The sequence below is a fragment of the Dasypus novemcinctus genome, chromosome 7, assembly GCF_030445035.2.
Source record: "Dasypus novemcinctus isolate mDasNov1 chromosome 7, mDasNov1.1.hap2, whole genome shotgun sequence".
In the NCBI taxonomy this organism is placed as follows: domain Eukaryota; kingdom Metazoa; phylum Chordata; class Mammalia; order Cingulata; family Dasypodidae; genus Dasypus; species Dasypus novemcinctus.
Window position 1 is genome coordinate 99,065,281 of NC_080679.1, and position 72,089 is coordinate 99,137,369.

A 72,089-nucleotide genomic window follows, 5' to 3' on the forward strand; every position below is an offset into this window, starting at 1 on the left:
TTAGTGAGGGAAAACAAGACCAAACACTGCAACCCAGACTGGAGGACACACAACAGCCTAGGCAGTTTGCTGCAATTTTAAGAGAAAATAAAGGAAAATATTCCCCTCCAAGAAAGAAAATTCTTCCCAAACAACAAGTTCAATTCATTTAATTTTATGAGCTTCCCTTCCTCAATTCTTCTTTCTCCAAAAATATGCCTTCTGTTTTCTTGATGATAAGGCCAGGTAAGCAATCATGCTCTCTGATGACCCCAAGGAGAAGGCTATTGTGAAAGCACTACCCTTTAGGACAGAACAGCTTACAAGTTTACATTCTATCCTGGTTCTGAAATTGAAATTCATGTATGTGAAACTATTTACTATCACCATCTTATTAAATTCTCAAAGAGAATGCCTATGGCTCATATACATATTTTTTTGACATAAGGCCTATGAAGGCATCTGGCATGTTTTCTTGTTCATGTCATCTCTCTGCTCCACTGAAGATGCCTGTAAGAGATCTGGGCTTTCTCCTCACAGTGCACTTACTCCTTCAAACACTTCTGCTGGAGTCTGAAAAGAGACAGGCAACCATGAATAAACAATTAGGATTTTGCCTTACAGTATCCCATTGTGAGCCGAGGTCTCCATAAATACACTGAACCTGAAAAGGAAGGTGTCTGTATGGTGTTTCTAATGAAGAATCTTTGAAATTATAGGTCATGTGATTTTTCTCAGCAGCTCTACGGTGCAATTTAAAGGAGACAGATATTATCATCCTCACATGAGGATGAAACTAAGGAAAAGAATTAAGACAGTGTTTGCCCGAAGATCATACAGTGAGTTGGTTTAGGCTGGACTAAAACCTGGTTCCTGACTTTTAGTCCAGTGTTCATAGGAACAACACAGAGCCATTGTATATATCAGTCCGATGCTATCCCTACATGAGACTCTCTCAGTGCTTTCTCCAGGCCTGGAATTCAGACCCTTTTGGGTCCGAGGACATGCAGTTTCTAGGGGATGGAGTGGGAAGAGGGAAGTCTTCCTTAATATATAAATGGTTAACAAAAAAGAAAGAATTTATAAACACAAATCCCTTAGGGTAACTGAACATGACTGGTTTGTGTATTATGCCTGGTTTATTAATCAAACTGTATGGACATTTCTACTTTCTCTTCTCTTAATCATATGAGTTAATTAGAGAAAGGAGAGAGCAATATGAAAATAAAAGACAAAAGAGAAAACAAAGAAATGCAAATGGGAAGAGTAACAAAAGGAAGAACATTAGCTGGGGCTTCACAAAGTCTTGCAAATCATTGTTTCTTCCCAGAAAACTTTCTTTGCAGTCTAAACTTTTTGTCCTTTCCAGTTCTTTAGGTATTGTTTAGACCCAATATTTTCAGTATAATACAGATGAGCAGTATACAGATGCAAGCCTAAAACCCAAGCCATTCATTCATGCATGCATGCATACAATCGTGTCATGATTCTGCTGCAGTCCTCCTGTGACTGACTTCATATTACTATTGGGATGAAATCCAAATTCTATGGCCATGTCACTAAGGACCAACCATTCAGCCCCTGTCTGTTTCCTTTCTGCTTTCCTACCCACAGTTTCCCTCCTGCAGTATGCCCAGTCACTCTGGCTTTTCTTCTATTCCTCAAACACACCAACGTCCTTTCCTCCACATAACATTTTTTTTTTCCAAGTATGAAGTTATTATGTTCAAACATGGAGAGGGTGCATGGAATAAGAAGAACTTTTTTTGTAGTTGGGTGAATCAGAAACTCAACAGTGAAGGAACAGAGGAAGTTCAGAACTGTGGGAAGCAACTGAAAGCACTAGACTTTGAGTTTGATCTTGTGCTCACATCCATCCTTAATCAGTTCATCCGCACGCCCTAACTGGTCTTGGAAGAACTTGGTCAGGAATGAGTTCCCATAGAAAGCTCCTGGTATCTAAATGAGTGTCATTATGGAAGCTTGGTTGGTTTCAATAGGGAGAAAATGGCTCTGAGTCATGGTGAAGAACAAGTGAAGCTCTGGAGAAGAAGCTACAATGTGATGGCACCTTCTACTGATGAGTCTCATCCTTCTTACCATGAAATCTATAATGACTGGAGGTATAATGTGTGCGATGTGTCTGTGGATCAACTGCCATGATCTGCAAGGTTAAAGGATGTTCTCCCCACATATTTTTTTTTTATTTTTAAATGTTTATTTGTCTTTTTTTTAAAGATACATAGATCACAAAAAATGTTACGTTAAAAAATATAAGAGGTTCCCTTATACCCCACATTCCATTCCTCCCACATCAACAACCTCTTTCATCATTGTGGCATATTCTTTGCATTTGGTGAACACATTCTGGAGCACTGCTACACAGCATGAATTATAGTTTACATTGTAGTTTACACTCTCCCCCAGTCCATTCAGTGGGTTATGGCAGGATATATAATGTTTTGCATCTGTCCCTGCAATATCAGTTAGGACAACTCCAAGTCTTGAAAATGCCCCCACATCACACTTATTCCCTCTCTCTGACCTCAGCAACTCCTGTGGCCATGGTCTCCACATCAGTGATACAATTTCTTCCATTGCTAGAGTCACACAAGTTCTGTAGTAGAATACCAATAAATCCACTCTAACCCACATTTTATTCCTCCATCCTTTGGACCCTGGGTGATGTCCACTCCACCTCTAAATTGAGATGGAGCTTAGATCCCACATGGCTGATGGATGAGATTCTCCTGCTTGCAGTTGTAGGCACTCTCAGTTCCCTGGTGCGGTGGTTGACCATCTTCACCTCTCTGTTAGCTGACCTGGGTGAGCCCAACGAACCAGAGAGTAGGTGTTGCAACTCTACTGAGGCTCAGGGCCCAGCTGGCCCATGGCCAGTCCAGAGATTCAAGTCTCCTGAGCATATATCAACCGCAGCACCAACCACAGGTTCAGTAAAAGTGACAGAAGAAGAAGGTGTAGAAAGGTCACATCTGAGTCCAACTACATCACACTCAGGAACACAAATTCCAAAGTAGGGCCCACTGGCAAGGCACTGAACTCCAGAGCCATCTGCCATGACCATAGAACCTGTGTGTCTCTGTAGCCCTCTGGAACACCAGTACCTGGGGTTGTATATACTTGACTGTCTCTGGGATCCTGCTGAGATGTGCATAAGCACAACCCTTTGATATCTTCCCAACTCATTTTGAAGTCTCTTAACCATATAAACTCTTTCGTCTTTACCATTTCCCCCTTTTATTCAAGGTCTTTTTCTAGTTGCATCACCAGCTGGTGATTGGTAGTAATCCCTTGGTGCCAAGGAGGCTCATCCTTGAAAGTCATGTCCTTTGCAGGGGGGAAGGTAATATATTTACATGCTGAGTTTGGCTTAGAGAGTGACCACATTTGAGAAACATGGAGGCTCTCAGGAGGTACCTCTTAGGCACCCTGCAGGTCTAGGCCTAGTTGGATTTTCAAGCACACAGGTTCATAAGCATAGTCATCAGTATCAAGGGCCCATCATTGGACCATCTTTCACTGGTCTTTGCCCTTGCACTTGGGGGATGGCTGCTGTTCCATTGGGTAATGTGACAGAACTCCCCTGGCTAGGAACTCAGCACTCCTTCAGTTGTTGTGGGTAACTCTACCTACTATGACAATACCCAATGAATATCCAAACATTTTTATATGCCCTATATACATGCACTGGAAAACTCCCTCCCAACCATGTGTCCCCCATCAAAGACATCCCACACCAGTGCTCCTCCCCTGCCATAATTGAACCCCTCTGTGATCCAAAACTTCTTCAAAAATGAAGCCTAATATATTGCCAAATTCAATTAGTAGGAAAATGAAATAGCATTATATGATTGCTGCCTTATTTATCATCTGTCTTCCACCTGAATGTATACTCTGTAAAAGCAGCAAACAAGACTTGTTTACTAGTATAGCTGCAGTTCCCAGAACACCGCCTGTTTTATACACACACACACACACACACACACATATATCTCAGGTGTTTGATAAATATTTCTTGATTTAAATGTTAAATGAAAGTTTTAAAATATTCAATATCCACTGTACACTAAACACTGGAGACTGAAAGAAGTAAAAGATGAATTCTTACTCCAAAAGGATTCAAAGTGTGGTGACCACAGACAATTGGTTTTCTTACTCTATTACATAAGCATTAAATTTTACTGGGTAACTGGCAGATTATTGGAGGTTCCAATCGCCTGATTTCCAAAAATAGTTATCCACTATGATTCCAGATTATTCATTTGTAAAGTGATTTTCCCTGGGACAGACCCTGTTTATATCTGTTGTCCTGACATAATCAGTAGTACCCCCTTTTGCCCCTCAAAAATGTCCCAACTTGGTTGATAAATAGTATGGTTATCCCGTTCTTTGACAGTAAATTAATAATAATTCATAATTATTGCTAGTGAGAATGGTTTAAACATATTGGTTACATCAGTTCTGGAACATAAAATGTCAAAGCACATCTCCGGAAAGGAGTAACTTCCTAAGTTAAAAACTTGAGATAAGATGGAAGAGAACCTGTCCCCCCAATTTCAATTAGCGAGTCCGCTAACAAGGCCAACATTTCCCAAGATATGTTCAATAACTATATGTTCTTGGATAAGAGCGAATAAGAGTAGCATGTAAAATACAGCAAAGGCCAAGGGCTCTTTATTGTGCCAGAGACTGTTTGGTAAACTTCATATACATTTCCTTATAATTACTATTATGACTCCTATTTTACAGATAATGAAATTGAAGCTTAGAAAGGTTAAATGACTCAATGTCACATGACTAGAAAATGTGAAGTTTGGAAGCCAAACACATCTCTTTGTAATCTCCCCTACTCATTATGCCCATTGCTTCTCAAACAAGCAAGTAAGTAATTTGATAAGAGGTTCCTCTGCTTAAGTAGATTTGGGGAATGCTGGGTCAAACTACTTTTCTATAGGAATTTTTAGTGCTTGTAACATGTCCAAGTGCCTGGTAAATTTTCAAAGGGTAATATTTTGTGAAAACCAACTCTGGCCAATGCTGTCTGGAAACTCCAGCAAGGGCAGCTCTCCCTGCCTCCATGGCTCGATTCTCTACCTGTGTGAACCCAGAACCCAAGATGGACACTGGGCTCTCCCGTGGAGGCTCCAGGTTTGCTCAGTTCTGAAAGGAAGCCTCAATAAGTTGATTCCAATCCATGCCTTACTACAATTTAATAACAGAAACCTTCTGTTTGGAGTACAGAAGTGAAGAAAACAAGGGCTTCTCATGGCAAAAGAGAAAAACTGTCTGGGCCAATTCCAATCCTCTCTACAACTCTTAATAACAAGAGGAATGGTACTTTTTCAGTCAGTATTAAGGGTTTTCATGCCTTCTGGGGTCAGGGAGGTGGGGACTAAAGATAAAGCAACTAAAGGGCAGGATCAGAAGCCCTCCTCCTCAGTTTCCTCACTGAAATGGGGGCATCTGTTGGCCTTCTGTACCTGCCTGGGTCCCTAGCACTGTTGAGTGGAATTCCAATAGCTTTTTTTCACTCATCATCTTCTATTTGTCTTTCTTCTCTCCTCCCACTTCCTCTAATCACCCCTCAGAGAATCTTTCTGCTCCCTCTGAGTAACAAACTGGCAGGTTTCAGAAGCTACTCTATTATGTGACCCAAGCCAGCCAGTTTCCACGGGCATCTGAAATAACCTGGTTTAGATATTGTTCCATGGCCTATATACCTGATCTAAAACTGTTTTGTTAAATACAACCACTTAACCCTTCCCCACCCAAGATTTGCTTCCAAGGTTTTAGAACTTGTTCTTTCAACGTGAGTGGAAGTATTCTTCCTCTACAAATGTTCCTGAGGTTTCTGCTAATCAGTTCCCATTAAAATTATTTAAAGGAGCTCTAGGAAAGACCAACATGCCCTGACATTCTGTTCCCCACCTCCTCCCGGATTTGTCAGTCTCCGTCTGTCAGCAAAGCGTCCTGGGAGTCTTCCAATTGTCCCAGAGCCCTGGTCTGGAAATGGATCCCGCGTGGCCACCCTAGAGGGCGCACTATTTACACTTTCCGCAAGAAACGCGACCAAGCTCGCTCCCAGGCTCCATAAAAGGGGAGGAGGCGGATCAGTTTCCTTCTCTCATTGAGAAAGAAGAGGATTGGAAGACCGAGCATATAAAGCCGCGCAGAGAGCGTGAAACAAAGCAGTCGGATCCGAGTTGGTCTTGGAGCGCGAGGTGTGGAGTCAGGCATAAAACTTACTGGAGGGGAGTAACGCGCCTGCCCCGCTCACTCACCTCATCTGAGCAGCGCTTCAAGGGTTCCCACCAGCCTTGCGATTTATTTTTATACCTGCTTTTTTATATACAGAGAAATATATATTTTGTTTCCTTTTAAGAGAAAATTCCTGTTTCAAGAGAAAATAAGACAAGATCAATGAAGGAGAGAAGAGCCAGTCAGAAATTATCTAGTAAATCTATCATGGATCCTAATCAGAACGTGAAATGCAAAATAGTAGTGGTAGGAGACAGTCAGTGTGGGAAAACGGCGCTGCTGCATGTGTTCGCCAAGGACTGCTTCCCGGAGGTGAGTGTGGCGGGCTGGAGCTTCGAGGCGGGATTCCCGATCTAGAAGTGGACTTCCTTTTGCAACACCCGTTTTTCCTTTTTTAAAGTCGCCTTTCTCGCCCCTTATTACTTTCCACCTGGATAGGCTGCGGTGAAAGGAAAACTGGGCTGGGAATGTGTAGAGATTGGGGCGCGCCTGCACGTTGGGCAGGTAGCCTCTGCAACTTGTTCTTCCGTGTGTGCAGAACCCAGACTGGGGAGATTTGGGTCGGCACATCTCCAAGAGCAGAGTAGGGCGCACAAGGCGTCAGAGAGGATTCCAGCGTTGAGTGTGTGGTCTAATGGGTGCGGGGGTTGTGTGTGTTTCAATAATTGGGGAATGGGGAGGCGATTTTCATAGGGGGTACTTAGAGTGCTGTGCATTTTAAGATAACCTCTTTGCCCTCTTTTCCTTCCTCCCTTGCCCTTTTAGAATTACGTCCCGACAGTGTTTGAGAATTACACGGCCAGTTTTGAAATCGACACACAAAGAATAGAGCTGAGCCTGTGGGACACTTCGGGTAAGAGTCTTCGGGCCGCTGGGCCTTTGGGACAGGTTTCCAGGAGCTCCGGCGTCAGTGGCGGGTGTTGGGACTCTGCCCCTGGCGTTCTCTCAGCATCCACCCGTGCGCTGCTAGCGCTCTGAGCCCCTTGATTAACTTTCCTCCCTCAGAGGGATTTCCGTGTTCCCTCCTGGGTGAAAATTTTTCCGTTCTCGACGGAGGGCGGCAGTGGGGAGAGGAGGGTTCTGTGGACCCGCCGAGTGACCTTGCGCTTGGCTCTGAGTGACCGGAACCCGTCGGCCTTCCGGACCCAGCCGGAGTCGCCCCGGGTGGTGAAGGTGGCTCCACACTCGGGTGCGTTCGCCGCCCCGGAACCACGCGGCCCCTCCTGCATTTAACAGGTCGGGGAGGCCTGGAGCGCCGAGCGTTGGTGGGAGGAGGGAGAAAATCCTCAAAGCAACCCGGTTACGTTCTGAATCCGCGCTCTGCGGAGAGTAATGTGAACACAGGCAGCTGGGGCGCTGGTGACGCTTAAACAGGAATGCGCTGGCGGCGGAGGCGGGGGACCGCCGGGCCTCCCCCACGCTGCCGGCCGAGGGCGATCTGTGGGTCCAAAGCTCCTGAGTAACCACGACATCCCTTTCCCCCACCCCTGTTCCCCTCCCCGTCCACGCCATTCCCTCCTGACCCCTATTGCATCACCTCCCTTCCGCAAGTCCCCACTATTCGCCTTTGACCTCCCTGTCCAGTTGAATTATTGGCGCCGTGGTGGGTTATTTCCAAGGGTGGTGGGGTTCAAGGCCGGGTTATCGCCTTCCCATACGCCCACCCACCAATCTGGCGCGCGTTGGTAAGGAGCTCCAGCAACCCCGCCGGCGGGAAGGCTGCCAGCGGGCGGCTGAGCTAGGGTTCCTGCAGGGTCAAGCACGGTCGGGGAACCTCGGGCTTGGGACCCAGGCACCCTCCGCCCCTGCTCGCCAGGTGAGGGAAATTGGCTTCTAAAAGGGTGTCGCCTCTGGAGGAGGAGGAGGGGGAGAAGGAAGAGGAGGAGCCACCGGGAAGATAGATTCAATCCCCCTGCACTTAGGTTCTGGCTGCCTAGCCGGGAGCTGGGCTGCTGCGGGTGAACCGAGCCAAATCTGGGGTGAAACTAGCATGGAGAAGTACACGAGTGCCAGCATGCAGGTTTTGCTGTCTGGCCAGGAGGCCCGGAGGTGAAGCCGCGCTTGACTGGGAGTGGCCTCGTGGAGATGCTTCTGGGCCCTGCGAGCTTCTCACAACCCTCGGCTTTAACCTCTGGAACCCCCAGGAAACGCAGGGGATTAGAGAGCAAGAGGAAGGGACCAGACTGACAGGGTCTCCAGAGACTGTCCCGGCACAAAGGCAAGCGAGAAGTCTCGCACGAGCGCCTCTCATGGTCGGTGCCAGACGCTCCGACTGCTAGAGTGAGAAGGGCAGATTTTGTTTCCCTCTGGAGAATCAGGCTCTTCCTCGAGCTTCGCCAAGGGCAGCAGAACCAGGACTTCTCAGTATTTTTGTACTGGGCACTCCACACTCACACTCTCAATGACAGAGAAGGTGGTAATAGACGGAATTCTAGTGTTGTTTTTAAATTCAATAGTTCCTATTATAAGACTTATTACACAGCCTAGTACTTAAATGGCCTTAATTCCCAGACAAATCATGGTATTTTTATGCATAGTGGCCAGGGTTGTTGGTACTCCACGAAATGTTTGGACCTAATGGTATGATAAGAATTATTTAGAGGTTGGGGGTGGGGCTTGGAGTTGGTCCAATTGTTGATAAAAAGCTGTGTCTAAATCTTACTCTTGGTTACCACGGAGGTTTGTGTGCAAATCCCCTGCCTCCCTGGGACTAGTTTTCATCACCTATAAAAAGAGGACACTGAGCTAGAAAATATGCAGAATCTCTCCCAGTTATTCAATTCTTGGGTTTAGTGCATGGGACAAGCAAGTCTTTTTATTTCCCAGGATGGTGGTTGGCGTCAGTCCTTACCTTGTGAATCTGGCATTCGTGTTGCCTACAAAGCAAGTCAGGTTCTGAATGCAACCAGGCTTCCTGATGGACTTAAGTCGGGTAAGGAGGGGGACAGCGTAGGTTTAGAAAGAATACTCAGTTATACATTCCCTGCTGCAAGAGTCACAGGACCACCTAGGGAGATTTCAGATTAGGTGCCCAAAGGCCTCCATTGATTTTTTTTTTTTTTAAGGAGAAAGAGAGACGTTCTTTTCAGAAGACTAGAAAATAAATAAAGCAAGCAAACTGTGGGTCATTTGTAGTTGGAAACTATCCTTAACATGTACAAATAAATACTACTTTAGATAATTTCAAATATTTAATAAAAACTCTATAACTAATGGTTTCTGCACAGGTAGCTTGATGCTTTACACACAGTAGGCACCCAATAAAATCTGTTGTGTGAACAAATGCATAATTGTAGGCATAGTTTCCAAGGAGATGAGATTCCCTGGCATTTATTAACACTGAATTACCTGTGCATAAAGAACAGCAACTTTATAAATATTGTCTTTCATCAAATTAAAGATAATCACCTGAAATGAAATCTGTTTTGAAATAATCACTTGTGTTTTTGTTTAATGAGATGAAACCCATGCATTTTCAATTCAAATATAAAGGTTTGAAAACTGTGATTAAGAAAATATCTCACTGCAAAATTATCCAGTAATGAAACCTTAGTTGGAAATTAGATTTATACAAATGAAAAAAGAGCCACAAGGGAATTACTTAGAATTCCATTATATAGTTCATGAGGTGAAATGTTACTTAATTAAACACAGCCACCAAATGCTGCTTAAATTCTAAGAACAGACTGTTTCCACCAAAAATGCTTTGCCATTTATCAGTAAAAATACATCTAACAAGAACCACTGCATGAATGACTAATCATTTGAAGCATCTTTAACAGTTTTCCATTTCATCTTGAACTTTTCATGCACATTTCTGAACAGGATTATTTTTTGACAAATGTTTGACATTTCATCGCCCACTGAGACATTTGTTTAGTTCAGGTTGTGAAAATAATTGCATATGCTTATGTCTCTTGCTACACTTACTGTTTCTAACTGCCCATCAGTTTAGCTCTGGAGAGAAGATGTTAGATTCCCCTCCCCTGCTTGAACTTTGTGAAAGTTAGTGATTTAAATAGGGAAAATTGGATGTGCCTAACTTCTCTTACATAGGGAGAGAGGTGGCATCAACTCTTTGTCCTTTGAGTAGTATTCATGTCCCTTTTAACCTCTTGACTGAGTAACCATTAAGGAGACAGAAGCAGGTCCTCTCTTAATGGCTTCTCAGAAGTGGTCTGCTTTTTTCCCCAGTAGTCAAAAGATAATCTTAGGCACAACTGCAGATTTGGAAGTGGGAAAGAACATCATCTCCAAGTATAAGTGCAGGATACATGGATTCTCTTTTCACCAAGAAAGAAGGAAATAATTCCTTTCCTACTAATTTGAGGCATAGTAACAACATTTTCTTCCTTCCTCTCTCTCTCCCTCTGTCCTCTGTTTTCTAAACCTACTGTGTGCAGGCTATCTGGTAGGCCTTAGATATGCAATGTTAAATAAGTAACACCTAGTCCTGGCCCTAAGTTTGGCCTCAGTGGGGCATTGGGTCAAGGAGCAGGGAGAAGAATGCTCTATTCACTTAGTCCCAGCTCATTGTCAAACTGTAATGAGCCCAAGTGTGTCAAACTTTTGAGCTCTAGTGCCCTGTGCCACCTGGTTGCTGTGTATTCTCTTGTCAGGCTTCCCTAGTTATAGAGCCTTTTCAGATTGGACACAGTTTCCTGCTCTTCCTCACCCTACATGTACCAGCTAAAGCAGCCACAAATGGTACTTTGCCAACTGATTTCTTATGACTGCTTAAAGTTTTTCTAGGAAAAAAAAAAAGTAAATTAAAACCTGCTTTTTAAAAAAATATGCCCAGTGAAAGCCTCTAAAAGAGGAGGATTTTTAAAGGTAGGCTCTGGATATAAGCCCACAATGTCTTCAGTTTACTGAGAAATATTCCCTTTTTCATCGATGAGTATTTTTTGTAATATTGAAGAAATGTTCCGTATGATTTTCAAATTCAGCCAATAAGTTTCTGCAAAACAATGGCTAATGGTTTCACCATTTTCAAGTGATAAATAAGACCAAAGTAGTCCTACCATCTTGTGCTTCATAATTTACAGCATTTGCCAAGCATAGAAGTAATTTGTAGCATGAAGCCAAATGCCTACTAATAATAGAAACTTTAGTCATTCAAGGATCACTATATCTTTTCCTAAGAGATTTGATTGCAGTGTAATTTCAGCACATGTGATGTAGGGAGTAATAATCATTCATGCCAGCTTTTAACCAAAGCAAGTTAGTGCACATTTTATTTAAGGCATATTATTAGTTTTAAAATATTCAATTCAGCTGCTGAAATTCCCTATAATAAGTATGCTATTTCCTCATGAACTCTCTTTTGAATCTTGTCATGATACAAGCTTTTAAACCATGAGTGCCAAAGTTAGCACTTCCTGTTTTAGTTTTTAACATTATTAATAGAAAAGGTTATATCTTTAAATTTTTTCCTTAAAGGAAAAGGAAGGAAAGACAAATTTTGATTACCACATTACCTTAGTTTAAGAACAAACTCATGTACAAGCATAAGATTGTCTTTATTGTTTTATTTGTAGCTTATACATCAAGTTTGAAAAATGGTCTTTGTGACAAGTCCTCAAAAGGAAATATTTCTTAAAAAGGATAGAGATATTTCAGCAGTATTGGGATAAATATATAATCATTGAAGAAAGCAGCTTCAAGACACACCATTGGTGTGATTGAACATATTAAATTAACACATCTAAGCAAGGTACATGGAAATTATTATAAAATCAGTAAATAAGCAGTTTTTAGGGCATTCTGCAAGTACACGCTGAGTTAGGTGCTCTGGTAGCAGGAAGGGGGAGGTACGAAGCTGAACAAGAACACTTCCTGCCCTCAAGGTACTCACAGTCTAGTTGGGTAACAGGAAAAACAAAAGTAGAGGAAAACTGGATAACAATAAATGTAAAATTCTAAGGCTTTTCCAAGGTAGCATAAGAAATCAAATGAGGAGCCCCAGTAAGTGTCCGGAGTTTAGATGAGAGAAAATGTTTATGGGCTGGAACTTGAGCAGGTGAAGTTCTTCCCTGGAAACCTTCAGGCAAAGAGGGGACATTTCCTTGTTTTAGGTTCTATACTACTTGGTTATAGAAGAGTGAACCTTGGCTTCTGAAGCTAGATTCACCAAGCAGCAGCAAAACCTGAAGAATAACTGGAGGCCAGGTCAGGCCTTCTGACTTGAAACTCAAAGCTCACAGAATCTCTAGGAGCTGACTCAGTTCTTAAAAGGTCTTTAACATCCCTTCCACTTAGAAGCATGTTTAAATTAAATAGCTATAAGGGGAAATAAGATTCTGGATGTTGAAGAGTTCTAACTTAAATTAACCTTTTTAGAGAAAAGGAGAGGATAAGAATTTACAAAGGATCCAAAAAAGCATGGGTATGTTTCAAGGGCAAACCTTTAGAAAACCAGATATTTCATAAGGTAGTAATGATCTGTAGGAGCTTAGGGTTTCAAGACCAGTTTCAACTCTAACTTCCAAGTTTTCATACTGTAACTCTGTAAGAAGTAGGTTAAGACCAAACAACTTTAAGTTTTGCCTTGCATGTAATTTCCTATGCATCTAACTGCATCTTAACATTTGTCCACCATTCAACAATTCCCATGTAAACTGTCGATTAAAAAAAAAAAAGTATGAATTCCCTTTCTACATCAACATCTGTCTCTAGATTTTCCCCTTTATTTTTTTAAAACGTTAACTCCAGTTAGTGCTGGGTTTTTGCAATCTGGTTTCTTGCTAAATTGCATATTTCAGCAAGGTGTCCAGATTGGTCATTCTGGTGCCACCTGAAATAGCCAGATGTTTCCTCATTAATCCAGTTTTTCTTGAATGTAGATATGACACCAAGGACCAATGGTTTCTCCACTTAGTAGCTCATGGTGCCTGGTAGCCTGTGCCAAATTAATTAGTTGTGCCTCAGTCATTTTCTGATGTCCTTTAAATGTCTTCTTAGTTTGCTATATATTGAGTAATCAGAGTTCACCTTGGCAAAGCAGAAATTTTATTGACATGGAATGTAAGCTGCCTCAGAAGTTTGACCAGGTGCTGTGCACATTGGTTTTGAAAAATGAGCTTGATGACATAGCATCTGGAAAGGGGAATTCACTCATAGAAACTCACTCCAAGGAATCTGACTTTTAAGTATTATATGAAACATAAAAAGTTTGGTCTGTTATTGAAAGATACTGTGATTTTTAAAAATTAAATGTATCTACTTTTATCCTTAATGTTCTGGCTTACCATAGTTCCCCTGTAAGTGAAATATTTCGATTCTTACATATTTTTTAACTATCCCAGTAAGATTAGGAATTTAAAAATAACACATTATTTAAAGCTCAACTTAACATCTCTTTTTATCCAACTATGAATCTGTATTGCCCCTAGAAATAGAAAATATTGATTCTATATTTTTAACAGCACATAAATGCCCACAAATTTTCATAAAATCTATTCATATTCCTGTTAATCAGAATTATAAAAGAAGCAAACAAAATATCCTTCCCAAAAAGGTTTTTATTGCTTGTTTGTGGGCAACGTGTTTGTGTTGCAGACTGCCGGGGAAAACAGTCTTAAACTTAGTACAAAAGTTCTGCCCAGACTTGAGATTGTTGCCAATTTGAAACTTTCACTCCAATTAGTGATGGCATGAGGAAATGGTATCTTGTGATAATAGGGTGGATCATACAGTCTCCATTTGGTCGCTGTTTGGTACTGATGTTCTTTTTTGTGATCACTAAAAATACCAAAATTTACTATATATTTTCTCTTCCAAAAATATGCTATCTTCTCACTTTTTTCTCAGCAGGAATTTCCTATGGAGGGAAGGAAAGTTTTTCAACTTAAGGTTCAAATAAGAGAAGTTACAGTTATGAAATAGTCAGCTAGAAGACTATTTAGTTCTCACATTCTTACAAAGCCTCACAGTGTGTGAACTGGTTTTGCAGAAGGTTCCATAAAGCCTCCCTTTTGGGCACGAATCTTCTTACATATACATTTAATTATGTACATATATGGTGCCTTCTGTCTTTGTGAAGGGATGACTTAACCGGGCAGGTATGTGTCTGAAGAATTAGTTTCTGGGTGAGGCACTTTGTGACTATTCCTGGGTTGGAAATATCTTGCTCTCACCCTGAATTAATGATCTTGAAGACAATGATGAGTAAACCTGAAATTTCAAAAGGCTTTAGAACTCTGCTGCTGTTTGCCAAACTTGAGCAACTCAGAGAACCCCAGATGTGCACTTATTCCAACCTACCCCTGGGCAAAGCCCGTCAATTTTATTTCTTCTTAGCATGCACTTCTTTGCACATGTGATGTAATTGTTTTTTTACAATACCTGGAGTTTTCCCTTTGGAGGTCTGATCGATTGGCCTTGGAATGGTGCTGTGATCTGAAGTTTCACATAGTATAAGAGGGATCACACCTGCTGCATCTGAGAATTTCCATTTGCATGACGTCTACTCCATATGCTGAGAAAGCATTTTATACAAGGAAAGCTCAGTGTATAGCCTTACTGAATTTGAACTACAGTACATCCTTATGTTCTCGGTCTATACTGAAGCTGTGTGCCTCAATACATGTTTATGTACTGCTGTTAAAAGTTCAGTATGGTCACACATACTGAAAGTATTCATCTCTCTCCTGTTGTGTTCTGTAGTCACCCTGAAAGCTTTTCAAATGTATCTTTAAAACTATCTGCAGAAGTGAATTTTGGGGGTGTTTGGTTTAACACAGGGTTGTTTAAGCCTTTTCTCGAGGAATGTTGGAGTTAGGGGCAGGTTTGGTTCCTGGTTTGTGGGCTTCCTTTTCTTTTCCTTACTTTAGGGGCACTTCTGCCTCCCCAGATTGCTTCACACTTCACAGGAGCATTCCTGGAATTCCTCTTCGTTTTTTCTTGGCTTGTGAGTTATCCCACACATGCCTGTGATTACACCATGCTCTTTCCCCATTTTGCTTCTCTTACTTCCTTTGTGCAGTAGCTTGGGCTTTATAGGAAAGAACTTGGAAGGATCCAAAGTGCTCAAACAGTAAATAAACACTGTAAAATTATCCAGGACTTTGTTGGGGGGTGGGGATGGGGAGGAGTGTCAGTTTAGCAGATGAATTGTTAGATTTTTCCCAGGAGAAGAGTTCTTTTTTAGTTCTGTGGGGTGTCAGGTTGTTTTTAACTATGGAAAACGAGACAATGGATTTTTTTCTATCCAAAAAATAAGTTTTAACCTTAACGTGTCAAAAACATCTAATGGATAAGTGCTCTTGCTCTTTTTAGTGACAAATTACTCTCGTAGTTAGTGGTTAGATAAATTATGCTTATAGCTAATAACTGTGGGGACTATGCTTCTTAATTCTTTGGACATTCATTCTAAAAGCAGCACTGTTCATTAACAAAAGTAATAGGACTGAATCAAAATGTCATTCCTGATTAGGTTGTGTTAGAGCTCTTAAAAACTACCTTGCTACTTCACCAAGCAAGGTGGTTTATTTCTCATGAACCTTTACACTGCATTTGCATTTTTCTTTAAAATATAAAACCAAATAGACAAAAGCAGTAACAAATCTTCAGAAGAATTCTATTTAACTTGCGAAATCTGTTTCCTTTTTAAATGAGGTCAAAGTCTAACTTTTGCAGATACTTAGATATGCACACTAAGCTTAGAAGCTGGCTGGGTTGATTCTAATAAGTAGCCTCCAGCCAGTGAGGGCTGAAGACAAAGCCCTTTGTGGCCAAAAGATGGGTGGGGGAGGGGAAGCAGCTCACAAAGGGGAGGGCTTTTTCGGCAGCCACGTAGAGACCTAAATGGCATACCCTAACTGGATTTTCCTGGGGGCCTCAGTTTTGAATACTCTTGTCTTAGCACCTTTGTGCTATTCCATCTGCCTTTCCTCATTTTTGTAGTTGGAAAAATGGTCTCTATTGTTACATAGTTAGCAGTAAGTACACTCATTTAGCACAAGGTCCTGTCCTGAAGGAATTGGGCTCCTGTAGCTGCCAGTCCTCTGAACTTCAGGTCTAATTAAAACCAAAAAGTATCCTCAGTGAGATAGTAGTCTCTCTTAATGTTGAGTGATTTCCAAGAAAGGAAATCTTTGAAGCATGAAGTTTCTGACAATTCTAATTGTCCAGAGCAGCTCTGACTTTATGGGTTTGGGGTCAGGTCATCTCTTTTGTTAACTGTTAAGGGCAGACTAAGCCCTCTGTATGCATCAGGTTTTGGGATTTCCACTCTAAGGTATGGAATTTTCTTACTGTGTGCTTGGCAAGAGAATCCCAAATGTTTACAGCAGAAACTGTGTGAAAGTCAGACTTTGGATAAAGAAACAGGAAAGGTTGCAGTTTGGAAAGTCTGAAATTTATAGAACTAATTAAAAATAAAAATGAAAAAACCCCCTCTCTATCCAGATATAGTGTTAAAACTTCTCATTTCTAATTCGTCTCAAAAATTTTAAGTTAGTGAACTCTTTGTTAATTAGTCTCTTAATCCCCTATTTCTTCAAGTTACTAGAAAGGCAGCCATGGCGACAACACTATTCCAATGTGCCTAAATATTTAAAACTACTTGGCTTTTTCTTTTTAACTCTTAAGACCTTGAAGCTGTTAGAAAGTATTTTTCAGTTGTTAGTCTCTGCTGCATCAGGGCCCCAATTCCAGATGTGGAAACTGCTGCAGTTCATGAAAAATTCTGGCTTAGATTGTCTTTACTTGCCATTCCCTTCCTCCTTGCTTAGCAGACACATCTGGCTTGAAGTTGTCCCTCTCCACCGTTAAAGCAGCAAGTAAATGGCCAGTGTTGCCTGGGATTCCGTAGTGAATGTTAGGACCCAGGATAGACGAAGAGGATACCAGACCCTAGCAACAGTAACTTCTAGATCACAAGAGCACTTTCCTGAAAAACTTTGTTGTGACAGAAATGTAAAAGTTCTTTTTCTCTCCTCCTGAATTTGGCTATGGAGTTTTGATTTACTGGGGACACCATGCCATGTCTTTCTGCTGGGAGAAAAAAGGGATGTCAAAACAAAGGGGAGGTTTCAAAAAGACTTTGGTGGTTTAGATTTTCTTTCTTGACTGGAATTAAATTGTGTGTGTGTATGTTTTCACATTATGCTTGTGAAATGTCAATATACTGAAAAATATTTTTTTTAAAGTAGCTATTGTCAAGCCATATTTAATTTTGTAGTCACCATTTTATAATTATTGGCCACATGTAATTGCCCATCCTTTAGAATTCCTAAAGGAAAAGAAGAAATTTCCTAAGAGACTAGAGGGTTCTGTGGTAAAATAGTTGGCTGGTAATATGAATCTTTAGAAAACCCTGGATTTACCTCGGACCATAAGTCTTGAATCATGCCTCAGCGTCACTGTCAGAGATGGAACTGTGTAAAAGAGTGACATGATCCAATGTGGCATTTATTACATTCTTTGGTTGTAACAGAAAGAGAGTCTATAAAGGGCTTGGGGATAAGTTTAAGTAGGCAAACTCAAAGGTCATGGCTTATCCAAACTTGTAAGATTGGTTCTCTTCACATATCTGAACTTACCCTTTTCTTTACTCCCCCATTCACTCCCACTCTAGGTCAAAGTGGTCTTGAATTTTGGTCTCTTTCCCCCAAGAAGTAGCTCGGTTTATGGTGCATTGCTCACGCTCAATTTTTAACAACACTAGTAACAATGCAAAAATAACAACCATAGTTAATATTTATTGATCCCTTATGAAATGCCAGGCACTGAGTTTATTTAATCCCAGGTAGATACTGTTATATTAATTTTATAAATGAAGAAATCAAGGTACACCGTTGCAAAACTCCCCTACCTTCCCTGTTCAGTGGTGGAGATGGGTTTGCACTTGAGGCATCTGGTTCCCGGTGCTTCCACTTTGGCAGGGGCCTTATTGGCTAAAGCCAGGTAGATTTCAGTCTAAGACCTTGGCCCCTCCCCTTGAATTCAGGTCGGATACATGTGAGGATCCATTCACCTTCTGTTAGAATCTAATATATTCCTAACCTAGTTTTTGTTTGTTTGCAGAAGTGGGGTTAAGGCTACCATGTGACATTCAAGGGGTTTAGCTTGAAAAAGCAAAGTTACTTCATGACAAAGGGGGATTTTTATCTGAAAACTTGTGTATCTTTTGTTTCCTCTCAGGCTCTCCTTACTATGACAACGTCCGACCCCTTTCTTACCCAGATTCTGATGCCGTGCTGATTTGCTTTGACATCAGTAGACCAGAGACTCTGGACAGTGTCCTTAAAAAGGTAAGTGCTGGGGACCGATGGTACAGCTCAGTATCTGGGGTTAACCCTCCCTCCCCTTCTCCCTGCCATCCTTCCTTCCTTCTCCTGACAGACTTTGCCTCGGTTTATAGCTTTGACATTCAGAAAGGAAACTAATATAGGAAGAATAGGGCTGTGTTGCCAGATATCAGACAGGGTGAAATATGATAAGGTAGTTACTACTGAAAAGAGTAGGAGTAAACATGTTCTAATTATAAAACGTAGACCTGAGGTCTCTTGGAGAAGGGACATTGGGAAGCCCTGGAAGGACCCAGGGAGAAGCGAAGAGCCATGAGGGAGGAGGGAACACTCCTGTGGCTCCAGCCTGGACCTGCCTCCGGTCCTTACAGAAGTCACATGCTAGGTTCTGGACTGGCTGTTATAAACTATAACCTAATTTTTCAGCTTGTCCCGAGTGCTGTAACTCTCCCCTGGAGCACCCGTCTTCTCCAGGCACTGAGACTTAGAGGATGAGGTTGAAAGCAAGGCAGTGCAAGCTTCATGGTGACTCCTGTGGTCAGTCAGAGGACAGGAGGAATTTGAGGTTGGAGACGTCCTCATGTTGGCCCATTTAGTTTTGTTTTCCCCCATCTGGCTTTAATCTTTAGTGGAATCTCTATATTTGTGTGCTTTCATTAGTTTATATATTTCCCTATCATAGCTGACTGCTTGTCTCGTGTGTCATTATGAAATTAGGGTTTGAAGGCGAACCATTCCCCTGTCTCTAGTAAACATTACAAATATAGTTCGTTCAATGAAATAGGAATTTCTAAACAGATCAGAAGATCTTTTCCACTTCTTAACTCCTTTCAGTTTTGAGTACTGTTGTATATCTAACATGAATAATGCTATTGCTTGTCAGATTCAGGCAGGAATGTACCTTTCTTGTCTTTACTGCTTGTAAATAACTACTAGACATGCAGAAGGAGGCCAGAGTCATCACACAGCTGAAGATCAACATGACAACATGTCTAGTTCTTCTCTGCTGATAAAAGAGATTGCTTATTTACTGGAGATTTAACTTGATGTAGTATCCAGTTGTGCATAATTTATGATGAAGAGCCTCACTCATGTTTTGTTTTCTGTTTGTCTTCAAAGACCAAATGAATAGTGACTTTGGCCATATAGATATTAATGAGTGTGTTTTCCGTTCCTATGAGGTTTAAGGCTCATGATAACCCTAGTTATAGTTGGTATTGATTTAATCCTTTTAAGTCCTTGAATACCAGAGAGATTAGAGTGACTTATTCTTTTTCTCAGTTCTAACTCCAGTGCTACCTAGCACATGGTAGATGCTTTTAAGAGATTCTGGAAGGAAGGAAAGGAGAGAGGAAAAGAAGGATGAATCAGTGAACAAATTAGGCTCTTATGGAAAGTGTATGACTCCCTTCAGTCCTCTGGTGAACTTTAGACTAGAGTTCATTGCCCAAAGCACACCTCTAGATCTGGAGTGGCCTCACATAGTCTTTTAAATTTCTCCTGCAGGATGTCCCTCTTGTCTAGCATTATACTTAAATACTTCAGAACCCCCACTCCTCTGTGAATTCCTTGCCAGAAGATAACAGCTCTGTTGTAACCGCCCCAGTGCTTTGTGCGTGTTCAGTACCTATTTGTGAGTGTAGGTGGGAACAGTCCAGTCGGTGCTATGTCCCTGACTCGGCCTCACTAACAACTGCTGTCTGTACCTACTCCAGTCCCGGTGTTGGTAGGGAGCTTGAGGACAGGAAACTGCAACAAGGTGTATCCATTTGCTCTTCTTGAGTACAATTGGAATTCCTGCCCAGGCATTTCTGAAGGTTCTGTTAATTCTTCTTAGATCACTAAACAACTATCCAAAATGGACTATATTGAAACATTTAACTGCTTATGTAACTTAATACTAACTTAGGGGCACTGAGCTACAGGACCAGATGCCTTCCTGAGAGCCCAGGAAATGGTTCTATGCCAGATGTCCTTGTCTGTGGAAATTCAGCCACTCAGAGAAACTCCTTGAAGTCAGGACATTCTGTTTTATAAACTCTCCAATACCTAATTAAAGCCACCCAACACATAGTGCCTGCTCTTCTTAGTTGGTGGGAATGCATAGTTGTGTTTTCACTGGCTCTGCCACTTTCCCAGCTTTGCACACTGGGAAATACCGGCTCAACATAGCTGAGGATGTAGGCCCTGGCTACAATATATAATTATTTGTAAAGTACTTTTATCTTTCAGAGATACCTCAATAATAAAGAAATTGTTAGCACTACCTCTGACAATACCCAGCAAGTCTCTTTCAGTATGGACAGATAATGAGTAGCAGAGAGGGAGAATATTTAATGATATATATAAGCATTCCCTAATGGATCCACTTTAAAGTGAAATAACTTAGCATCTTACTTAGAAGATAAATGCAGGTTTGCCTCTTCATCTGAAAATGAAACTGCCCTTTTTTTAATGTCCTTTTTTGACTCCCACTTTGAACACCTGCCATTTGAAAAATTGTTTTCCATTATGTGGATACCTGTGCTTTTTAATTGTTCATCTTTTTTTTTTTTCTCCAATAGTGGAAAGGTGAAATTCAGGAGTTTTGTCCCAACACCAAAATGCTCTTGGTTGGCTGCAAGTCTGATCTTCGGACAGATGTTAGTACTTTAGTAGAGCTCTCAAATCACAGGCAGACACCAGTGTCCTATGACCAGGTATGTATGTTGTCAGTGTGCAAATGCAGATTCTATAAAGAGGGAGAGAAATGGAACATCACTCATAATAAATAAAATCGGCTGCTTTTCTAAGAGCACAACCAATAGTCCACTCCAAATTAAAGACCCTTTCCAAAGGACCCCAATTACAGCCCAGTTGTAGCCACAAGTAAACACAGATTTTCGGATGATGATGGTTGTATGCCTGTGCCTTTACAGCTAGCATCTTAGCACTTCCACAGCAGTCCTGGGCTCGGACTAATCTGCAAAGTGAGCACTAAAGTGATCCTGGGGCAAGGTTTGGCTGATATTTTGATACTGGACCCTTTTCAAAAAATTTTCTTCCAAAGTTTTTGATGGTTTATTGAATGAGGAGTAATATGCATTTTTGCATAAATAAGGCAAATGCATGAACGTTATATAAAATGTAAATTGCTTGGCCATTCAATAGTGTATAATTTTGTAATATTTCGTTACTAAGTACATAAACAGTTGATCAAATACTACCCTTGTATATCTCTGCAACTCCCGTGGTCAAAATCAGTAATACTCTTTAAGAGAGTTAATCTTATTTTATAGTCAGCAATATAATAAAATACTTAAAAAGGTCATTGCCAGTGGAGCACTCTATAAAACAGCCTTTTAGAAATTCAGCATTTCTGCAGGCATTTTCCCAAGTAGTTGGTAGGAGAAGAACTGATGTCATAAATTCATTCCGAAAGTTCATTTGTTGTGTTAAATAGCTAAAGCTTTATTTAATATTCATCATTTATTTGTCTTGCATGAATAAAAATTTGGTTATTTAAGTAAGTCATTTCAATGTACACATGGCTTATTATCGTACATCTTGGTTGTATTGTCCAAATTTAGAAACTACTTATTTTGTTTTCCATAAAGTTACAGATGTCCTAGTATAATATCCCTTTCTTCAATTTATTTTGACCCTGAGATAAAATCACAAGCATTTCAAAATTAATTCTTAGCCCCATCCCTTAACCTGGCTGTTTGACAATTTATTTGACCAGTCTTGAGTGCCATTTACATTCATGAAAAGAAATGGAGAGCCCTGGGCAGTGTTGGAATGGGCTTTAGGGCCCACATTGCCCCTGCCAAAGCTATTTGGGAAATGCAGCATTTACATTCATGACCTTCAGCTGACCTATCCCATCAGCAAGGGTCTCATACTAAGTATCTGATGATCAAGACCCTTGTTTACCGATGACCCAATGAAACTAGATCAGCCTTTAGTGCACCTATGAGGAGTTCAAGAATTACATATGAGGGATGATAACTGAGCATCTTTTCTTAGATCTGAACCTTGACTGCAAGCATTTATGAAGTAATAAAGTAGTTCATATTTTTAAAATTCCACAGTGATACTTGGAAAACACACTTAACACATTGGAAAACATTTTGCAATGCATTAGTATTTTGTGCTGTTAGACATTTTATAACTTTCCCCAAGACTTACTGCTGATTAAAATCCCTTCTTTTGCTTCTCAGGGGGCAAATATGGCCAAACAGATTGGAGCAGCTACTTATATTGAATGCTCAGCTTTACAGTCAGAAAATAGCGTCAGAGACATTTTTCACGTTGCCACCCTAGCCTGTGTGAACAAGACAAATAAAAACGTTAAGCGTAACAAATCACAGAGGGCCACAAAGCGGATTTCACACATGCCTAGCAGACCAGAACTCTCAACAGTTGCTACGGACTTACGAAAGGACAAAGCGAAGAGCTGCACTGTGATGTGAACCTTCCGTTATATTCCATGAGGACAAGGGAATCTAGTGTAAAAAACAGCGCAAAACAAAAAGGTGAAGTCTGAACAAAGTGCACAGTTAAAGTCACATATCCTGGAGGCTTAGGAGGCATTTGAAAGGATACTCATCTTTTTGGAATCCTGTCCTTAGGTTCGGCATGTAGACCAAGTGGTGGGAAGTGAATACGTTGAAGAGTTTTGAAATGTGACTTGAAAAATATGCCAAAAAAAGAGAGAGAGATTCGAATGGGCTAGAAGTAGATGAGAAGAAATGCGAGTACCTCCAAGAAGAAAAATCACACTCTGAATGGTGCTTGCGTTTTTGTTTTCTTTGTTACAATCTATTCATGGATCTCTACTTTGGTTTAATTTTTAAATGTTTTAATCTCCTTACAAAAAGTATATATTAATATACCGTCCTCATTGGGGAACTGGCACTGTGACCTTAGCATTTAGTTTTCTAGAGGATGTGATCTAATTTCCTCCTAGCTCATCATTAAAATGGAAATTGTATCAGGACCCTTGGGGTGTCCAGAGGAAAAACTTTTAAGGCTTTGAAATCTTGCCTTCCTGAAAATAGCTGAGCGAGATATTCTAAAGAAAGGCTTTTGCAGTCTTGCAAGATATGCAGACCAGCACCACAAAGATTGAGTAGATCATATAGGAAAAGAAGTGTCAATTTTTATTCAGTCTGATGGTTCTGTTCATCATTGTGATTGTCATTAAAAAGTGGTTAATTGCTCAATGTAATATTTTTGTGCACTGTTTAGAAAAGAGGGTGTGTGATTTTTTTGCCATCGTTGATAAAAAATGCAAAGTCAAATAAAAGTTGTCTTGGTTTGACATCATAGAATGATCCATGGGGGGGGGGCGGTGGGGGGGAGTGTAGGTACTGTTTTCACCAGAAGAGGTAATGAATGAAGGAATAGTAGCAGAAAGCACAGTTTGTGAGTAAGCTGTCTGGACTTGAGTCACCGAAAGTACAAAGCAAAAGGCCTATAATATGTTCTATTGGAGATGAAGCTCCAAAATTGGCAGCATCTGATCATGTGTGCTGGTTTATTTCACTTTTTTCAAATGAACATTGATAAGAGAAGGACTTGCTTACTCAAGCTTTAGAGTCCCTAGAGGAAAATTATATGGTGTCAGTCCTGACACGATACCAGGATATGTCTAGAGTGATTGCTAAACCTCACTTAACCAGCTTCAGCCAAGGCCCATGTTCAATACTTGATTGCTGTTGCTGAAAAATCAGCATTTAAAATAGTTTACAGATACTTTTTGACCAGTTGCTTTTAGAATGTCATTCAGAGAAGAAACCAGATCTGACCAGTTTATTATTGGCGCTTGTTGAAAACGAGCTGTCTTTCCAATGATAATGCTTCATTTTTGAAGTGTTAAAGCTGTGCTCCCATTAAATTGTGGCAGGAGAGGAGATTAAAGTAATTACAACACAGTTCCATGTCTTATAAGCACTTTGTTTTGTCTCTGCAAGAAAATCTCATTCCAGTCATTTCCCGTGTAATACAGACATTTTACCAACATAATATGCTTTGATTAATGCAGCATTATGCTTTGGGCAGTATTACAAAATAGCTGGCAAGTGCTTTCTGTATTTAAATATTGTAAAAAGAAAATAAGTTATAACTGCTATAAAACAGAACTTTAGTTGCATTTTTTTAAATGTTGACGTCACTTTGTATGTTTGTTTGGTCAATGTTTTCTGCAGTATTTATTAAAACATACTTTTCTTCAAATAAAAAAGTAACCATGTCTGTCTAAATGCAATCTGTCTTTTATTATCTACCTCCTGATTGAGCTGTTTAGCTTTGTTCTTTAATAGAGATGATTACAGAATCTGACCTAACATTTCCTGAACAAGTAGACGAGATATTTTTGTTTCTTGGTACGAACAGTTGTTTCTTGGGGAAAGATAAGCCATCATGATTTCAAAGCATAAGAAGAAAATAGGGGCATAATTAGATGAAGTGTTTTGATCATATACATAAAAAGCCATGACACTGTCTAGGATTAAGTTGTATGAAATGTGGGAAGCCCTTGAGCGCTTTCATAGTGAGGCAGTGTGATTTACGCCCTTTGGTTCTGATAGGACCTTAGTTTGCTTCACTTCTGACTGAGGCTGGAGGCTTGGTTCCTGGCCTAGTCATCCATTTTGCAAGGCCTTTGCTCACTCACGAGGGCCAATTGGGTAGATGGCCCCAGATTCTGCGACTGTAACAATTAGGGGAGAAAAGCAAAATGAAAATGGTGTTTTATAGTAGCAGCAACTTTAAATAATGCCGGCAACATAATCTGTGGTTCTCTGTGACCTGAAAGATTTAAAGCAAGCATGGAATAGTTTAGAACCAAGAGAGGCTTGGGTCCTTAGAAACCATACTGATTTTCAGTCTTTAGCCAAAACTCTTAACACACAAGTTTTACATAAACGTGCAAAGAAACTCCAAGTGGGACTGTAAAACTCAGTGATTTGCACGTGTAAGTTACTTCATTCAAATAAAAACTGCATCCTTGTGGTTTTTTTTTTTTTTTTTTTTTAGTGGCTTTGGGAATCTTTGAGGTATAGTTACTTGCTTGGAAATAAATCACAGAAGCACAAAACAAAGGGAAAATTCAAATCCAGGATCTAGCATGAGTGAACAAATTAAAGAGCATTGGCATTATGGAATAGTCTTGTAAAATTATTTTAAAAGCACCGAGTTACAGAAAATGTTTGGAACTCATTGTCTGCAAGTAGTAGTAAAGGAAATAAAAGTACTTTCCTCATCCTTGGTGTTGAGTAACTTCAAACATAATATCTAACTTGGTCTTTCACAAAATGCATTTCTCAACAATGACTGGCATAGAAAAAAATATCAGTTGAGGATCTGCTGACCTTGGCAGTATTTTATAGGTTGTACAGCAATGTTTCCCTCTGGTGAGTTGTTCTTTCCACTGCCTTTAATTTATTGAACCAAAAAGAAAAAAGTTGGTCTTCTATCTCGGACAAGTATGCTTTCCTTCTCTGACTTGTTGCCTCAGCAAACATTTGTTCTAAGCATTCTCTGAACATTCCTTTCTATTGATTAATGATCATGATTAATGCCTTTTTAAATACTAAAAGATGCTTTTCAAGCTCTGAGTAAGACTTTACTTCTCTCACCTTTATCTTTTCCAGGGATAGTTGCTTAGAAGATCTAGTCTTATAGGTAATGTGCTGTAAGAACAAATTCGGAAATAACCCATGAAATTATTTTTCACTAGAAGGAATTTTTTTTAAAAATCACTTCATTCTCTAGAATGCCTGAAACTCTTAAAGCAGTCCTCCTTTTTTTTTTCTTTTTGTATTTTTTTCTTCCTTTTGGACATCAGCTTTCTGTATTAAACCTTAGAGTTTTCTTTTTTATTCCGCTCGCCAAATATTTAATGATTGCCTACTATGTGCGTGGCATATAGCCATGAATAATAATTTTTAAAGCCTCTGCCCCACAAAATTTATAATCTAGTAGAAACAGTCACAAACGACAATGCTGCTTGTCTGGCGGTGACCCTTGGACATTGACCGAGTCCTAGTTACCGGCTGGTAGTAAGCATACCATTATGTAGCAAGGTTCACTAATGTGATCACCACAGGGGGTTACATGCATGCATAATGCTCTAATAAGCTTTCCAAAAGCAATTTTTAAATGCATCCTGATGGCTGGGGTCTGTTTACAGTGATTAAGGGAGAACAATGTGAAGGACTGGATGCCAGATGTCATTGTAGTATTGTTAATAATCATAAAGTCTGTGGCTATTGAAAGTCTAGTATGGGAAGAATATTCTTCCTTCCCAGATGACACGAATGGCCCCCAAACACTCATTGGTTTGTTATAAAATGTGCTGGCACTGCTCTGAATTTGTACTTTCTTTCCCCTGTGAAATTTGATTGCTGAGCATATTGGAAGAGTGTAAAATGAAATAAAGTATTACAATTCAATTATAAAACGAAATAACTCTCAGGAGATTACCAAAAGCAGGTAATTTATAACAGCACTTTGGGTGAAGATGGAGAATCCATCATTTAACTAATGTTGAAGTATGTATTTCATGGAAGCTTCAAAGATTTTTTAGAAAGTATTTGTTGCTAGCGAATTCTAGGACTCTTTGTTTCTGCCCTCCTGGGAACAAGGAAACAAATTCTAGTGAACCCTAAAGCAAAAAGTAGTAGGACTGACAAAGTCAAGTCACTCCTTTTGATTTTATTTTGGGCTTTGTTTTTATTTTAAAGAAACCATTTGTGACTTACTGAGATGGATTAAGGTATTGACGGTGGGGAAAAAAGGCAGTCCACAAACAGAAATGTAAACTACACCAGTGTATGCTCAAGGCCACTGTCAGAGTAACAGCTAAGACTTAAATTGCACAAATTATGTGCCAGGACTATGCTAAGTGGTTTTTATAGCTCACTTAACCCCCACCACAACTCTATACATTAAGTACCAACAAGTTCTCTGTTTTAGAGACAGGGAAACGCGGTATTCTATGAGGTCGCACAGCCAGTGTGTGGCAGAGCCGAAATTAAAACTCAGGGCAGTCTGGCTCTGAAATCCCAGGTTCTTCGCCAGTACTCCATATCACAAAAGAAAATACTTCATGTGTGGAGTCCAGGTACCCGAAAGTTGAATACTGTGGTGACGCAACTGCTCTGTGACCCAGAGTGTGACTAATCCACAGCAACTTCCCCAGGTTTGCACTATTCCCTGATTAGCCCTTCCTGTGAATTTACTTCCTGTCTTCCATCACCCTTCTGGCCCGTCTTTCTACTCTATCTTCCTACCTGTGTTTGCTCTGCTTCTTGGATAGCGAAAACATTGTCAGGGGATCCTGAAAAGATCTGTGGGTGGTTGACTCATGTGGCCTTTCATAGTCCAAGGCTTTTAGAACTGATTGAACCAAGAAGTTCCACAGCCATAATTCTCGAAAACGTCAATTTAAAATGGGTGCTGGAGATCCCATCATTCAAATTAAAGTGTAGAACAGAAAAAGATTTGGCATTCTAATGGGCAACTGCTAAGTTGTGTCTAATTCTTTCCTGGATAGAACAGGTATAAATGATAATATAAGTGATGATGAAAGGCAATCAGCTACATTAATCACATTCTCCTGATAGTAAGTTCTTTATTTTGAGGAAGTCAGTTAGAGAGGCAAGATGCTTTGTTCACTTTTAGGTCCCCAAGGGTGCACCCCAATAAATTGCTGTTTAAAGGTGTTGAAGGGTAGCTAAGAGTTGCCTTCCTTCACAGGGGGCTGACACAGTCCAGGAACAGAGATAGATGGAGAAACTTTGACTAAATTCAAAGAATGCAGGGGTTTCCATTTGACTAATTGTCATCAAGGACAAGGAGCTACAGACAACCTGTCATGGGGATTATGTGGCAAGGTTGTCTCTTACATAAGTGCCATTGTATACTTCTGGAAAAGAAAGTCTCCATCCATTGCTTGTCTAGTTCCCAAGCTCAGTGCCTGCCCTGTCAACTATTAATACTTATTACCCGACTGGGCCAAGCAATAATCTCTAATCACTTCAACTTTCTTCAAACATATTCTGTGGAAAAAGGCCAAAGCAAACAGCTAATAAGATTGTATGGTCTTTTAACATCATCAAAAAATCCTCAAAACATCTGAACTTTCTTAGTCACTTTAGGATCAGTTTCTCCCCAGTTGGTGGCCATGGACCTTAAGGTCCCCTTCTTCCTAGAGACCAGACCATCAAGGGCATCTTGAAATATTCTGGCTTTTAACTTCATGAGGCGGGAACAAGGTTTTATTCATCAGTGTACACCCAGAACCTACTACGGTGCCTGGCACACTATTTAAATGAGTTAATAATGACTCCCACTACCAATGGAAGGATGTCCTTAGGATTGCTAAGGACTTACCTGAACCTTTTCTAACACTATGGGTTAAACAGAGTAAATAGTATTGTTTTAGTAGCTCCTAAGAAGGTTACTGGACCTGGAATTACTCTAAATGGAAGGGAAATCACACAAAGATTTGTGTATATGTGGCTTTCTGGTGTGTACTCTTTCCACCTTTATCCCCTCCCCACTCTTTGCTGCCTTCCCCACTGTACACATCTCTGTTCCCCAGGAAAATAGTAGCATATGAGAATTTTAAAGAACATTCTCATTTTGTTTGGCTATAATGCATAACCTTTCAAACCCTTCCAATTTTCCAAATTTTCCACATAAAAATGTAGAAGTGGCAGGTGTGATAAATTGCTAATGAAAGGAGACTCCATTCTTTATGTCTTCCAGAGGCAGTCTGGAACTTTTAAAAAACTTCAGGTTCCCCTCAATTCCAGGTACATGGGGCTTACCTCACTTCTTACCATTTGCACATATACTTAGCTACATAAGTTCCCTTTTTGCTTTTTCCTTTACCCCATGTGATATCTGTGAAGATGACTTTTACAAAAATAAATAAATAAATAGGCAAAAATAAATAAAACAACTATGGTGTGATAAATAAATAGATGTATACAAATAAAAGACGTTGTACACAGAATAATGGCCATCCAAGGATGTCCAAGTCTAATCCCCAGAAGCTGTGCATGTCACCTTCTATGGCAAAAGAGACCCTGCAGATGTGATTAAAGTTAAACTCTCGACATGGAAAAATTATTCTGGATTATCCAAGTGAGCTGAATGCAATCACAAGGGTCCTTAGAAGAGGAACGTTGAAGGAATCAGAGCCAGAGAGAAGGCCATGTGGTGACAGAAGCAAAAGGACAGAGAGGAAGAGTTTTGAAGATGCTATGCTGCTGATTTTGAAGATGATCAAGGATGGTAATAAGAAGTAGAAAGGGCACAGAAATGGGTTCTCCTCTGGAAACTCCAGAAGGAACATAACCCTACAGAGCCATTTTAGACTTCTGACCTCCTGGACTGTAAGAAAATTATTTGTGTCATTTAAAGCCATTACATTTGTAGTAATTTTTTAGAAGAGTAATAGAAAATAATACAAGTATACCATACATGACTCTCTTCTTCCTTTACCCCTTACTTTGGCTCCTTTAGATTATGGATGAACTTTGTTCCTGGGGTTGCCACAGCAGACCCAAGCCATTCCTTTTAAGAATGGCCTAAAGGCATTCCCAAAGAGTGTCAGAAATCTTCACTCTTTCTTCACTCAGTGCCTCCAAAGTTTCTGGACTATCATCTCATTCTGTTTGGCCCTTATGGGGACAGTATTAGCGAACAATCCTTTCAGTGTCTAGTTATTATTCCTTTGGGTAGATGATATTTACTGCCCTGTTCCTGAAAGACATAGAGTATTTGAGGGAAAATAGCCTTTGTTCTAGAAAAAAATAAGCCTGCAAAAATTTGTACTCATTGTTTACTATGGGCATGACTATAATAATTTCTGTATAGAATTTGGAGAAGTAAAATACTTAGCTCCTGATTCAAATAATGTAGATGATGCCTAATCTAGGCATACAGAGAAGTTTAAAGTATTATGAAGCAGTGAAAGGTCAGGGCAAAATGGAAATAAGAAGGAAAAGAAAGAAAATATTGTGGGCTGAAGCATTTTTAGAGGTTTTTTAGAAATCTAGAAATTTTACAGGGGAAACGGATATCAAAAGTTATCTAGTCATAGAGTTCCGGGAAGATGGCATTGGAATATGCAGGCAGGGCTCAACTCTATCACAAACACAATGGAGAAAGTGCCAAAAGCTGCTCAAGGGACCCACCTTGGGGGTCAGCAGACCAGGACAGTGCTGAACAACTCCCAGGAGGGCAAGGAACAGAAAGATAAGAAACCAAAACAACAAACATGAGTTACTAACCCCCCGTGGCAGCTGAGAACCCTTCTTCAAACCCCTACCCTCAAAACATTAATTCAAGATAAAAATCAAAGAACTATGAAAAAAAAAAAAATACTAGGCAAGATAGAGGGACTGACCATCAGAGTAAATTCACCAATATATTCAAATGCCTAGACATCAGAAAAAATTACAGGCCATACTAGGAAACAGGAAAAAATGGCCTAGTTGAAGGAACAAATCAAATATCTTGAAGAGATAGAGCATTTAAGACAACTAATCAATGATAATCAAAAAAATCTACTAAATCTATTCAAAGAATTGAAGGAAAAAATGATTAAAGAGATAAAGGATATTAAGAAAACACTGGATGAGCATAAAGAACAATTTGAAAGCCTGAAAAAAAAGCAAAAGAGCTTATGGGAATGAAGACACAAGGATGATATTAAAAATACATTATAGGGAAGTGGATGTAGCTCAGTGATTGAGCACCTGCTTCCCATGTATGAGGTCCTGGGTTCAACCCTGGTACCTCCTTAAGAAATTTTAAAACAAACAAACATTAGAGGCAAATAACAGCAAATTTGTATTGCTCAAAGACAGAATTAGTGATTTGGAGGACAGAATATCTGAACTGGAAAAAACAGGAGAACAGAAGGAGAAAAGAATGGAAAAAAAATGAAACAGTGTTTCAGGGAATTGAATGATAATGTGAAAAGCACAAACATACATGTTATCAGTGTCCCAGAAGGAGAGAAGAATGGAAAAGAGGCAGAAAGAATATTTGAGGAAATGATAACTGAAAGCTTTCCAGCCCTACGAAAGACATAAATATCAATATCCTAGAAGGATAAGGCACCCCAAACAGAATAAATCCAAGTAGACCTACTCTGAGACACCTACTCAGAATGACAACTATCAGAGATAAAGAGATGATACTGAAAGCAGCAAAAAAAAGCAAAGCATCACATACAAGGGAACTACAATAAGATTAAGTGCCATCCTCTCATCAGAAACCTAGAGGAGAGAAGAAAGTCATATGATATATTCAAGGTTCTGACAGAGAAAAATTGCCAACCAAGAAATCTTTATTTGGCAAAACTGACCTTCAAAAAAGGTAAAAAATGAGAGTGAGTTTAAGGTCTTCACAGACAAACAAAAACAGAGAGAGTATGCTCCCAAAAGACCAGAATTACAAGAGATACTAAAGGGAGTGGTGCAGTCTGAAAGGAAAAAGAAAACAAGGGCAAGAGACTTGGAAAAGAGTGTAGAAATTAAGATTTTTAGGAAGGATAAATTAAAGAGCAAAAAGACATACAATAGTAAGATATGGCAATGGAAAGTCAAAGGACAAAATGGATGAAATGAATAATAGCTTTACAGTAATAACATTAAATGTTAATGGCTTGAACTCCCCAATGAAAAGACATAGACTGAAAGAATGGATAAAGAAAATATGAGCCATCTATATGCTGTCTATAAGAGACTCACCTCAGACATAAGGACATATCAGCTGAAAAGTTAAAGGATAAAAAAAGATATTCCATTCAAATAGTAACCAAAAAAGAGTTGGAGTAGCTATACTGCCATTGGACAAAAGAGACTTTAAATGCAAAACTGTTCATGAGGAAAGTCATTATATATTAATAAAAGGGACATTTCATCATGAAGAAATAAGTATAATAAAAATTTATGCACCTAGCAAGGGTGCCCCAAGATACATGGGGTACATCCTGGCAAAAATGGAGGGAAAAGAGGTGTCTACAATTATAGTGGGAGACTTCAGAACATAATTCTCTGCATTGGATGGAACATATGGACAGAGGATAAATTTTAGAAAAGAGCTTGAGTAATATGATAAATGAACTTGACCTAAAAGACATTTATAGAGCACTGTAACCCCCCAAAAGAAGGATATACAATTTTCTCAAGGGTCCATGGATCCTTCTCCAGGATAGACCATATGCTGGGACACAAGACAGATCTCAATAAATTTATGAAGATTGAAATTATACAAAGCACTTTCTCTGATCATAATGGAATGAAGCAAGAAACCAATAATGGACAGAGAAAGGGAAAATTCATAAATACATGGAGATTAAACAATACACCTTTAAACAACCAGTGGGTCAAATGAGAAATTGCAAGAGAAATCAGTATATATCTTGAGATGAATGAAAATGAGAACACAATATATCAAAACTTATGGGACATGGAGCAGATGTAGTTCAAGTGGGTAAGCACCTGTTTCCCATGTACAAGGTCTTGGGTTAAGTCCCTGGCACCTCAAAAACACTTTAAAAATGCAAAAATATACCAGAGACTTACAACATTTTTCACACAATCTTGGAGTTGAGAGATTTGCCTTGGTATTCATAAGTAGAACTGTAATAGATAGTCCCCAGGTTAGGAACCCCTGTGTCTAACTCCTTCATTATAAAAAAAAAAAAGAAAAGAAAAGAAAATAGAAGTCCAGTTACATTAAGGGACTTGCCTAAAGCTGGTAACGGAGACCAATACAAGGCCTTCAGATCCCTGAGCTGGGTCTCTCAGACACTGGCCAATGAGCAGGCTCTTAAATGAGGAAGGCTAATCACTGTTAGATTACTCTTTAATGGGAATAGAACGCATGTTTTCCACTAAATCAGGATGTGGCCCTGCTGGCAAATGTAGTGGAATGTTTCTCAGGATGAAGCATAACACAGTAAAAACAGTTGTTTGGGTGATGACTTTTGTTTTGGGGGACCCTGTCATGTACATAGTAAGAAATACTTTTGGAGTTCTTTTGGTGTGTCAGACTATGTGTTCTGTGCTGGGCATAGAGAAATGAATTGGACCCTGTCCTTGTCCTTGTCGATGCCAGTCTAATGAGTGAGAAAGATGAATGCAGATAAAATTATGATTTAGGGTGATAGGTCATGTTGGGGGAGTATGAACAGACAGTCTTCTCCTCCCACTGTTACTTTTATTGTTGTCAATGTACTCTGCTCATCTCCTAAATTTCAAGGATGGAATTTGAAAAGGATTAGCAGAATAATAAGATGAGATCAGATTTCCTTTGGTTGATATCATTTTTCCCTCTGGAACTGTATGGAGGATAATTAATAGTCTAATTCTACACATGAAAAAATGTTTCTTTGTCCTACAAATGCAAACTCATGCTTTTCTTAGGATTACAAGGGAGAAAGGCTCAGGTGTTCTCCCAATCCCATGAATTAAAGCAGAAGGGTATTACTTTCCATAGTCAAAAATAAAAGGAGTGACTGACGTTTTCTTAATAAAGACATAGCACTACCGTATGAGTGTATGTTGCTGAATGGGAAAGGAGGCTACTGATATACACAGTAGGATCACTTAACCTCAACAGCTCAGCTGTCCTAAGGAAAGATTGACCTCTTCAGAAATTCAATTCCAAATCCTTATTATTTCCATAACCTGGGCCAATGTGAAAGAGACTTTTCTTCTCATCCTCAAGCCATTCTTTTGTATGAGACTTCCATAGCACTCACCCCAGGATCTGAAAAACCCACTCTGGACAGGTGCTAGCTATCCTCTCTGCAGCTCTGATGCAGGACGGTGGGCAACTCTTTAAGGCTGACTTACAAAGAAATGGGTGCCTGGAAGAATGAAATGATTGCCTTTATTCTTAAAGAGCGCTCTAGATTCGTTGCACTAAATCTTCCAGCTATATGTGGTTGGCAAAACAAAGCCCTGAAATGAAGCTGTCAGGAAAGAGAAAACAAAACCCTTAGGTGGCCCTTTCATTTCATGGTTACTTTTGTCACTCTGTGATATCCTGCTGAAGTGGGAAGAAAATAGCTCTCTGGTTAGAATGTTGCCACACCTTTTTTGGCATCTCCTGACATCATTCAAGAGAAAAATCAGGTTGGATTCCCAGTTCCCTAAAGAGAAAAAATAGGTTGGAGTAAGGTGTAGGTAGAATTTGGGGGCAGAGGGGAAGGGCAGAATAGTAAATGATAAGCTTTTTGAGAGAAGAGCCCAGATCTCTGTATTTTTTTTTCTATGTGTTACTCCTTTAAGTGCTGCCCACAATTATATGCTGAGAAAATCTTTTTCATGATAATTTCGATAAAGTTTTGTTCTGACTGAACCACTCTAGAATTACCAACACTGTTGTTCCTCAGAAAACTGGAATAGGAAAAAGTACTTTGATTTTTATTGCAATGATTTCTACTGTAGTAGAGAGCGCAGTAAGTGACAGCAGAAGAAGGAATGGATGGAACACAACTCCTGCTACCTTCCCTGGTGATTCAACCAGTATTGGCTTAAAATTGTGGCTTCCCATTACTGTTTACTGTTCAATAAATCTCAAACACCTTCACATGGCTTATAATGGCAGGGCCAGCCCCACCTGCAACTTGTTCATCAGTGAAGCCTCATCTCTTACCACACTCTCCCTCCTCCTACCCACAGGCTCCCTCCCTTCTTTGTGGTCTCTGCTCTCATTTTAGTGAGTTTCCTTACATTTCTCCTTAGGCTGTGCCTTACATGATCCTTGGCCCACTGGACCTTCCAAATGGAGCCTCAAGTGGGCCGTAACCTGATCTCAAAAGCTTGTAGACAATTCATCTTTAATATAAGGAAATTGTTAGATACTACTATGTATATAAGGCATAACTTCCTGCTTGTTTTCTCCTAAATAAAATAGTAAAGCATTAACATATGTTCTTCTGCATTTCAGAGCTTGCATGGAAATTGAGGAAGAGACAAAGCAGATCCTTGGCAGTGTGCTCTTGCACTACTGAAATTGATCTATGCAGCTCCTTTTGCCTGAAACTTTCTGTCTTTCCACAGTTGGCCACGGTAACCTGGCAAACCCCTTTGGATCTTCAGATCTCAACTTAGGTATCACTAATCCAGATATTTTCCCACTGACTACAAATTTGGGTTAGATGTTCCTGTTAGCTGGATCTACAGGACTGTGCACCTTATAAATAATAGGATATGGCACAGTAGAAAAAGGGACATATATGCCTTAATCACCATTATAAACACGTATCTGACATGGTTTCTAGCACATAGTAGGCCTACAATAAGTGTATATTCGTTGAATGAACTGCAAAGTGAATATTTCCCTTTTATTGCCCTATGAATATTAGTTCTCTCTGGCAGAAAGGAAGGCAGCAAACCAAGGTTATGCTCTTGGAAGCCAAGCGATTAAAATGCAGTAAAAAGATAAGCTGAGTTAAACATAGGGCTGCAGGGTGTGGGGATGGAAAACTGTAAAAATAGAATATGGAACATAATTAACTACATTTGAGAAAATAAGAAAAGAATCTAGGGCATTTCTAATATGACTCCAGGTGAATACAGAGAAAAAGTAAGCAGTTATGTTTAAGGATATATATATATTCAATTTGGGAACTAACGTAACAATAACAAAAAATCTTAACCTAAGATTTTTCTAAATTTTCAAAAGGTCTCAGCACAAAATGTGGCACTGGAATCAGGCTTCCAAAACTAAGTAGGCATTGAAAGTGTCCAGGGCAGACCTCAATATAGAGCAGATTTTTTTTTTTTAAGTGAATATTCTCAATATGAGAATTAACAGCATTACTGCCCTCAGGTAATTCAGGCGATTTCAGAAGGAGAAAATGAAATAATACGACTCCTTTTTCAAATATGTCTCTGGAAGTCAGCTTCATTACTCTGTTGTCATTACTAAACCTTGAAAGAGTATCATCGACATTTTAAAATTTGTTCTTTCTTAGGAAATAAATAATAGAGGCTAACAGAAAATATCATTAGAATACAACTTGCTCTAAAGAAGAACTTGGCAGTGAGAAAGACTAAATATCAGGAAGAGCATTGAGGAAAGTGCTGGAGTCAGAGAATAGTCTCCTATCTGGCCGGGGTGAGGGTGATGAAACCTTCACAAAGCAAGATCCTTTCTAGCCCCTAGTTCCTTTATTTGCAGCACTGTGGGCTCATCAAATACATTTGAATGTGACAGAGGCAAACTTGGACCATAAACATCACACAGACATGGGATCCCAGCTCAACCACTTCCTCATTGCCAAATATATTTGAGAAGCAATTCTCTCTTTTAAAAGTTGGATGTAATAATACCTCCAACATAGGTTTGCTATGAAATCTTAATTTTTCTTCTTTTAGATATTAGCATGATCAGCACCGTCTCGGAAAAGTTCATTTTATTCCATTTGATAGTTTTATTTACCATCAGATGGTCTCAGCACCTTTTGGCCCCTCTTAGCAACTCTACTCTTATATTTTATCTAAGATTCTTTGTTTAATGTGTGACCCCACCCCCACCCCCGTGCCTCAAACCTAGTGGATGCTCCATAAATTTTCATTGAATGAATGAATTCATGAAAAGATTAAGAAGCATAATATGGCTCAGTACATGGCCTCTTGGGTGGTGTTTTATCCTTCCTTAGGAAAATGCTCACATTGTTCCCATGGGAAGAGACCCTCAGGACTTTTTTTGGTTTGTTTATTTGCTTGCTTGTTTCTTCAGAAATGCATGTAATCTCTACAGTCAAGAAATTAAGCCAGGAGACAATTGGGAGCGCTCAGAAGCTGGAAGACTGCATCGTACAGTTTCTTCTACATTTGTTCCCCAAAGAGACTTATCTTTCTTTGACTTCCCATCCTCATCTACAGCCCCCACCAACCCTGTAGACAAACATGCCTCAAACAAGTCTATTGAAACCACTGGGACCACATCCTTCAGTAACAGATAATTACTCTGTAGTGACTATTTTTCTGGCTAGCTTATCTATAATTTTTCAACCTCCCTGCTTTTTTCTCATTGCTTCATGTCCCTTGTTCTTCCAACCCCAAGTGTCTTCCTCTATTACAGTGTATGCTCTATTCTAGTTTTACTGTCCCTGATCATATTCTCATAGCACCTTACTATACTGTTGAAGCTAAGTAAAGATGATGGTTTTTTTCCCCACAAAATTAAAGGAATTAAAATATTTAAAAGAAGAAGAATGGAACTAGATTTATAAGAACCTAGTTCTCTAAATCTGAATTCCTCCATGAGATCTTCCAAAATTTGTCAAATATTGTTGTAATAAAGATCACTCGATTGTAAGATTCATAAACCAAAGTATTATATCCCAGCACCTAACACAGTATCTCATGTGTAAACACTATCCAAAACATATTTGATAAACAAACAATCAGAAAGAGTAATTATACACTGGAACCATGTGGTCTCCATTATACAAGGTGTATTTTAGCAATGAAGTACTTTTGAATAGAATTAAAAATGGATCCACTTATGCTCTATATAAATTATTATCAGCAAATTTATTAACTATAGGATATTATTTTATGTCATGCTATGTAATAGTATTATGTTATTTTAGAGATGGAAGGGAATTCTAAAGATTTCTAGCTCTATCTCCTGATGACCAAAGGAACAGAATCATAGAAAGGCAAAAAAATCTGCCTCTCCAAGAATATAAGCCATCTGTGTAGCAACTTGCAAGAGGATTAAATCATTATTAAAATTACTACTAAAATTAAGGCATATAGTGCTGATTGGCAGTACCCAATGAGTCAGGGCTGCATCATATTCATCTTTGAGTTCCTCCACAGCATCTTTCATACATGTACTAAATGTTGGTTTATTGGTTGATTGAATAATTATAGTAAGGGCTTTTCCCTAAATAGATTTATGTGCTTTTTTTTTTTATTACTAACTTGACCCTTCTATTTCCATGAGCTGCATGATTTGATGGAAAACTGTTATCTGACTTGTCCCCCATGAAGGGCATGGTTCAACACTGTATTCTTATTTGTTCACATGTTCATATAAAATACCATTGAAAAAAGTCCTGTTTTTCCTTTATCGATATCCAGAACTCTGTATAAAACTAGGTAATGAAATTAGTCTAAGTCTAATATTCACATAAGGCTCAAGTTCTCTCTGTTTCAAACTGGTTAGGACTGACTCAGAATTCCTTTCTGTTAACGTCACATAGTTATTTTAAATCCTTATGTTATAGAGAAGCTCCACCAAAATTTAGCATCTGCTTTAAAAACTACCCTTAGGTTAGTTTTCTAGGTGTTATTAGGTTTTAGAAGACCTTGCTAAATATTCATCCTAAGAGACTGTGGGTTAACACAGTTTTAAAAATTGGTGGTTCTCAGTTTACAATTTAAAATTGACAGGAAATTGCAGAGAAAATAAGTTTCAGGCTCTTAATAAGACTGCTAGTTGTCTAATAACTGTGATGTAAGGTGATCTTTTGAGATGTAGAAATCCTAGCCACAAAGCTTGCTATGTAGGCATCTGCTCTAGAAAGAAATCAACTACATAGAGAATATGTGAATGTATTCTTCTTTCAGAAAAAGAAGGCATAGAAAAGAAAGTCCTCTAAAACCCTGATCCCATTCAATGTCCTTCCTCTCTTGCCCCTCTCCTTGCCCAGGAATTCAGCTTTCTTTTTTTTCCCCATTTTACTTATCTCATTCACTGGTCTTAATACCAATATACTTCACTTTTTATTACTTTTATCCACCCATTCAATTTGGCACTTGGCACACAGAAGGGCAACTGCTTTTAAAATAAAGCACAATTTTGGTTTTGATTTTTCTGGTAAACCAAATCAGAGTCTTCAAATAGCTATAGTCTGACAAAGTCCAGTTTAAAAGAGTTATACAACTTTAAGCATAGTTCTGGGTTCAACAGAATGATTTTGTTAAAATACCTTTTTAAATGAATGAAAAAAAGATAAAAACATTAGCTCAAACTTCATCATTTTTTTTGATACACAAATTTGCCAAAATCCTCTCCCTCTCCAAAAAAACAAGTCCTACAAAATGAACAAAAGTCCACTGAATGTGTTGCTTATTTATTATCTAGCCAACCTTAAAAAAGTGATATTTATGTATCTGGAACTGTGCATTATATAAGCTATAGTTACTGCCCTCTAGAAAATCTCTTTCTAATTGGGAAGACATATTTGTACAGATAATTCCAGCAGAGAAAGACTAAGCTAATAGAAGGATGTACAGAGCCACGCAATTATGCACTGGATTGTAATAATTACATCAACATGGATTCAAATCCTGGCTCAGCCACTTCCTTGTTGCTAGATATATCTTAGACTCAATTGTCTCTCCTAAGACTTGTATATAATAAGACCTACAGCAAATGTTTGCTGTTAACATTTTAAATTCTCTTCCTTTAGATCTTAGTGTGATAAGCACATTTCCAGAAAGTTCTTCTTAACTCATTTGACAGTGTCATTTATTATCAGATGGTCTCACGGCACCCTCCTTCTTAGTGCCTATCACAGATGTAACTTCATATTTATATCTGTGATTCTTTGATTAATGTGTGCTCCCAATACATGGCCCAGTGTGTGGAATTTAGTGGATGCTCAATACATTTTGTTGAAAGAAAGAGAGAGAGAGAGAGAGAGAGGGAGAGAGAGGGAGGGGGAGAGGGAGAGAGGGGGAGAGGGAGAGAGGGAGAGAGGGGGAGAGGGAGAGAGAGGAGAGGAGAGGAGAGGAGAGAGAAAAGAAAAAACATACATGAAAAATGACTGAGACATAGCATGGCAAATGCTTATCTCAGTGCCTGGCCTCTTGGGTGATGTCATATCTATCCGCTTTTCCCGTGGAAAACATCATTAGTTCTTAAGCTGTGTGTCTAGGAATTCACTAAATCAAATCTTTGAAAAAGGCTATGACTAACATAGACTCATTTATATCTCACTCTATATCCTATAGAGATGGTATGGATAAGAGATTCACCTTGTTTTTGGAGAAAGCCTTATAAATTGGGGCTTGTGTGAGGTGATATTGGAGAAGGGTTTAAGGAAGAGGTGGTTTACTCTGGATTGGGTGCTTTCAGGAAATGGATAACTTTATGAATGGTTATCAATAAAATTTAAGGAGGAAAAAAAGGAAGCACATCAGGACATAGGAAAGCTGAAATCATAATTAGTAAAGAAGCAACAGCCACTCATTTTAGCCAGGTGAGAGGAATGTATGGTATTTTGTCGCTTGGACTAGGTTCATGTTTTTTCTGTATTCCGATATGATTACAGAGTGGCTTATTTTTGCCTTGATCCATCAAGGTCACAGAGTAGCCTTGTCTGATGTTGATGCTTCATGAAATTGTTGATGTTCAACAGGAGAACCCAAGACATAGCCGTGAGTGTGAGGTTAGCGCACTTCAGCAACAAGGCCAGCTGATAGCGCCTAGCTTCTGGCCATCAAGGGCTTTCCCTCACTGGGAAAATGATATAAAAAGCTTTGATTTGGTCAAGTTGTTTTCTCTGTTTCCTATCAGAGTCTAGTCATTAAGAAATTAGTCAACGGTGGGATTGTGGGGAGTGGATGTAGCTCAAGTTGTTGCGCGCCGGCTACCCATGCACAAAGTCCTGGGTTCAATCTCTGGTACCTCCTAAAACAAAATGGGATTGTGTTCCCCTGAGGATGAGGAGGGATACATTTTGAAACAGGAAGTAGAGAGAAAGGGATGCCTCATTGGCAATGGCTAACAGAGAATTTGGGATATTTAAAGACACATGTTGCGTGAGGAGAAGGAAAAGAGAAAATGTATTTTAGCTACTGTAATTGTGTTTTGAATTGTTGAGACTGAATTTTAGAAATAGAATTATGTAAAATTATAACAAAGAAAATTGCTATTCCTATTTATAGAAAATAGGAAATGCCATTACAAATATTTATACAAGTAATATAAATGACTGCATGGAATGTTATCTTCTTCACAGAGTACTCTAGACAATTCGAGATTCATATCTAAAATGTGCCTCCTTTGATTTTAAAATGCTACTTTAAAGATAATTACATAATGATTGATATCAAAGAGTGATTGATATTGCTCTCTGATTAAGTCAATAGCTTCTACCACCTAGAATATTCCTTTGTTCTTAGATATTAGAATACTCAAGGTTTTATGTTTATAAATACACGTATAAAATCTTTCATTATAAAAGATCAGTTGACTAATTTGAAGATTATATCTCTATCCTTCACTTTTTTTTTTTTAATCGTCCATCACACCCTGTCAGTAATGGTAGCTCTTTTGTGGAGTTCCCAGGACCTCTGACAGGCTTTCATCTTCAGAAACACAATTGCTTCCTGTATGGGTAACCTCCGGAAAAGAAAACCGGCTCTTCCACTGATTTGGAGGTGAAACTTGTAGCATTGCTTATGCATGCATTTTGGTTGAAGGCATGATTATCCTTGTAGCCTCCTGCACATGAAAGTTTCCAACCCTGCCGTCATCTTCTTCAAAGCATATATGGCCAGAAAGAATTCTAAGTACCCAATTAGTTGCATTTTGGCTTCTGAAGTTTCTTTCATTCGCATGTGTGGTCCTCTCCCTTCTATGGTTTTAGTGTAATGTTTTTATTTTTTACTTGCAAGAAAACACACATTACACTCACATTCAGTGTATACTACTGAGATTGATTCTTTGCAGAGCCGGGAAAGCATTACCACTAAATAGAAAACTGCTCAGAGATACTGAGCTTCTGCCTACACAGCAACTATCAAATGGAGATTTGTTAATTTTCTGGTTAATTAAAATATTTCTCAGTTTGGCTTCCCATATTAGATTACAATAATTAAACAACAGCCACACTTTTACTTCAATGTGTGTTAGGTAAACCCTAGAGATTTAGCACCTGCACACTAGCTTCCTAAATGTCTTCTAGCACCATTTTGTTTTGGTGGCACTCTATTTAGAATTGATATAATCATCACAGAACTTAAGGAATAAAATCCTCTTGTAGGAACAATTTCCCCTGTTATCTTTTGGACCTGTATAATTCATGTTCAATCAATTATCTGGCTCATTTAAATTGTTGACACTGTTTAAAATAAGACCGAATTGATAGTGTAAGTCATTACTCTGGTGCAGTTAAGATTAATTGAATATTGAATAGTTCAACAGTTTCTTTGACAGTACTTTTTTTATAATTCTGAATAATTTACATCACAGTTTATATTGTAAATCTGTAAAAATAGGAAGGACATGTAATTTAAAAGTTGAATTCAAAAAGTCAAATATAAACATTCTTGTAGATACCTTGTTTATTGAAGCTCCGTATTTTAAGATTGCGCCTGATCATTTTTTTTTTTTTTTTCTGCTGAGGCAGAAGAGCTGGGACTTAGGGTTTCTCAGCTTTTCCTGAGGCAGATATTTGTGACTTTGGGACTGAGACCAGATCGATTTCCTGAGTTTCTCTCTAGTCTTCTCCAAGTGACTGCAATGAAGCAGAAGGACCAATAGAAAGGCTGGCACATGACTACGCTGAAGTTGCATGAACAGTAATAATTTTCGCTCTGTAAATAGTGAAAATGAGAGGATGGTAATTTATGATTAGGACTTAGATTTCCTCTTAGAGGCTAGAAAAGGACAAAACAAGGCAGATGCCTGCTCTGATATCAAGATACTATTATCTTCTCCCATCCTAAATTATCTTCACTGCAAACCTATAGTCAAACTGACTCTAAGTTAATTTTCTGTAATTCGATATTGCCTCTAGTATATACTAAATGAATATTAAAATCTGTAAGTAAACCAATACATGTCTAGTGCACATTACACTCAAAATGGGGCAAAGTAGTTATTATAGAGTGATTAGAGACGCACAGTCAAGGACATTTTTATTTGCAGAGGATGATCCAGAAGGAGATGGGTCGGAGCAGCCGTTCTCAGTTGCGTGGCTTTAGAACAAACGTCATTATTAAATTTAGGAAGGGGAGCCCAGAATCTAAAGCAATTGCCTGTATTAAACAAACAAACAAAACAGTAAAATATTGTACCAGTGGCTAAAGGATTAAATAATACCATTGTTAAACAACAACAACAAAAAAAAAGACCTTGCTTTCCTGGTGAAGGGCTAATTTCGTTTGGAGCCGGACTGAGGGTGTTTCCTTTCTGAGGAGTCAAGTTTCTCCTTCCAGATGGTTTCTCCTCCCTTAACTCAAAATCAACAAAAAAAAATTGCTTTTATGGCTATTGATTTTGATTAATGGATACTGTCATGGGAAACCATTTTCTTTTTCTTGGAAAGTACACAGACCACTGTGATAAGGGAAAAAGTTTGAGTTTAAAGCGTCCGTATATCATTAGCCAATTGGGTGGAGGAGGACTGTGCTTAGGAACGCTTTTTGTGGTCTGAGAAGCTTCAGCCTCAGTGGTGAGAGCTTGGTTTTGAAAATCTTTTCATTCTTTTTCCATTGTCTGGAGAGATTACAATGGCTGATGAAGAGAGAGCTCGTGACTAGGGTCCTAATTTCAATTCAGGGAATATAATTAATGGTCCCAGGGTCAGACTCTTGCCTGGTAGATGCCCTACGGGCTTCCAATGGCCTAGAGGTGGGAACTAAGATGGGGAAAGTCATTCTGCAAGCCAGCTGGGCTTCCTTGGTGACCCTGCCTAGTCTCAGTTAACCCCACTGCCTCCCCACCCCTGCTGTTTTCTGCTATCAAGCAGAGCCAGAGGAAATTGATGGAGACAGTGCCAATATCAGTGCCCCCGAGGGTTTCCCCTCGGCCAACATTAGCTATAAAGAAGCGGTCTCATTCCCTGTTAAAGCTATTGATTTTTTCCCTCCCTCAGGCCAGCCCTGCATTATGCTCCTCCCTGGGTCTCAGGTCTGTGTCTTCCACCAATATGTTTCTTTTAGAACATTCATTTACAGAATCAAAGAAGAACTCTCCTGGGTATCCTGTTATCTTGCCAGTCCTGACCTGAAATAAGGCTGGAAAATGCAGGCAGCTTTGTAAATAACAGATCTGACCTTCATCACTTAGTGCTTCCTGGCATGCTTTCTGTTCAGCAAGAGTCTAAGAAAATGAGGAGATAGTGTTCCTTCATTCCCCCCTTCTCTGGGTACCTCTGTTTAAACCCCCTTCTCGTTACGTGCACATGATATTTATGTTTTCTATTTTCTCCCTAGTGGATATACTTCGTAAATCGGTGGTTTACATCTTGGATAATTTATTCATTCACCTATTTGCCCATTCATGCAATTCATTAAAACAAGCAATTCGTTTATTCATTTGCTCAGTGCTTACCTAGTTACCTACTTATCTACTGTAGGCCAGGCTCTGTGCTAAATAATGGGGCTACTGTATGGAACAGAACAAGCCTAGTCTAGGTCTTCTTAATGCCTACAGACTCCTAAAGGGAAGAGAACAAGCATTAAATAAGGACATGCACCATTTTTAACTATACCTCAGTGGCTAAAGGAAACAGCACAGGGTGCTCCTGGAGAACGAGGCAAATCAAAAGGGAAATTCCCTGGAAGGAGAGCTGTTCAGGCTGATGGAGCTGGGGGCTGCAGAACTTGAACTCCACATGATTTTCATGTGGAGATGGATTTGGGGGCTGGAGGGGCGCAGTGGGTGCAAGACTGTAGGTGGCAGATGAAACCCTGAAACCCAGAGGAGGAACGAGAGCCCACTTAATGCTGTAGGCAGTATGTTTTGAAGTAACAGGGGATGTACTACTTGTTTCATTTTCATTAGCAGAAAACATTATCAATTATTACATTTTTATTGGGAGGGCATCTCTCTTATTTCAAAGTAATAATACTTGCTTAATTTTTTAAAAATTTAAAAATCAAATAATGCAGAATTAAATAATTGAGTAAAATAGAGATGAAAAAGAGAAAGTATCTGAACCAGCTACAAATCCTTTCCTTACAGTTTCCAGTTAACAGTGGGGTTTATCCTTCCTCACCTTTTTCCGTGTGTGTGTGTTTGTGTGTGTGTGTAGACAGCGATATGAAAGTGTATGTGGGGAAACGGACTTTGGCCCAGTGGTTAGGGCGTCCGTCTACCACATGGGAGGTCCGCGGTTCAAACCCCGGGCCTCCTCAACCCGTGTGAAGCTGGCCCATGCGCAGTGCTGATGCGCGCAAGGAGTGCCGTGCCACACAGGGGTGTCCCCCGCGTAGGGGAGCCCCACGTGCAAGGAGTGTGCCCCGTAAGGAGAGCTGCCCAGCGCGAAGGAGGGAGCAGCCTGCCGAGGAATGGCGCTGCCCACACTTCCCGTGCTGCTGACGACAACAGAAGCGGACAAAGAAACAAGACGCAGCAAAAAGACACAGAAAACAGACAACCGGGGGAGGGGAGGGGAGGAGAGGGGAATTAAATAAATAAAAATAAATCTTAAAAAAAAAAAAAAAAGAAAGTGTATGTGTAGGTGTGTTTATATGTACATATACCTGTACACATCTGTTACCTAAAAGGAATTATGTTATTTATATTATCTAGAAGTTTTTTCACTTAATATAGATGCCCTTATATATTAGCACACATAAACTTTATTTTTAGTGCCTGAAAAATGTATAATATAGTTGAAAGTATAATTAATACAATTAATACTTTTTTTGTTTTTCACTAGCATCATATATCAAGTTCCCACATAAACACAGATATCTTTTTGGAATTTATTTTTTATCCCAGGAATCTATTTATCTATAACTCTGGCTATACCGTAATGCCTTATTAAAATTGCATGGTGCTTTAAATCTTATAAGCAAGTGAACCCAAGAATCCTGGTTAGGAGTATAGTCACTGGAGCCTGGCCAAATCTGACTCCAAACTCTGGAAAATAATGTTTTTTCTACTCTGGATGACATCAGTGATCAGCACGTTCTTACATCGGTGAATGGTCATCCTAACAATTCACCAAAAAGCAGAACTAGTATGAGAAATCTGAGACTAAATTTTTGTTCAGATTATTTGCTTTCAGTGACAGATTTGTATTAAACAATTTATTTTTCAAACAAAAATAATATTTTTTAAAGCACCATTCTTCTAGAAGTGATCTATTTTCTTAAAAGTCAATGACTTGGACATGATGGTGGTTTTAAAAATGTTACCATTAAAGATGTCTTAAATGACTGGTGACTCTATCTACCACCACTGTGAAATAGCTCTACTGCTCAAGCCTGTGGGTATAAAATGGGAATATCTTTAGTAGTGTTTTGTGGTTGGCAGCACAGATTTTGGGTAGCTCTTCCAAAAAAGAGAAAGAGCAGGAATAAAACACACATGAATTTGACTCCTGTGTGAACAATACTACCTTGTTAGAGCCTTAAGTAGCCAGCCATGGAGAAAGGAGTAGAGAAAGTAGAGTTCATTCATCCCTCTTGATCACTTGGAGAAATTACAGTTGGCTGTGGGGATACTCCGATCAGGCAGCTGGGAAAAGGTCATGAGCAAAACATCTTGAATAAGTCAAAAGGAAACATTTGCAAATATTAATATCTCATTGCTGTATATACATTAGCAGGCAAAATAGTAAAACTTGAGGAATAACCTCTGATTTTGCATGGGAAATCTGATCAAGGGACTATCGGGAAAAAGTTATCCTGAGGTATGATTTGAATTTGTAAAGGAGATTTTGAAGGTGCCAAATAACTAAAGAGCCAAATCCAGTAAATGTTTTAGAACAATTTGAACTGAGAAGCCCAAGAGAAGGATTTTTCAGAGTAAATCACTGAAATCACAAAATGCTTCTACTAGTTTAGCTATAAACTATTTAATAAGCTAAATCAAGATTTATTCTAGAAACGGTAAACACTGATCATTATACTACTACCCAATTTATTGGACATTGAATCTCTTTCAACAGTACCTAGAGCCAAGTTTATTTACACTGCTAGACAAAAACAAACAAACAAAATCTTTTACAGGAGTATCCACAGGTATTTAGAGGAAGAAACGCTTGTCAGACAAGAGCCGTAGGGGCTCGCTCATTCTGTCTCTCTCTCTCTCATGCGCGCGCGCACACACACACACACACACACACACACACACACACAGAGCCTATTTAGCAATTGCTAACATTTCTGCCAGTGTTAACTACTGGGAAGAATAGGCATAAGCCTGGGTGCTCTTCCTTTCTCCTTTCCTTCATTCTCACACCAAATCCTATTGAATCTTGTGTCCAATTTTCCCCAGCTCTTCTCCCCGACTATTCCTACCATCACCATCCCTGTCAATGACTGCAATAGTGGACTAGTTGGTTTCCCTCCATCAGACTTTCCCTCTTAAAATTAATCTTCTGCACAAGCAGATTAATCTTCTTTCATTGTAACCATTGCCAAATGTTCAAAAACCTTTAATGGCCTCTTATTTATTTTCTGTAGAAAGAAGATCAAATTATTTATCTTGTCCTTTTACAATCTGGATCCAACCTACCTTTCCAACCTCATATCACTCATTACAGAACTAAGAAGCGTTCTAGAGGAAGAAACTGCTCAACTCACTGTTCTTCATGCACTCCATGTCCCCTCTTGCCTTTGTCTTTCCATGCATGTGAGTCCACCAAAGTCTGAAGCATACCCACCCCCCATTCATTCACTTTTTAAGAATCTGTGTTCTTTCCTTCAAGATCCAATTCATATTCCATCTCTTTCCTGTTACCTTCCTTAACCTCCCCACTGTTAGTGGTCACTCTTTCCTCTGCACCACTTTAATAACCATAAGTTGCATTACTCGATAATACTAATTCTTGAGATTTTTGAAATATGAGAAGTGAAAGGGGGCAGGGAAGCTGGCCTTCAAAAGTAGCTAGTGGGAGGGGGAAGCCCCCTATATTTTCAATGTAACACTTATGTAATCTAAAGCTTCTTTTAAAAAATTGCATTATATAATAAGTAACCAATAGCTATAGGTCAAATTGATATAGATGCTCTAAGACAGCAAACTGTTAAGTTAGCATAGTGTTTACTTATGTTAACCTAGTTCCTGGGAACTAGGGTTGGCTCCTCAGTATTTTTTCTTTTGATGTTCCAAGAACTCACGAGACCCACAGGAAAATGGAGAGTTCCCTCTAGCTGAAAGAACTGCCCCGCATGCCGACGGTACAGGTTGTTGTCAGAAAGAGATTGGATTTCCTCCTGTGATGCGCTCCTCTAGGAGAATACTGGTTTGGGTTCATTATGCTGATTCTCAAAACCTGCAACTGGAAGTAAAACAGTAGGAAGTAAAACAGAACATTCTCACTGGTGGCAGGGATCTCCTCTTTCAGTAACAGAATATAGCCATGTAAAATAGTTGCTGAGGGCAGATAGCTTGGTGCTGTCAAAATAACCTAACAGCTAAGGAAAAACATGATAAGCTCTGATTTTTGGTGTGCAATTTGTAGCAAAATACAGTCACAGGAAATCTTTTTTAAAAAAAGTTGCAAGCAAGTTTCTGTCTCTGAGGTAGAGACTCCAATTCACCTCTGTGAAAGATTGTTTTAGAGTGTGGTCATCATTAATTTTCATCATTCAAGCTCTTGATCTTCTGGACACATGCTGAAATTATTTCCCTTCTCTCTTGGAGTTGGGTATGGCCTGGTGACTTACTTTGGCCAATGAATTGCGAATACAAGTATGTGTGACTCTTGTGGTTGGAAACATCAGGTGTCAATGTGTGATTCTACAAATTCTTTCCCTGTGCCTTAGCCATCAGCAACACACCAGGTAGTAGTTGTACTATCAGTTTGGTTCCTGGAAGCTGATACAGGACAGAGTCTTTACAATCACCAAATCACCTCTCCTCAATGATCCAGAGCACAGAAAATAATAATGTGTACCTAACCCATGATTAATAGACAACATAAGCAAGAAATGAACATTTGTTATTTTAAGTCAATAAGATTTAGGTATTTTTACTCCTGCATAACTTAGCCTACTCTTACTGATACACTTTAGGAAAATCTCTAAGTCCATAAATAAATGAAGTATCCATAATTAGGTGGTGGGGGGAGGAATTATGACAGCATCATTTACTTAAATGCAAGTTTCATATTACTGACGTGGATTTGAGCTGAGTAGGTTGACTGAGGGTTTATATCAGAAGATCAAGAATGGAGAGCCTGAGTACCAGCTTTCAAGATTCTTTCCAGGACTTTGGCAACGTACAGTGATACTTTGCAGCTCAACTAAACAGATGTGCGCATGATTTGGGGAAGAGAAGTCTTCTTTTCCTGGTTCCACAGAAACAGGTACAGCTGTGTCACGCTAAGGAGAGAGAGTTTTGGAGCTTCAACAGTGCTGGCTATCTCCTGAGGAGCAGCAGCGGCAGACTAGCTGAGAGATCAGTGGCATTAGCTGCGGGAGATGTAACCACAGAGAAAAATCATGGCAGTTCTTGGCTGAAGATGAGAATTACTTTAGCAGACAGATTCTTTTGTGAGCACAAGTAAAGTAGCCCCTCCAGGATTGCCAGAGGGAAATGGAGGATATTTTGTAACTGAGAGTTTGAGACAATGTCATTTGGACCATAAAGTAAATTTGACCTCATATATTATGACATGAGCCATGTCAGTTACGTAACACAATTATTCTTTGTAACACTAATTTATAATTCTTATTAGTTGGTTTATAATTGTAGTTTTTCACTTAATCCAAAAACCTCATCTTCACAAATACATTATTAGCTCCTTGAAGGCAAGGACAATTTTTAGCATGCAATGGGCACTCAATAGGTGATTGTTAGTATTAATAATGAAGTTGTAGCAGAAATTTATTTTGAGGGAAAAGAGAATTTTCTTTTCATTTTGGGTAGAATTTACTACATCTCTAGTAAACCAAGAGTTTGAATTTCAATATAGAAAGGAACTAGAGAAAATTTTGTCCAGTGGTTTTAAAAAGTGCTTTGAGGTGCACCTCCTATAGTTTCAACAAGATATCAGAGGCCCTATCTCCTCTGTTCAAACAACCCCACCTTTATCTGCTCTCTGTAGTAGTTTCTGCAATGAAATTCATTAGAAGAATGAGTCTGCTGTTAAATAGGACTGATCCAGTCTTGTCTAGATTGATAGAGTTCAACTACCTTATTTTTATAAGTTGAAACAGGTCAAGAAATGTTAGATGGGTTGTCCAAGGATATGTACCTGGTGAGCCCAAGAAACAAGGACAGCCACTCTGGTGCTATAGCCAAATACAGCATTCCTTGCAATTTGTATTCTTTATTTTTCAAATTTAGTGTATATTTATTTTGACTTTCTTTGAGTATTCCATTTTACATATATTCTACTTTCATCAGTAGTAGAAAGAAGTCTCTCCAAGATGGGTGAAGTACAGTAATGTTAAAGAAAGCATCTTGGGTGTGGTTGAAAAAGTCCTGAGCCTTATTACAGAATCATGCAATTTCAGATTTAGAAATAATATAATTTGTCCTATGATGTGCCTATCCCCTTCATGAGATATGAGAGGGAAATCCTGCCTTCATTGAATGACTGAGAACACCTTTCTCCCACCTTGGAGCAACTCTGTTCTCTAGCTTGGCCTTTCATTGAGTTTAATTTCATATCTGTATAACAGTCCAACTGCTCTCTTGAGGACATGTATACATATCCCAGGGAGGGCCATACTTATGTTCAACTTGACCTTGATGGAACTTTTTATAATGTTTAATTAATTACTCTAATTTAAAAATCAAATGTGGTTCTCAGTAGAAGCTGCCCCTTTTATACAGGAAATGGACTCTCTAGTTTTCCTTTACATTGGGTCTGCTTCTTTCACTTAATGGCAACCTTCCAGAACACAAGGCATTTGAGATGGGCTCTATGTGTTAAGCCATGAGTCTACCATGCTGTCATATTTGACATTTAAACTCCATTGATTTAAGCAAATGCAGAGGGATATAATTTCTTGAGTGTATGTAGTACCTGGAGAATGGTAATTGCCTCTTTCGAATTGCAATCTTGGGTTTCGTAAAGTAGAAAATGGGGCTAGAGAAACAGAGAAAGCAGGGGACGCCTGGGAATTCAGGGGCAGGATGACCAAAGGGATCCACAGGTGTGCATGTTTTATGGAGGAAGCAGCCCCAAATGGCTTGCCTCTTTACATAGAGGGGGAGGTGGTTATTGCCATAGCTGAGAGGCAGAGTCAGACACAGCAGCCTCATTTGTAAAGCAAAGGCCAGTCGTTGTGTGGTCTCGAGGAGGGACGTCCAGCTTTTGAGCCACGTCCAGATATGGAGCTCTGCTCGGTTGGCGGCAGCAGCATCTCCAAATGCGGCCGGGCGCCGCCTCCACCAGCGGCCTCGCCTTATGGCAGCTCTCCGGGACGGCAGTCTGGAGACACCATATGGGATATAGCCTTTCCTACAGAATCCCATGAAAACTGTTTTACAGTGACACGTTATGAATATTTCATTTTTCTTCACAAATCTGTTTCCAAGGTGTGGAATATTCCTTTTCTTTTTCTTTTTTCTTGGCTTTCTTGGTCCTTTTGGTTTAAATGGTTTCCATTTTGCTAAATAAATACTTATGAAATGTAAGATAGTATTAGAGAATTTTAACGTTATTTCCCATCATGGTAACAATTAGAAAGAATCATGTACAGTAGTGAAACAACTAAACATATTTATATGAAAACAAGTGATTTGGCTCTTTTTTTTGTGTCAGAATTGGTTTGATTTTTGAAAGCAGAGTTGTCTAAATTAACTTCGTGGTCCCGTTCCTGAAGATGTGTCCTCTCTATGACCCAGCTTAAAGGGCTAATTTTAAAAGCTCCTTTCCTATTCCATGATATAATTTAAAAAATATTTACCATCAGTCATTTAAATTTTTATGTTGTTTTGAAGTCCAGCTTTGTGCCCATTCCTTTGTCTCTTGATAGTAGAAGAATCACTTCATCCTCCCGGAGTGAGTGATAGCAGCTGGTTGACAGGACAGAGCCATGCTAGAGACGGTGCCCAAAAGGGAGGGGGAAATACCATATCTAATTAAATCAGCAGGGAACGTTTTTAGCGAGGCAAATTGTAATCCTTTATCTGGAAACTGGCCAGGGCATTAAGGTTAACAACACTGTTCATGTAAAATAATAATGAAAAATATATATTCACCAAGTTTTTATGGATCACAAGTGTCTCAGATGTCCAGGTTTACATCTCATTTTAAAAGCTTTCTTAAATTCAGAATCCCTTAACACCTGCCAAACAACATGGCCAAAATGTCACAGCTATGGAAAGACACTGTGAGCTTCAAAAGCACTCAAGTATCTTATTTGTACTGGGCTTTTTAAAGAATTCCAACCATCATCTCAGAAAAAATAAATCAATTGCACTTAAAGTAACATTGCTTAAAATAATCAAAAGAAGTTTCTTTTAAATGAACCCTTTCTTACAGGGTTGAAAATCCAGAGTACCAGTTTTAGCTTTACCACTTTCTGGCTGTGTGGTATCTGTAAGATATTTGATTAGTCTCAGTTTCGGCCTTCCTACAAGGAAGGTAATAATATCCATCTACCATCTTCTCACAATGACAGTGAGATAGTGAGAAAGCAGGTAGAAGCCTCTGGTAAACTGACAGCAACTTACTAATGCAAGCTGTTGTTATTATGTTCCCAGTTGATGCAGTGCACATATATGCAGCAACTTTGGAAAGCCTTGGTTGGAATGGCATACCTAGGAAAGGGCAAGTAAATGTCTCCAGAGCAGATTTAATCAAGCAACCAAGCCTTTCGAGTGTATTCAATACACCCGAAAGCGCACTAGACATATGTCCCCAGGTGATTTCTTCATTTACATTTGAGATGACTCTATTTCAAAAATGGAGTTATAGGATGGTTGGGAGCTTACCAGGTTGAGGCAGCTCTTTATGGGACAGGCCAACAAAATCCTAGGAGAAAATTTTGGGTGGGTAAGTAAAAATTCAGGTATTTAGGAACAGTGTTTGAAGCTGTAACCTAAGGTTGAGAAAGCAAGTCCAAGTTGCAGCCTCTATGAATCAGGTAGGTACAATTACAGAAACAAAATATGGACTATTATTTCTGTGCTTAGAAATGTCTATCCTGCTGTCATTTCAAACTGTGTCACAGTTGCCATAGGCTCCGACCCAGAACTGCTGTCCTAGATTCTAGGATGGTAAATTCTAGCTACAGAACACTTCCTGAAATGGTAAAGAGTCTGAGATGAATGACAAAAGCACTATGTATATCTTTATCTACATCCATATCTATAACTATACTTATACTATATCTGTCTGTAATGAAACAATAAATAAGATTATCTATGAAATATCTAAGATTGTGCTGTGATTTGTCTTTGCATTTTAGTATTTTTCAGATATTGATTTAGTCTTATACATAAAACTTCTTTAGCTTAATTCAGATTTCATGTGTAACGGCAAAGATTTTGATTCAAATGCCTATTTATCATTTAGAAACAACTGTTTACATAAGAGTCGAATACAAAGAATGCTTGATTATGTTTTTGGGAAATCATTGTGTTGCATTTGTACAGAAATAAATTCAAGGGTTAAGACATTGGTCAGTTTAATAAAAGTGATTTACCAAGAAGAAGGCTTTCCTTTACTGAATTAGGTGGTGGCCTGTGGGCCTATGAATCATTCAACAAAATTCACAGCCCAGAGAGCAGAGCCAAAAAAAGGACTCAAGCTGAGGGTACCTGCCAAGTTCAGTAGGAGTTTGCATGTTTCACTCCCATTCCCAGCTCTGCACTAAAGTCCATCAAACCTGAGTTTGACTCTGCATTGTCCCTTACAAGCACACCTGCAATTTTTGTCCTGAGAAGGAAATACCAAACTTTGCATTTTGATCTTCTTGGGGGAAAGACAAGGCCAGTGTCATTGTTTCACTGGCTGCAGCAAACCTAGGCCAGAAGCTCCTCTGGTATCACCGTCATTCATGTGCAAAGTAGAAACTGAACTGAACACATTATCTTTGAGCTGAAATTGGTCTCTCAGACAGTACCAGCCTCTTTAAGGGGTGGCATGCACTTGAAGGTTGGTTATTAGTTCCAAATGCTGCAGAAGCATCTGCTCTCTACTAGCTAGAAATCATGTTTAATAACAAGAAAATCTACTCCAGCCAAATCCCTGTTGGGAGGGCTCTCGCATGAACAAAAGGCCCCCACTTCCCCTGATTTCCATAACAGATGTAGTATCTGATGCATGACAGCTCAGCACAGCCCCGCGCCATTATTCTCCTACATATCCATCTGCAAGAAACGGTGCTTTCATTTTATTAATTGCTCTGGTGGGCTACACGTTATGTTTTGTTGCCCAGAGAGTTCTCTGTTTGTGCTTCATGCTACACTGGTCACAATAATAGTTATTTTTCTTAATGTTAAAGGTTATTAGCCTTCTTCCTTTACTTTGCTATGCATCTTCCATACCCAATAAACTATTAATGCTTCCCTGGGGGGTTGACAATTTCATTTAAGTTGGTCGGGTCTTCCCAACCCCAGTGCTGCTTCTTTGTCTTCTTACTGAGCATTCCCCGGACAAGGCAGTTGCAGGGGAAAGCCATTAGCGGGCTCCTAAAGGCTGGATGTAGTGCCAAAGGCTTTTATTTGTCAAAGAACGCTAATTTTGACATTTGTAAGTCAATGGCAACTTTAAAATCACACACACACACACACACAATATTTGTTACTGTGGGAAGACAGATGATCTTATTTGTAATTAATCCCAAATCGATTTTCTCCTATTGATGGAGCTTTTGGGGAACAGTGAGGTTTGCTGCCTGATACCACTACCAGGCCTGCTCTTACCTAGGCTCTCCTCCTGCCCACTTCTCTGATGTGTCAGAGAAGCTGCTGCAGCTGATAGGAGTGTGGGCGGGCAGTGGAGAGGGATAAAGTGATTGAAGAGGCAAAGAATAAAGGGAAGACGGGTATGGCAAGACGAGGAGTCATAAATATGGAATGAAACACTAATAAAAAATCTCTACCTTTTCTTTTTTTAGGAAGAAAGCTTAAGTGTTTTAAAAATAAAGTAGGATGTACATGTGAGTTTTCGCCCTTTAAAGAATCTGTTTGGAATTAAAGACATCATAACTTGAAGAAAGAAATTCATTGGCACTAATGCAAAACCAGCATGAGTGCTGAGTGTAGCTTTTGTTCGGGAAGTTTTGTTGTTGTTTTTTCTCATGATACAGGTACAGCTACAGGGACAAAGGGCAAAGCTGCAACAATAAATATATGTGAAATTGACACAGAAAATACATTTAAAGATAATTTGCTTGTTTATGTTGGTTCATCATACAGAATTTAGGCTTAGAAAAAGAGAATAAATGAGCCATCTTTATTATAATACCAAGGTCTCTTGAATTGAGCAATGAAACATTACAGTGAAATTGAAATATGCCAAATAGTATTTTATAGCTAAAGTGAAAAGTATATCTATAGGAGATAATGTATATTTATATAAATCTATCCCTTTTATGTTTTTTAATGTTCTTGCCTCATGACTGTTAAAAAAGCTAACACCCAGACACAACAAACAGCAAAAACCACAGCAAAAGCCATAAAGTCTTTGCTTCTAATTACCATATCCCTGGAAATCTTTCAAGATCTTTATTTCTTTTTGGACCTGGCTACAGGTCCACTTACACACCCACCGATGAATCTTTCTCAAACGTGTAAGTTAATTACAGTAACAATCTTTCTACTACTTATGTTACAGGCTAATGCCTTTATATTAGACACTTTTTGCATGTGGGTATGTTTTATAAAGCTTGACTTGAAAGAAGTCTGTACAACTTAATCAGTAAAATATTAAACCATGTTATGATTCTATACTATTTCTTCAATTCTTCTTAGGTAATTTTTGGGAGATTGCCCTTCAAATAGGAATACCATGAAAGAACATGTTTATTATGTTTTGCCAAATATTATTTAATGGACACAAGTACAATAAATTAATTGTTAAAAATAAGCTCTATTATGCTAGTTCATTGGATAGCATCAACTAGAAAAGGAGTTCTTAACAAGGGATATGTGAGCTTGAATTTAAATTTAAAAAAAAACAACAGTATTCTTGTGGGGACTTGTTGGTGTTGGTGGAGTATATTTATTATTTCATATACAGTATGTGTGGACTTAGTAAGGGGTCAGTGATTTTCACCTGACTGGCAAAGGGGTGTGGAACAAAAACTAGAGGAAAGAAGGATTTATAGCTAGTAAAAGAAAAGATTGCTAGGGCTTTGTGTTCTGTCCCTGACTTCACCCCACTACTTTCCTCATCTAGGCTTGGTAAAGAGGAGACAATTCCTTTGTCAGCCCTGTTGGTGGGGCTGGAGTCTCAGTGGGCAGTCATGAGTTCTAAAAAATAGCCCTCATGGGATTTCGCTTCTTGGAGTTTAGGGTGGTTGGGTGGGTCTCTAATATTTTATTTCTGATTCTTAACCCAACTTTTACCTGTTGTTTGCACAATGGGGTTAATCCTCAATGAGCATTCTAGACCAGAAAGAGACTTTGGAGAGACTTACTCCATCCCTGCATTTCACAGAGGAAGAAAAGGAGTGTGGAGGTATGCATTAAATCAATTGCTTAAGGGCACTTAGAGCTTGCGGGTTAGAAAAAGGCTTAGTGGTCATCTAATTCTGCAAATTAAAATGCTATTATAGGGAAACGGACTTTGGCCCAGTGGTTAGGGCGCCCGTCTACCATATGGGAGGTCCGTGGTTCAAACCCCGGGCCCCCTTGACCCGTGTGGAGCTGGCCATGCGCAGTGCTGATGCGCGCAAGGAGTGCCCTGCCACGCAAGGGTGTCCCCCGCTTGGGGGAGCCCCACGCGCAAGGAGTGCGCCAGTGAGGAAAGCCGCCCAGCGTGAAAAGAAAGAGCAGCCTGCCCAGGAATGGCGCCGCCCACACTTCCCGTGCCGCTGACGACAACAGAAGCGGACAAAGAAACAAGACGCAGCAAAAAGACACCAAGAACAGACAACCAGGGGAGGGGGGGAAATTAAATAAATAAATAAATCTTTAAAAAAAATAAAATAAAATAAAATAAAATGCTATTATATACATATATGCTTTTTTAAAAAAAACATTAAAAGCACTTACATGTTGCCTGTTAATATTCTTATCATTTTATCACTCCAAACTCTGAAGGAGGCTTGGTAGGCATCATTATCTCAATGGACCATGATAAAGAGAAGGAAATATCCTGGGTCAATTAACAGAAATTAAGGCAAAAAGCAAGGTGAGAAAAGGGTGGGGAAGAAGTCTCTCTAAACATACCCAGGAGGAGTGTCAGGCTAAAATCGCGCCTGCGTACTAAGCTTCTTCCTCTCTCGGCTGGGAGTTGGTTCGCGGAGACATGGCGAAACGCACCAAGAAGATTGGAATGGTTGGTAAATACGGAACCCGTTATGGCGCCTCCCTTCGGAAAATGGTGAAGAAAATTGAAATCAGCCAGCACGCCAAGTGCACTTGCTCTTTCTGTGGCAAGACCAAAATGAAGAGAAAAGCAGTGGGGATATGGCATTGTGATTCCTGCATGAAAACAGTAGCTGGTGGTGCCTGGACCTACAACACCACCTCTGCAGTCACAGTAAAAGTCTGCCATCAGGAGACTGAAGGAATTGAAAGACCAATAGGAGCACCACAATTTGGACCATTTCTAGCCTGTAATAAATGGGTTAATTTAAGTAACAAAAAAAAAAAAAAAAAAATACCCAAGAAACACACACTGGCGCCCCAGCAGGCACCACAGCCCTGATGCTGCAAGTCCCTGTTCTTCAAGGACTGGTGGTAAACTGAGGTAGAAAGATATGGGAGGCAAAATTCACAGTAAATTTGCACAGGATGCTTTTGGGAAAAGAGGATGTAGAAAGGTGCTGCAAAATCCTTCGAGGTTTGACAAAGGCCAGCGTTCCCTGCTGGGCACTGAAGAATGAGTGTGAGTTCATCAGCTAACAAGGGGGACATACTTTCATCATTAGGGGCATCACGTAAAGGTAAAGGGAGAGGTCCAAGGTGGTAATAGGGGCCTCGCCAAGGAGACTTCAAGGAGGGTTCCCATCGATGCCTGTCTGTGCTCTGCTCGCCAGGATTTGTTTTGTTTTTTTTTCCATCATAAACAATTGATAGTTATCAAGACATGCTTGTTAACATGTAAATTAGAGGAAATATAGTGAGAGCACAGCTAGAAAAGAGACCTAAGTTAGAGGAAATAAAAGAATTGAAATAATACAATAATATAAAGAATAGCCTTGTTTGTTCAAAAAATGAAAAACAAAAAAAAGTTAAAACAAAACAAAACAAAAAAAGCCCTCGCCTGAGGCAAGGATACAGGTATCCCTAAGAGGAAAGGTGATCTATTATGCCAACACCATTTTGTTACACTTGTGTTGTTTTATGTCACCTTCCCTAACTTAACCTTTTGTGGTTTTTTTCCTCTAACACAACAGTGTTTAAAATGGTAGTAAATGCTGATCTATGCCTTGTTTCAAAAAGATTTGAATAACAAATGACTAGCTTTAGGCCCAATGGCAACACTTTGCTCAGGGAGGGAGAAGAGGGGAATAAAAAGAGAAACAGCAGCCAGTTGAAAAGGCTAGAGAAAGAGAATGAGATTGCAAAATTCGGAAGCATGGGGAAAATATTTCTCCCTCTCCTTCCAAAGTAATATGAGCTACCTGTGCATGCTTTACCCTCACCGTTGGAAAATCCTGGCTTGATAATTTTCTACCACCTTTCAAATACAACACTGTCTAGTTCACTTCCTCTGTCAAATTTCCCCCAATTCGCAAAGATCTTTGGAACAATAATGAAACTGCATTTCATTAAGTGGATATAAAGCAATTCAAACGGAGACAGAGGAAGGAAACTGGGGCAGGCACTACATAAATTCATATGAAAGGAGGAAATTTCCCTTTTCCACTGTTAAACAGCATTCTGGATTTGCATAGAAATCTGGTATTGAAGCCTTTTAAGTTTTAGCAGCACTTTCTTCTTTAAGCCATTGTCTTCTTACTAGAAAAGAAGGCGAGAAAAAACCTGGGGAGGCCATTTTGGGGCACCCAGAGATGGGGTGCACTTGAAAAGGAACTGTAAAAGGGCTTAAGCCTATTCATGTGGCCCTTTCATTTTCCTCTAAATGGAAGCCCAGCGTTAATGCCAGTGCCCAGGCCGGGGGAGCTGGCAGAGGCACTCAGCCCTGCGAGGCAGCTGAAGCCTTTCATGGTGACAGCTTTTCTCCCAATGTGTCCTGGTAGGAGTCTGAGTTGACAGACAACAAAGGATGGGGAGGGAAGGGATTCCGACAAACATGCCGAACAACCACTGCCCTTCTCTCCATAAGGCGCCTTGGCTAATGGACAAAGAGAACAAATCTATTACGGCAAAGGGTCCTGGGCCCCTCCAGCCTCTGGTTGTGGACACAGGCACCCAGAGCTCGAGGGCGGGCTGCAGGAAACAGCCCCATGTTGCCCCCACCCATCTGCGGGTAAGCCCTTGGGAAAGGAAAACTCCCCACAAATGGGTCTAGCCAGAGGAAGAAAGTCTTTGTAAGAACTTGTTAAAGCGCTAGAACGATGAAAACTTGTGTCTGAAAAGCGCGATGAGAGGTTATAGAAGCTAACATTTCCCAGCGCCCACATAGGGCCTGGCGCTGGGCAGGTGCTCCTGGGAGTCATGTTTAAATTGAATTAAAAACAAAGCAAAACAAAAAAGGATGCTAGTATTTGTGATCTTGCTCAACACCTGAAACCAGCAAATCTCGTGTCTCAAACTTCGTGGAGCCTTTGTGACTGAGTCAGAATTCTACCTCTTCTTAACAGAACTGGGATGGCATATTGCTACTTTGAAAGTAAAGTAAATGAGAACTCACTTTCATTTGAGCTTTTTCTTTCACACTCCTGGAAATACCCCATGATCACACAATTAGTGATACCAAACCAAAAAATCTCACAGTTGATTTTAATATTAGTTTTTGTAAGATTTTCTTTGAGGACTATTTGGTGCATGGTATAATCATAAAACAGAGTGAGTGGAAGTTGTCAGGAGGCCATTCCGACAAAGCCAAACAAGTGTTTCTTCTTTGTTTTGCCCCTTGTGTCTATGACAGTAAAAGGACCAAAACAATTCTCCTCCTCTGTATGTTATTATGTCAACATTATTAAGTAAAAACGCGACTCCTGAAAATGGCTAGTGAATAGATCTCTAGACAAATGTAAACCTCACTTTACAGACAAATTAACAAAGAAATTGGTTTGTTTTGAAAGAAAGGATCTGTGTTAAACCCAAGTGGTTGGATACAGTCCCCCAAACAGAAGGTCCACATGTGCAGGGTCACAAGCAGCTCGATAACTATTCTGGAATGTTTTTTTGTGTGAAATCCCTTCATGAGAGGAATATATGGTGTATAAAATGAAGACACCTGGACTCCACAGGGAGCACAGAGAGGACATTTCAAACTTTAAATATGTAAATTCTGATGGATTTTGGCTGTGACCCCTGAGTACAATTTCTATTCATCTGTGTGGAACCAAAAACCTTACCATAATCCCAAACCCAAGAACCAAACTACCCCCTTCTTTTCCTGCCAGGAAACTCTTTCTCACCAAAGTTTGCTTATAAATTTCTTTCATCACAGACAATTCTCCACCTCAGCACCCTGAGAGTCAGCTAGAGTGGTGACACCTCATAATTATAGTTATCAGGCAAGATTTATTGTAAAATCTGGTGATAGATCACTTGAATTCTGGGAAATTACTGTCACCAGTATATCTAAGGCTTCTGTATGAAAGAGAACTGCAGATGTGCAGTCCCTTCAGTGTCTTCAAACATGATATTTTAACATGATCCAATTTCTGTAATCCAGGTGGGATTGTAACACTATGCTAGGAAATTTATGTCTATTCAAACAGAACTAAAGGCAAGATATGGCATTCAACACTGTAATCAGCCAAATGTGGATTATCTCCATGGTAGATTACCATGAAGAATTATTAGTTCTAGGATGCTCTACCCATTCATTACCAAGCATGCTTCTGGAACATCTCTCCCTAAAGGCATGTGGTACATATTAAGGTAATTAAACAAATAAAGATAGATACCGGTTTAATAAATAAATAATAATTTGAAAGATAACACTTAAAACCAAAACAAACAGAAGCACACGGGCAATACATTTCTGATCCAAATTACATTTGGAGTGCTCACTTTGGAAGATATTTTATATTGCTACTGTTCCTCTCCACCCATGGATCTAATTAAGCAGTACTGTTGTGCCTCTGCCAAGATATCTGAGGGTGGCTGTCTGTCATCTGCAGGTATCCCTTCTGGTGATTCTCCCTGTCTCAGCCACAGCCGCGAGTTTCCTCTGTCCCATCTGACATGCCTTTGTGGACTGTGGGGGAAAGCTGCCCCAAGCTGGTCCCCGTGTAGCAACTACTTGTTTTGATCACAATGGTCCTGACTCAAGTTGGGTCAGAGTCCTCCCTGCGATTCTTCAACCTGGAACCACAGAAGGTATGAGTTGGACTCCTTGGATGGCAACATTTGTGGGATTAAACTCTAAAGCTGTGAAGTTCCCTATCGTGTGGAGGAAGGTGGACTGCTGTCAGGGAAAATAACAGCTGTGTGCAGAGATGCCAGACAAAGACTCTTCTCTGCCTGCTCCACTCCAGATTAGAGTTACCAGAATGAGCAAATAAAAGTACAGGATGCCCAGTGAGATGTGAACATCAGATAAACAATGAATAATTTCTTAGTATGTCCCGTGCCATATTTATAATTTTCTTTTACCACAGATACTTCTCTGCCTCAACATGCTGACAACCAGCATAGTGGAGACACTGCGTAATTATACCTCAAAATACAAATTTAACTGCATCCTGTATTTTAACTGGCAACCTTACTCCAGATATGTTGTCTCCTTGTTGTTCCTTGACATTCCACACCTTACTAGTTTAGAGACTATGCATGGGATATTCTGTCTGCTAGGCTGGTTCTTCCACCAGATATCCATCTGGAAACTCCCTTATCCTCTTTAAGTATTTGCTCAAATTTCAAGGTTTTACTCACAGAGAAGGGTTTCCTGACCACCTATTGTCACACTGACCACCCCTTGCTTCCCTGCTCTAAATTTTCTTTTCTTTTTTTTTTTTTAAGATTTATTTATTTATTTCTCTCCCCTTCCCGTCCATCCCGGTAGTCTGTTTTCTGTGTCTATTTGCTGCATCTTCTTTGTCCGCTTCTGTTGTTGTCAGCAGCACGGGAATGTGTTTCTTTTTGTTGCATCATCTTGTTGTGTCAGCTCTCCGTGTGTGTGGCACCATTCTTGGGCAGGCTGCACTTTCTTTCGCGCTGGGCGGCTCTCCTTACGGGGCTCACTCTTTGCATGTGGGGCTCCCCTACGCGGGGGACCTCCCTGCGTGGCAGGGCACTCCTTGCGCTCATCAGCACTGCACATGGGCCAGCTCCACATGGGTCAAGGAGGCCCGGGGTTTGAACCACAGACCTCCCATGTGGTAGATGGATGCCCTAACCACTGGGCCAAGTCTGCCGCCTCTAAATTTTCTTTATTCACAATACATATCACCTTAACACACTATGTAAGTTACTTATTAATTATATCTATTTTTATTATCTCTCTCTTTCTTCTAAAAAGCTCCATGAGAGCAGGAATTTGTTGTATCACAAACCCCAACAGTGCCTGACATATAGTAGGTGCTCAACAACCAGCTGTTAAATGAATGACAGAACATTTTCTCTCTTTCTGAGACATATTTTTATTATTTAAATTCCTTGAGCATATAACTTTCCTTTTTGCCAAAACTTATTCATATTCCAGATTTTTCTACAACCAAAAGAGTTCTGGCTTATATTAAGCCCTTTTAATAGCTGAAGAGAGTGTGTATCTTCTCCCTCAGGTTTCTCATTTATTCATTCAACTAAACATGCATTGAGGGTCACTGCCTTCTAGACACTATACAGGACACTGGAGACCTATGGAAGAATTAGATCTAGACCTTGTTCTCAAAATACACAATCTGCAAGGAGACCATGGGCAAATTACTTGTGTTCTCTGTGCATCATTATCCTCATTCAAATCCTGAAGTAGGAACTGTATCCACTTCAGGGTTTGCTATTTAGATAAAATGGGATGCTAAAGGAGCTGTACCTGGCCTCTATTTAATAAACAGTAGCTACTATTATAAATAGTGGTATAGGCAGAGCTGCCACATTGCATTCCTCATATATTCTACAATGTGAATAGCGTTCTTTTGAACTGTGATGTGAGATAAATTTGCATAGCCATATTTGGCACTCTGGAGTTGAGAAGAAAGACTTGTTAACAAATAATCCAAGATATGCTATGATAGATATAATAATGAAAAATACCCATGAAGAGCAAAGATAGCATAAAGAGGAAAGTGATTGATTCCTGGGAATACATAAGGACAGAACAGCTTTCAGGCAGAATAAAAGCAGTCATCAAAGTCTTGGGGGTAAAACACAGTACTTTTATTTGTTAAGAGAATGATAAGTAGTTTGATATTTCTGTAGCAATGATTGGTCATAGGTAGAGATAATGGTCAAGACAGGTAGAGGGACAACTTATAAGGGCTATTTTATGTTGTAACAAAGAGCTTGGAAGAGACTGTGTGTTTTACATAAATGTTAAATTTTTGAACTTAATATCTGTACTTAAGGTGGTTACAGAGGTGAACATTCTTGTTCTTAGGAAACGTATGTAGAAGAATTAGGTGTTCAAGGAGCATAGCGATGAAACCTACTCTCAAATGTTCAGAAAATAGAAAAATAGATGGACAGACAGATAGATGAATGACAGATCGGTAGAAAGAGAGACAGATGACAGGTAGATGGATTGATAGATGGATATACAGTATGATACAGCAAATGTGGAAAAAAGTTAAAATTGGGGGAGTTGCTCAGGCTGGACGCCTCTCTCTTGCAAAATAGGGTAGAAAGCACAGAAATAGTCTGAGGCAGCCATTTTGGGAACCCCTGCAGGACAGGAAAGGGTCACAGGCATTGTCCAGGAGGGACTGGGGAAGCAGAGAGAAGAGGCCAAAGGGGAAAATGGTGAGCTGATACCCCTGCTGCTGGAACACTGCCCAGCGCCCACCCCCAATGACCTCTGTAAAGCCTGTGGCTGAGCAGCCAACGAAGAAGGGAAAGGACGGATTCCTCCCAGGGAAGAGGGAGGGTGCTGCAGAGGGCTGATTGTGGTTTTCTTCTGCAAATGTAACTACCATAATTCGCTAGCTCAGAAGAGGTAGTGGAAATAGAAGGATTCATCCCCAGGGATGGGTTTGCCAAAGACGACCATTTGCTGGCCAGTCTGGAAAGTGAAGAAAGACAGGCTGGTCTCTCCAGATTCTTTCCCAGGCACAAAGGACCTGTTCGGGCCCCGTTAGCAGTGTATCCAAATTGGTGAATCTGGATATCTGGGGGTGGGATGGAAGTATGTTGCAGTTCTCTATATGGGTTTGTATTATTTTTACAACTGACTTGTAAGTTTGAAATTACTGCAAAATTAAAAGTTTAAAGAAAAAAACAAGGACTTCTTCAATGAGGAGAGACAGACTTGTTCTTTCAAAATGTCAGTGAAGAAGAGAGTATGCAGAGGCAGAGGCTGGAGGAGGAAGGTAACAGTTGGGTGGTATTAGAAATAGCAGGGCAGTGGACTTTGGCCCAGTGGTTAGGGCATCCGTCTACCACATGGGAGGTCCACGGTTCAAACCCCGGGCCTCCTTGACCCGTGTGCAGCTGGCCCATGCACAGTGCTGATGCACGCAGGGAGTACCCTGCCACTCAGGGGTGCCCCCCACTCAAGGAGTGCCCCCATAAGGAGAGCCACCCAACGCAAAAGAAAGTGCAGCCTACCCAGGAATGGTGCCATTCACACAGAGAGCTGACACAACAAGTTGACGCAACAAAAAGAAACACAGATTCCTGTGCCACTGACAACAACAGAAGCGGACAAAGAAGACACAGCAAAAAGACACAGAGAACACACAACCGGGGTGGGGGGGGAGGGGAGAGAAATAAATAAATAAATCTTTAAAAAAAGAGAAATAGCAGCATAAGGTGGGCTTGACCGGCTTTCAAAAGCAGAGAACTCCTGGATCCACCTGTCTATTCTCTCCTGAAGAGCATCAGCTTTTCAACAAGCCTCTCAGAGTTCTGCCTGCTGCCTCATCTGCTTTCTCTCTGGTGAAGGTGAAATGAGCTGACCACACAGAGACTTTTTCCTAGCTCCGAGCAAAAGCCATTGGTGGTTCACTCTCAGCTGATGAAGGCTGGGAATGGACTGAAGGCATCTCTTGGCACAAACCCACAGAGACCAGACCATCTTTACACCAAGAGCAGCAACCTCCCCACCCTACCCACTCCTCATTCTTCTGGTTGACCAGCTCACTTTGAGGTTATGATTCTGGAGACTAAATCAAGTGCATATAATTTTCTTCCTCTTTTTGTGATCATGTGCAGGCATTATAAATAGAAGTTTTATTCAGGGTAAGAGCTGTCCTACCAGGGATCAGTTACTGTGCAACCATTTCAAAGACAAGACTGAAGTGTAAAGGCAAAGAATTTTGGCTTGGTTTTGCTTTTCCCAGGATAAAGATAGATACAAGACTTGTCTTTCCTTTTTTATTTATTTTTTAATTTTTAAAAAGATAGTTAGACTTTACAAATGTCACATAAAAAATATAAGGTATTCCCATATGCTCCACTTCCCACACGTCCCACATTTTCCCCACATTAACAACCTCCTTCATTAGTGAGGTACATTCATTGCAATTGATGAACACATTTGGGGGCATTGCGACTAAGCATGGATTACAATTTACATTGTAGTTTACACTCTCTCCTACCCAATTCTTTGGTTATGGCAAAATTTATAATGGTTTGTATCTGTCATTGCAGTGTCATTCAGAACAATTTTCCCAAAAATGCCCCCATATTACTCCTGTTTTTCCTTCTCCCTGCCCTCAAACCCTCCAGGGACCATAGTCTCCACATCAAAGATATAAGTTCTTCCATTGCTAGAATCACAATAAGTCTATAGTAGAATAACAGTAAGTCTACTTAAGTCCATAGTTCATTCACCAATTGTTTTGCTTTTGAACAAAGGTTTTGAAATAAGATTTTTGCAATCTATAACTATATCGATATCATCTCTATTTATATTTATATCTGTATCTATATCCACACTGTTCCTTCAAAACAGCTAGATAGCAATAGTTTACAATATTATTATAGAAAGAAGGGAGGATTAAAAGGAAAAAAAGAAAAACTTGGAGAGTGTCTTAGTTTGCCTGGGCTGCTATAAAAAAGTAAAAAAGCAGATGTGGCTTAAGTAACTGGGCTCCCATCTATCATATAGGAAGTCCAGGGTTTGATGCCCAGGGCCTCCGGGAAAGGCAAGTTGGCCCGTGTGGTGAACTGGCCCACACAGTATACAGGCCTGCATGGAGTACTACCTTGCACAGGAGTGCTGGCACATGCGGAGAACTGGAACAGCAAGATGACACAACAAAAAGAGACACAGAGGAGAGATCATAAGAGATGCAGCAGATCAGGGAGCTTAATTCTTTCACCTAGACCCACCCAAGCCCTCAGTAAAAGACTAAATTTCTGTATATTTGCATAATGTAAGAATCTAAAGGTGAAGATGTGATGAAATTGGACTATTATTCATAACAAAAATGGAATAAATTCATTGACTAAGCAAAAAGAATGAATCCAAGAAGGAAGATTAGCAATGACCAGAAAGATTATTTATCATGTGTGTACTTAAAAGGAGAACACTACTGCTTCAAAATTCAAATTAAAAAAAGAGAGAGATGAATGTAGTACGTTAGATTTCATGTCTATGTTCCTTTCTTATTTATTTATTTTTTCAGAATAAAGGCAAAACTCTAAATAAATTCTAATATGCATTATTCAGGAGTGAAATCTGCATAGAGAGTAGAACAAAGAAATGTTTTCCACTGTACTGAATCCTCAACAGCAAGGTGTCAATGTTATTTTTAATTATAACTTTCAGCATTCTTCCTCCAGTATCCTTCTTATTGATTGTGAAGCATGAATTTAAAGATGATAAATCTTGTCTCCTAGAGCTGCCTTATTGCGTCTTTCATTCCAAAATCTACGTGTTTTATGTCTTGAAGACTGTCTTTAAGAATTCAAAGACACCACCTCAGATATTTTGGTTAAACATTTTTAACACCAATTTTTATTAGAAACCCCACCAAAAAGATACCTACCAAGAGAAGATGTGGACACATTCATATGCTGATCGATGTTGCTATGTTGTATAAAATGGAGAGGTCTGGACCCAGGTTGAATCTTAACTCTATCTCTTTGAGTTATTTAACTACTCTCAAGTCTCAGCTACCTTACCTGTAAAATGGAAATCTACTTCAGAAAACATCTAGTGCATCTAGTATAGCAATTAGTACATTATATGTGTTCTATATATAAAATTTTTTTTTTCAGGAGGTACTGGGAATTGAACCTGGAACCTTGTACATGGGAAGTAGGCACTCAACCACCTGAGCTATATTTGCTCCCCAATGAGAGTTGGTTTTTTTTCATTTGTTTGCTTTGTTTGTTTCTTAGGAGGTACAGGTGATTGGATCCAGGACCTTGAACTTGGGAAGCGGGCACACAACCACTTGAGCTACATTTGCTCCCCTCAGTGAATCTTACTTCTCTCCAATTAGTAGCTTCAAATACTTATGCTCTAAGGAAATTAGAGAAAACTCTCAAGAACTTCAGGTTGATACCTGAATGCCTCAGGCTAATTATAGTATATGCCCCTCTCTCAGCAGCTTGACACATGCCCCACTAACTCATAATTTCAGACAGCCAATTCTATACATTCCTAGTCTCTAATTTGTCTTGTTAACATTTCAAAGTTTGTGTTCTTAATTGAGGGTTTTCCAGCACATGGTCATAGAGCATTTTGCAATTTGGCAGGGTCTAGGAAATATATTATTCCAGACCCAAGATAATTTCCTCTATCAAAGATTTGGCCTGAAGCAGTTGAATCTCCCAACTCTATCAAATCAGATATCCAGAGGGAAGCTTATACATGATGAAATTTTATTCAACTCAGTGACAAAAACACCTCAATAAAAATGAATGAACCACACCACTTTGTGACTTGTTTGACCGAAAAATAACCCAGTGTGACTTAATTCAGCAATATTTGTGGAAGTCAGATAAAACAGAGACCATTTTAAGGCTGGATGGAACATGTTAGCAATAATTTTACCTGACTGAAACAACATTCCTGCTTGGAGGCTATTGAGAACCTGAGATATTGAGGTTTTTGTCTTTGCCTCATTTTTCGTTTCAGAGTTAGGCTCTCCCCCAGATATTTAATTACTTCCTCCTTGAGTTAGTATAGGCTAAGATAGGCAATAAACCCTATCTTAGAGGCCTAACCAATCAAAAGTTTATTGATCATTATGCTACATGTTCCATGGGAGTCTCTGCTCCACAGAGTCACTCAGGGAGCCAGGGAAAAAGAGTCTCCTTCATCTTGTGGTGGTAGGATCTGGAACATGAGGTCTCCTCAGTCACTATGCTAGGAAAAGAGAAAGGAATTAAAGAATTGACCATGGGATTTTCACTGCTTCACCCTCAAATGTTGCAGATCACTTCTGTTCACATTTTATTGGGCAAAACTAGTCAAATGGTTGAGCGTAATTTTAAGGGGACTGAGAAATGTAGAGAAACAAGTTGAATGTTTGGCCACCAATACAATACACCCATTTCTCTTGCATTGACACAATTTAAACTTGTTCATTAAGACTCTGCTTTCATTTCCAGGCAGTGAGTCTACCATTTTTTTTCCTAATTCATCAGCATTTGTAATTAAATAGACAGTTAAATTTACTCTTCCCCTAAAGATATTAGTTAGGGCTTTCTCACTGGCCCTGTGTTGATAAAAAGGCAATCTTAAATTTTCTGTGCTTTCCCTTTAATAAGTGTCTTGACTCATATTTCATTTAACACTAATTTATCCATTTGTAGAGCTTGCTTATCTGAAAAAAAATACATATTTCATTTACATAGCAACAAGTTCACTGGCAGCCTAATTATCTGGTTCACTAGGTATGTGAAAGGGTTGTCACAAACCCCCAAATCCCCTAGGCTTCTTTTCAAGCACAGGTCATCTAATTTTATTTTCATCCGCCATCTTCAACAACAGTAGAAGGAGGAGGGAAACACTGTGTCCTCTACATCCAAGATACGTTTTGCATTCCCCAAAGAAGTCGCAGATAATATATACTGTATACATTTTTTTATCATTGGTGATCAGTGTAATATGGTGCTTAGAAAGTTACACTTATTTAAATCTTTTATGAAATGGCAACAAATCTAAAACTAGGGTTGGTTGGGATCATGTCCCAGTTATATACCCATAGCATCAGCATGAGGGCTTCTAACTGTGGGTATGCAGGAATGTGACTGTAAGGTGTGTGCATGCATGTGTGTGTGTGTAGGGATACTAAAGGTTTTACAGGGAAACCAAGAATTAAGAATTAATTTGCAGGGACCTCTGTGCATCCATATAAGATGACTTGAAGTACTGAAAATTCAGTCAGCTGCCAACCTCCTCCCAGTTGGACTTATTCTAATGTTTATCTTCATCATCATTTTTTGGCCTTCTTTTTCCCTTTTTTTCCTCCTCATTTTCCCTTTTTCATTTCCATTGTAGATTTTATTTTATTATCTTCTGAAGTGAGTTCAGTTAGGGTAGTGGGGTATCTGTGTATTACCTGTAGACCTTTATCTCCAGTTTGAATATCAACCATTGGATATTCTAAGAAAGACTCATTGACCTTTTGTGCTAGGCCCTTTTAGGGCTTAGGATGAGGAAGCTATGACATTATTTTTGATTAACTGTGTATGACAGATACTGTGATTTGTTTCTGAATTCTCCCTTGCTTCCTTAATGATAGAATAGCCAAATTTTAGCTGGGAACATAGCCAAAAATCTCCCTCACACCCACATCAAGCCATGAGTTTTGACCAATGGGACATAAGCAGAAGTGTCAAGTGGGACTTTTGACAAGTTCACTGAAAGAGGGAGGGAATATCCTTTCCCCTTCCTCCTTCCTGTGGGTGGAATTTGATGATGGTGGTTAGAGTTTGCGTTTCTGTCTTAGACCATTACTTAGATAATTAGATGTCACCAGCTGAAGATGGATTGGTGAAGTTGCATGAAAGAAGGAGCCTGTGGTCCTTATGACTTTTTGGTGCTGCTTTATGAGCCCTGGACCACCATCTTCAGACTCTGTGTGTGTGTATGTGTGACAAAGAAACATACTTAAGCCTTGTTTATGTAACAGCACTGATGGTCTTAACAAACATGAATCTTCATTTTTCATTCTGTAACTAGGTCTGTGTTTAGATCCTGAGGTTTTTAAACATGGGGAAAAGAGGTTGACTCTGCTGTTTGATTGCTCCATACTCTCTCATCATGTTTCAAGCCACTAACGGCTGTTTCCGTGATTTGGCACATTGGTTTCTTCTTCTGCCTTGAACATCTATCCAGTTTATCTGCCAGCTGCCCATCCTGGGGAAAAGGGCCAATCTTCTCCACTCTGGGAGTTGTGTGCCAGATCAATTTTAAATATAGGTGAAAGAAGTCAGGAGAGGCACTCTAGCCTAGGAAGTATGCAGGAGAGGCCAGTGGCCATCAGCTCTTATCTCCTAAATGTCTCCTTGGCTGTCATACTAGGCCAGGCTCCTTTCACCTTATTTCTCAATTATGGCCCAATTTTTACTCCTCAAATCCATACTGCAAGTGGCTCTCAGATTAACCAAGGGTGAACACAGAGTAAGCTGCAAGCATGCGATATTTTTTTATTGACTGATTGATTGATGTTTATTCCCTACTTTTGTCAAGATGGACTATTAAAGTAACTTTGGAAAGGAAAGAAAGCTGCCAACCAACTGGTACTGCTCAATCCCTCTTTTGTTCTGTGGGCTATCCTTCTCTCTGTTCCCAGGAAGACTGTCCCACGGCACCATTGCTGTCCTACATTTATAGACTGCCTAGGCTTTGACCTTCTTCTCCTTATGTACCCACACTGCAAAGGGAGGAAGCATAGGGATTTTTAAGGCCCTTATATTGAGAGAAAACTATGTGCCTGAGCTCACAGCAAGTTTGTGGCAGAAGGGGTACTAAACTATATTTTCAAAGTTTAGTATAGGCTTAAGCTTGAGAAGGAGACCCCTAACTCTCAGAATTCTCAAGCAATAGCGTTTAACACAAGCGCTACTGCTTACTCCTTGTCCTGACAATGTATTTAAGTCTTCTGGGATAGTCAAAAGGGCATGGTCTTAGAGTCAGATAGATGTTAATTGGACTCCTGCTTTTAACACCAACACTGTGTGACTTTGGGCACAAAGTCCCAGCCTCTTTGAACTTCAGTTTTATTTATTTGTTTATTTTTTAGCCAAATGGGGAAAGTGGTATGTTTATTTTGAAGCATGTTATGAAGATTAGGGTTAATGCATTATGTGTAAGGTGGCTAGTACATGTTCAAAATTCAATATATGATA

General features: G+C 39.6%; 1 protein-coding gene and 2 pseudogenes across 1 annotated transcript; all 3 read left to right on the top strand.

Annotated features, from left to right (window-relative positions):
* The first annotated feature begins 1,608 nt into the window (after positions 1-1,608).
* On the top strand, positions 1,609-6,094 carry LOC101436976 (bisphosphoglycerate mutase-like; annotated as a pseudogene).
* On the top strand, positions 6,060-24,757 carry RND3 (Rho family GTPase 3). Its single transcript, XM_004458696.5, has 5 exons — positions 6,060-6,570; positions 7,024-7,111; positions 18,406-18,515; positions 21,077-21,211; positions 22,715-24,757. The coding sequence occupies exons 1-5, from the start codon at positions 6,421-6,423 to the stop codon at positions 22,964-22,966; spliced, it is 735 nt and encodes a 244-aa protein (XP_004458753.1). The 5' UTR covers positions 6,060-6,420; the 3' UTR covers positions 22,967-24,757.
* Positions 24,758-57,795: 33,038 nt separating this feature from the next.
* Positions 57,796-58,171, top strand: LOC101435441 (large ribosomal subunit protein eL43-like; annotated as a pseudogene).
* Positions 58,172-72,089: the final 13,918 nt, after the last annotated feature.

Coding starts and splice junctions, on each gene's coding strand:
- RND3 (XM_004458696.5), top strand. CDS start 6,421: ATGAAGGAGAGAAGAGCCAGTCAGAAATTATCTAGTAAATCTATCATG. Junction 6,571..7,023: donor CCAAGGACTGCTTCCCGGAG/GTGAGTGTGGCG, acceptor TTGCCCTTTTAG/AATTACGTCCCGACAGTGTT. Junction 21,212..22,714: donor CACCAGTGTCCTATGACCAG/GTATGTATGTTG, acceptor TTTGCTTCTCAG/GGGGCAAATATGGCCAAACA.